Source organism: Coptis chinensis, chromosome 4 (genome assembly GCF_015680905.1).
Source record: "Coptis chinensis isolate HL-2020 chromosome 4, ASM1568090v1, whole genome shotgun sequence".
In the NCBI taxonomy this organism is placed as follows: Eukaryota; Viridiplantae; Streptophyta; class Magnoliopsida; order Ranunculales; family Ranunculaceae; genus Coptis; species Coptis chinensis.
In genome coordinates, this window is record NC_141459.1 from 34470675 (window position 1) to 34542763 (window position 72089).

A 72089-nucleotide genomic window follows, 5' to 3' on the forward strand; every position below is an offset into this window, starting at 1 on the left:
GGACAAAATTCTCACCATGGTCGGAGAGCAAAATTGGGTACCTCTATGCCTTATCTGGACTCTACCTGCATCTCCAACATATCAAGTGTAGGTGGAAAAGGCGAACAGTTGTCGGAGTGATTTCCTCAACGGGGTGGGTGAGGCTAACCTTCCAAATTTTATAACTTAATTAAGAAGAGTACACGAGAAACTGACAATTTGGTAAAATACCCCGAATGTCTGTTTAGATTCCGTGACTGCTCTTTCTTTATATGAAACCGGGAGGCTTAAGGTCACCAGAAAATATTTTTCAAGAGCGAAGCCATTGTTGGCCAGTGCCCCGTGCACAGTGCATATACGACTCTAAAGGATCAGCAAACTCCCACTTCCGAGATGATGAACATACAAACGCACCACCAGCTACAACACCGTAAAGTCCGTAATTGCATTACAATACAATGCAAGTTTTGGATTCCCAAACACTAAAACAGTAAAACAACCCTGCGACCAAACTCTGCAACTTTGAAAAATGGTAGGAGATGACACCATCGAACTACAATTGTTTTAAGCGCACTAGCAGGCGTACTCCGACTCTAATCTGATGTAGAATTGACAAATGACCGACCGATTCGTTTTACCAGATTTTGCAATCCGTGATTTTGTTTTACCGTAAGGCGGTAACTACATTTTTATTTATGAAATAGTTCTAAATTTACGTAGAACAATCAAATTACTAAAGAGAAGCCCAGTTACAGAAAAAAAAAGAGAGATGGATGTCACCACATGGCGATGTTGGTGAGATGTCAGGCTTTAGCTGGTGAAACATTGGTGCAGGCAAAAGAGAGGGATTTAAACAGCATTGCTGAACAGCTGCTTGTGTAGAGGCACATCTTGCAAAACTATCGGCAGGCAACAGATGTGTATGTGCTACGAAGTACGAACAGCTCTGTTAGTTGTTTTTTCAAGGGCAAATGGGAAACAATAATAAAAGTGAAACAAGTCAAAGCGACCAAATGAAAAAAATGTACAGCTACCACCGCAATTTCAGCATTTGCATAGACATTATACAATGATTGGCTCCTTACATTTCAACTTTAAGTTTTGTCTGTTACTCCTGACGTACTCGCAGTTGGCCATCCTAGTAGATTCATGTGTTGAGAAGAAGGCTAACTATTCTTATACATTTTACACAATATAACACCTCAAGTTATATCACAAAGAATGTATACGTAACTTTGCCAATTATAGTGGATGCAGTTATCCAATTATCCTTTCTTCTATGCAACAAAAACTGTCATGGAAAGTAACTTCAAATAATTGGCTGTTACAGACATCTAACCTCTTATAGAGCTACATACTTTTACAAATTTTTATTACATACAACCTACAAGAATCATAAATTCACATGCACACGGACAAAACTTACTGTACCTCGAGTCAATTCTCTTAAGGTCACCAGACACGTTTGGAATCACAACTTATCAGACTGCAGACAGACAAGTAATCCAGCAATAAAGATCCTCGAGGTTATTCGTGTAAGTATATGTTTGTGGTGAGAACCAATGATGAAACGAACAGCAAGAGAAACATTGAGGTCTCATAACGCCCTGCATAACACATAAGAACATGCGATACCAACCTTTCCACGTTATAAACTATCTAAATGAAACTTAATACACTGTAAAAAAAATATGCATGTTATACTCTAAATGCAATGCGACTTAATACAAGGTGAAAAATACACCCCAGTTAAATACATAAACTCTGTTACTTTTTAATAGGGGTGCCACTTTTTTCCGAAAACCCAATTTTTCCGAATTCCGATCCGATATTTTTCTAAATTTGGCAATGATATTTGTATTCCGATATCCGAAATTTCGATATCCAATTTTTCCGAAAAATAATTGGTACCAGAATTGGATGTGTTTTCAAAATCCGATTCGATCCGATTTCCGATTAATTTATGAATTTTTAATATATAGTCGTCTATTTCATATAGTTACTAAATTAAAAATACAGATAGTTTACAAACCAAATAAAAACCCTAGAAAATTAAAACATTCTCTTTCACAACTTCAAGAAATCAATATTGTCATTCTAGTACACGTCTCTCTCTCTCATTTTCCTATTTGCTAAATTAATGCATTAACATAAAGAAAAAACTGAATGAACGTGTTAAAAGGTCTAAGTTGTTTACTGAATCAATACATTTCAAAATGATTGCTAAATGAATGTATTAACTAAATAAAAAATGGTTATCCTAAAAGAGAATCTAATTATATAATTCAAATTTCCGATTTACTTTCGAATTTTGCTGATTCCGAAATTTCCATTTTCCAAACTTTCCAAATTCGGAAAAGAAATTACCATCCGAAAAATAATTAGATTGGATTTGGAAAGAATATTGTCATCCGGAAAAAATTGGAAAATTTTCCGAAAGTTCTGTATCCGATCCGAAGTCACCCCTACTTTTTAACAAAAATAAAATTAATAAAATACTTCAAGAGAACCCAGTAAAATCACGTATTTTGTCCAAAAATACCGTCATTGTGTCCTCTTAGGTGGAAAGACGATTGAAATTCTTATATATGCTTAAAACAAAACGAAAAACTTGTGCTTAAAAATCACCAATTATGATAATCCACATGTCCTTACGTATGACTACCATGACTATCTTTCCACGTTATAAACTATCTAAATGAAACTTAATACACTGTAAAAAAAAATATGCATGTTATACTCTAAATGCAATGCAACTTAAATACTTAATATAACATGAAAAATACACCCCTCAGTTAAATACATAAAGTCCGTTACTTTTTAACAAAAATAAAATACTTCAAGTGAACCTAGTAAAATCACGTATTTTGTCCAAAAGTACCGTCATTGTGTCCTTTTAGGTAGAAAGACAATTTAAATTCTTATATATGCTTAAAAAAACAAAAAACTTGTGCTTAAAAATCACCAGTTATGATAATCCACATGTCCTTACGTATGACAACCACCCACCCACCACCCCCCCCCCCCCCTCCAATATATCAGAAAATTATATTTCGGTAAAAGTACTGTTTCTGTAAGAATCTTTCAAAGTTATTATTTTAAACTATTACTGAAAATGAGATCCTGCCAGATTTTAGTTGATCACAGAATCCTACTACAAGAAGGATTACTTCTTCATTCTGAACTACGAAGGTGTTTGACCATTTGTGAGAGAATTTATCCCAATTCCTTCATTGGGTACATAGGTGGCCCTAGCGGATCGGGTCATATTCTCCCCCCCCCCACCCCCCAACCACTCTTTAGAGTGTTTGAAATGCATGTTGCAGTAGGGCCATCAACTTTATTTACCCCAATAGTCACTATACTGAACTGCATAAATAAAAAAATTCATATGGAAACAGAATTAACGTGGAAGCAAAAAGTACCTTCACTCTGCCCAGACGCTGCAGCAGGAAGTGCTGGCAACTTGGTCGCTGCATTACGAAGATTATGAGCTGGATTCAAAATTTCAAAGGAGAAAATATGTATGACTAGCTCAAAGGAAGACTACTCATATCCCTAAATAAAATCCATTATTTTGGTATTTAAAAACATGAAATCCATAAAAGTAGTCCATTGCATACTCTTGCAGGAAGAAGCTGGTAATTGAGCCGTCGAGGGCCAGGGTGCTGCAATATTATCATTCAAGTCGCAAGTAAAACTAATCCCAGAATTTTCTATTGATGCATCCGTGGGCAAACTTGGAAGAAGGCACCCGGACTCTGTTCAGGAAGGAATGACAATTTTAGTGAAAAGTCACAAAATGGAACAACTCTAGATTCCACTTACACAACCACACACACGCTAGAGTACACACAAGACACACTTGTATACAATCAGCAGTTGAAGGGGAACCATAAATAAGTAAGATACTAAGATAGCATGATGGCCTTTATTCCTTTAACACTATATAAAAACAGATTACATGATGGCAATAAACTAATAATGACTGATGCCAAAACAAGTAGAGTATCCACATACCTTGTGATCCAACTGGCATGTAAAGACGTACAATCCACCATGAGATATACAAGAAGAAAAACAAATCATCAGTATAGGTTACTAGTTTTGTCCAAGAAAGTCCACATAACATCTAAATTTTATACTCACAAGACATATAACAAGAAACACTACCTTGGACAGAGAAATCCTTGAGTGATATGCGACAAAGGTTATAAACATTTTCTGTGACATTAGCTTTCTGTAATCTCATGCCAAACATGGAAGCACAGTCCAATGCTTGCAAGTTAGTCACGAAGCTCTGATTTTGCAAATGAGACACACAACTGTTCATGGCACCACAACAAGCTGTCTTGTTACTTATTCCGTCCACACAATTCTTCGCCACACTTTCGATGTCAGGCAATTTCAGCGGACAAGCTGCAGCGGACAAAAAATTAAAAATGAAATGATCTAGCTTTAAAGGTTGGTAATGGTAATAATAGAAGATGGACCCAACATAATTATTAATAAATAAATAATAAATAAAAATTACAAGAAAAATGGGGGAAGCATTTCACTGTTTAGAACTTTAGATAAAAGAAAAAGAAAAGCAAGCAGGTTCCTCGAAAATCCAATTTTGAAGCAGTTTAGTATAAAGGAAATCTAGTTTCCTACAGTAATTTTTCATCAGTTGCACACACAATAGGGTGTCCGCAATTGATGGGACGACATTGTTGGACAATCTATCTTTTTGAACATTAAAGTTAACTATAAAACTAACTTTTGGAATATGAATAATCCCACAGTCAACCAAATACACTGTAAGATCAATTCCATGGGGTAAAATGGTATTCAGACCAACCAACATTTCATTGATTCATTCTTCTTTTTAGTTAGATCTCTGATTGGTAATAGATTGTTTTCAAATAACAGTCAAAACAAACGAAAAAACATAAACAAACAAACAAAAAAACAGAGAACAGATTTTGGAAAGTCAATGAGAATCTCGTCTCATCACAGGTCTTATATGGAGAGGGTCACATTACAAAAATGGAAGTATCACAAAAAAAGTAAGAAAATCATCAATCAATCAATCACAATGTCGTATCAATCACAGCTACAATATTCAAAACTAACTAGAGCACCAGAGTGGCTTTGGCCAACAACATTTTGTTGTGTCTACCACCACCCTAATTGTTGTTTCTTTTTCCAAGGCTATCAAGTGCTCCCATTACAAGTTAGTGTTCTACCGATAGTGGGGATCTAAGAAAAGTTCCCACAAAAAAGAACTCCCCTTGAGACTCAACTAGACCGAATTAGTAAGGGACATGATTAGAAAAGGCAACAGCTGTGGCAACGATGACAGGGGGTATGATAAAATTTCTAGCCCTTCCAAAAGTGTGTACCCAAACACACACAATCAAACACCTAAGAAGATATTCAAGAAGATTCTTTCATTTCAAACATTACCTTTGTTCAGTTTGCAGTTCGATAATCCTCTAAGAACCTTCTTTGCAGCGGAAGGGTCAAGCTTACTTGCAATCCAACGAAGGACTATGCTTTTACAATCATTGACCATAGGTAAGTGCTCAGGCAGTATACGAACTCCATCTTTGCTTGACACACCATTATCTTTTGAGGCAATTGTTTTTGCAGCTTCAGATATCATACTTTGGCAAATTTCTGTGCAACACTCATTCACGGGATCAATTCTCTGACAGGTAGCTAAAAGCTTAGTGGCATCTACAGTGCTCTCAAATTCATCTGTAAGTTTGACGGGGCAAGAGACTTCTGTAAGGTTTGATGGTTGAATTAAACATATCTGTCGAAGATTACTAGCAGCACCCTGACTTGCCAGGATCTGCTCTATATCTGAGAGGCAATGATTTGCATGTGTTTGATCCAGTGAAAGATTTCCGGTATCTTTACTAGATTGACCAATCAGAATCGAAATAGTTGCCTCCAACTGCGGACAGCATATTACATTTGCCACATATGGAGCAAAAGATTCGAAACAGTCAACTGCTGTTTTCTGCATCATGCTTTCAACAGCAGAAAAATTCAACGAACAGAGTCCTACAAGAGAGAAAAGGCATTTTGCATGATATACACCACCAACTTCCAAACAATTTGCTTCAACATATATAACAAAAAGGTTATGCAACAACACCTGATAGTCGTGGGAAAGTTTTATTCGTGAATGGCATCAATGGTGGAGGTGATAGAACAGGAATAAAGGGTGGAGAGTCCTTGCTTGGAGAAGTAGAAGGCAAAAAGCTGTTATCCTTGTTTCCCATTAACACCCGGCCGTGTCGATATTCCAATACGCTGCATCTTATATTAAGTGAAACTGGAAGGAAAAGCATAAGACACATTGACTCAGTGAGTACAAACCATAATACTCGTACAACTACAAACAGTGAGATCATTTGTGTTTCTCCCAATCTCAAACAGTGATAACTAGTATACTGTGTGGCAGTGGGGAGTGAGCGGAGCTGCGGGGGAGAGAGAGTTGAGTGATGCGGGGGAGAGAGAGATGGGGTGAAGAAGAAAGGGTATTGGGTGCGAAGAAAAAATGAGAGAGAAGGTGAGGACAGACAGACAGAAACCAACCAAGTTGGTTTTTGTCCGCATATCCCCCTTTCTGCCAAGACCGTTCGCTCCGCTCGAAGAATTTCCTTCTCCTTATCATGTCTTTTGTAGTCATACTAAAATAGCATTTAACTAGTTAAAATGGAAGTTCTTTCTATTACTAAAACAAGTTAAGCTTAAAATAAAGAAAAGGAAAAAAAAATACTTACATAACAGTAACAGAAGCAGAGTGAGGAAATTTCTGTTGAGATATAATAGAGACACCCCTTCACTCATTTTTGCAGCAGCAGTGGAAACAACAATATCAATTTTGATAAAATTTCAGAAAAGCAAAATGAGTAAGTGGGTGATAATAAGGTGGTGAGTAGTGAAGAAGACAGAGAAAGAGAGAGTGATGAGTTGAGAAGCCATTTAAGAGAAAATTGTTTTGTTGTTATTATTAGTTTTCAAGTAGCTGTACTTTTAAGTGGTGGGGGGACCCACTGTTCAGTTCAAGTAGCACTAACACCATTAATTCTCTCTTCCCCTCCTCATATATATCTACTTTCACGGTTCATACTTGAGAGAGTTCGTGGTACAGCTTTCACACGTGTACATTTTTTATTTTTTTTCACTGGAGAATAGTCAAATTACCATATGCACCTTCATTCAACATTTTTGATTGCATCAATTAATTCACCGTTCATCGATGTATCACATTAAACAACGAAGATATATTGATTGCATCTAATAATACCATAGCTAGATTTATGATATTGCGAATTCCGGGAGTACCAATCGATGAATACTGAAGTTGGACATTGTAGTCAGTAAAGTAGTAAAACTACATGGGCTTGGGGAAATAAAAACGTTGTCACTTTACATTCATTCATGTAAACGTAGTCATTAATTTGCCTCAAATATTAGAATATGATAACCAAGTTTGATTACTACGTGAAAATAACTTTGATACATACATTCGACTGAAAAACAAATTTTAATAGAGAAATTACATTGGACCATTACACTGGAATGATAGCGATTATAATAATCTCTTCAATCATGCATGGAAGAAAGATCTTCGCCTCACAATGGATTCATTTTTGCTGCAAATTTTGTTATGCTTAGTTTGCTTTGGCCAATTTAGTGCACGCCCATGTGTACATCCAACAAAAGCAAAAAACGTAGCAAAAAGGGTATTGTTCTCAACCGTTGCGGCTTCCAATTTCGCCCTCTCCTTCCACCTTCACTTCAACATCAAAATCCAACAGTCCACCACCACCCATTTCCTCTTTCTCTCTCCAATAGTCCAACTATCAAAGCTCAAAATAATTTAATTTTGAAAACGAAATTGATTCTAAGCAAAGGTTTTTAACAATTAATTGATTGCAATAGATTGAAATAGTGATTATTCAAAACCCATATCTATTAATCAAGTACTAGTCAAGTTTGTTTAAACCTCAAACTAAAATTCCCAATTAGAAATTTTCAATTTTGCTCAATAATAAAATTAGGTTTTAATTTTGATCCTAATAAGCTTTAAAATTTAAATATAACAAACATGTTCTTTGGAGTGGAATATTGTTACTAATTACTATCGAAGAATTACCAAAAGAAATGGTGGGAGGACCTTTGGAGGAGAGGGTCTGTTTTAGTTATGCACGTGCCGCTTTCTCATAGGGCCAGAAACAAACAAAACATTCAAATATTACAGTAAAAATGAGCTATTTTTGGTGTAATATTTGTATGCTTAGTTTGTTTATGGCCCTATTAGTATGTGTCAAGTGTACATTCAATAGTACTAAAAATAAAGCAAAAATGGGTTATTGTTCTTAATTACGATTCTTCTTCTTTTGCCCTTTTCTTCCATTTCTACCACCACTCATTTCCTTTCTCTCTCTAATTATCAAATCCAACCCACCAGTAAAAATTCCCTCTTCTTCTACCTCCACCTCAACCCACCAATCCAACACCACTCATTTTTTCATACCCTCTCTATTTCCAATTATTTTATTAAATAGAACAATCCATTGACAAAACATTACTATTGCTACAATTCGGATGAGTTATTCACAATCTACAATTTGATAGAGTAGTGCAAATGAAGTCAGAGGTCATTTTGTTTAAATCGATAATTTGATTGATTTGAAAACACACTTAATATAGATAAAAAGAGATGAAGAAGAATAAGAGGTGGTGGTGGATTGGTGGGTTGTGGGAAGAGGGGGCAAAATGGGGAGAATATTCATACAAAACAATACCAAATTTTTCATTTGTTTTTGTTTTGTTGGTTATACACGTGGCATCTACTGATTGGGCCAGAAGCAAACGAAGTACTACCTCTGAGCTCGCCTCACGATCTTCCGGAATATCCTTCCCAATATTGAGTAGGCAATTTAAGATATCTTTATTTACTTAATTTAGGATAAGCCCCACTTTTATTAATATAATTTAAACAATGTCTCTTTTTTTATTAATAATTTAAAAACACCTCTCTAATGTCACTTAAATTAAATAATTACCCACATTGAAATTAAAACAAACCTTATTTTATTATTGATAATTTAAAAGAACCTCCTTAATATCACTTAAATAACATAATTATCTTTTATTTTGTTTTAAAAAAAATAAATAGATAAATCTCTCCTATATAATTACAATTACCATTTACAATTAGAATCCAAATAAACCATGCTAACTATCGATCTCGAGAGACAGCTTTCAAGACTTAACAAAACCGATGTGTAGCATGGTTTGCATACTTGTACATAAATAATGCGGGTCAGCTCTTCGATCTGCTACTTACCTCAAGGAATGTACGTAACTAATTTAATTTCATCTACTTCTTCTCTATCCTTTCGGTACAATCCTCCTCTTTTCAAAGTACGAGTTCGAAAGGAAAGATAACAAATATGGATCTCTGCGAATTTCAGCAATGCGGGAAAAGTCATGGCCAATGAGGAGAGGACGTCAATATTGAAACTAAATGCTCAAATTCCCAACGGGGTGGGGGCTAAAGATAGGAGGATGTCTTTTGCGGACAAGGTCAATGCTACTTAGAGCTCCCTGTTCCTGGTCTGAAAGGTAGCATTCCTACCATCAGAATTCCACAAAAAGCTTTAGAAAGAGGTCTCAACTTTTGCAAATTCAGCTTAGTGGGTAGACTAGACTTTTAGAATACTAAACTTGATGTTGTTCGAGCAATTGCTGTTGAAACATGGTGACCAAAAGGAAGTTGAAAAATTGTGCCACTTGTAAAAAGACACTTCAAGATAAGGCTCACCTGCAAAGACGACCTTGTCAAAATATAGAGTGGAGGTACACCGAAATTTGAAAACCAAATACCAGTGTTCTAAAAATCGGCCTAGGCGAGGCGGTCTCTAAGTGCTAAGCGGTGCCCAACCGACTCGCCTAGGCCCAAGTCGTTTTAAAAATCGGTGGACCGATTAGGCGGGCTAGGCGAACTAATCGGCCTCTAGGCGGCCCAGTCAAGTTTTTTTTTTTTTTTTTTTTTTTTTTTTTTTTTTTTTTTTTTTTTGGAATGATTAAATGTAAAAAATTAAAGGCCTGTGTAGGCTTAAAATTTGAACTAGTTTAAAAGAGTAAAGTCTAATATAAATTATATGTCACTATAAGAAAAAATATATTTTTATATGAAGTCGATATTCTTCAACTATTACGCATTTTTGTACTAAGTATTTTTGTTTGTATTTATTTTTTGAGTTATGGACTTATGGTAAATGATTTTCTTCATTTCTTGTAGTATAGGTGTGTATTACTATATATTATAATAATATATATTAGGAAAAAAACCGCCTAGCGCCTAGCTCATCTAGGCACTATCTAGAAGGCCTAGGCGCTCTCCCACCGCCCGACTACCGCCTAGCATTTTTTAGAACACTGTCAAATACTCAGGTTGACGAAATGGGAGCTAGATTTTGACTCTGAAATCTAGCCCATTTCCCACGATATGGTTTGGGTTAAATTTCCAAAACTAAAACAACAATTCTGGGATTCCGAGATTTTAATGTCTATGGGAAGATGTTTGGGCTACGCAATAGGGAGTTTGGGTTCTATGCTAGTGTTTGGTGGATTTAGACCTCTCTAAACACATACCAAATCAAATCCCTGTAGAAGTTCCAAATGGTACGTGTGGATTTTATGTAGGAGATTGAGTTATCAAGACTCCCGAAAGTCTGCGGCCATTGCAAGTCCATTGGTCATTTGATGAGCGAATGCAAAGGATTACAAAAGGAAATGAGAACTAAGAAGGAACCAAGAGCAGACAAGGAGACGAGGCCTGAGAACCAATTCAATGTTGAAGCTCTAGTAGGTGACGAAAAGGAGAAATAGAAAATTAAAAAATAGAAACACGGAAGTATGAACAAGTGGTACTAAATATTCACAAGGATTACCTATTATATCATCCTCTTCTACTTAAACTGTAGTGACTAATGTGATTGATCTAACGCTTGTGATCCAAGAAGTGGTTCAAGTACTTGACACTCAAGCAACACCCGTAGTAGCTGATACTACTATGTTTGAACCCGAGGCTACACTAGCTGAAGTACTTGAGCAGGAAGTTACCCTAGTTGCAAACCATGCTACACATATTTCTACTGCAATGGGTCAATCTACTGCTTCTGAAGCTTTGGTGCTGGAAGCTCAACTATCTGATACAATACACCATAACTGTAACTGCAGCCAAGGAGTCTCATCGGGCTTGGCCCCAACTGCAATTCCAGTTGCCATGGTACCAGTCACTTTAGTTACAAATGACCCTACTCTTAATATAGTGCATATCTTCAAATCCCCTACTGAAGAGGTTGCTGGAGTACACGTCTTGAATGCATTTTCTATTGCCGAGGCATTTGTTTCTCCAGTTTAGGTGGATGACACTACAAATGTTTTCTACAAATGAGTTTGCATTAGAATGAATGCAAAATATTTGATTATACTTGATTGATTGGTGAGTAGGATTGTGCTCCCATTGAACAAGAGACGAGATATAAAGTACAACCTATCTCTCCACTTGGTACGAGGTCGAGAGTTCAGAAGGAAGCTCAAGTTGAGGAATGGACTATAGTTAGGTCAAAGAGAACTAACAAATAACCCTCTCCAAGTGTGGTCAGAGGACACTTAATTGGTGAAATTAGTTTTACCTTAGCTATGAATATAAATGTAAGAACCTTGATGGATACATCAAGGAAATTTCAGATGATACTCTTGGTCTAACATATGCTTGATGTGAAAGTGTGACTTTTTTCTACAATTTTGAGAATGCACAGAATCATCTAAGGAATGACCATCCGGTCTTAAGGGATAAATTTTTATTTGGTGGCAGACATTAGATGTTTCTATGTAGTTAATTTTGTGTGTGTACCCGAGTGACTATGTTCATGAGTTTTTCATGATGGTAAGGCTTAGAGCCTAGTGTTGTTGCACTAAGAATTCTCCCTCTAACCAGGGGCAAACCTTCATGCAGCTGGGCTAACAGCTGTTTCAGATGATACTCTTGGTCTAACATATGCTTGATGTGAAAGTGTGACTTTTTTCTACAATTTTGAGAATGCACAGAATCATCTAAGGAATGACCATCCGGTCTTAAGAGATAAATTTTTATTTGGTGGCAGACATTAGATGTTTCTATGTAGTTAATTTTGTGTGTGTACCCGAGTGACTATGTTCATGAATTTTTCATGATGGTAAGGCTTAGAGCCTAGTGTTGTTGCACTAAGAATTCTCCCTCTAACAAGGGGCAAACTTTCATGCAGCTGGGCTAACAGCTGTTGTTACCCCCTCCCCCCCTAAATTTCTCCAAAAATAATAATATACACTAGATATTGTATGAGTGTATCCTACTCTATATATACTTCACCACTAGGCCACCACCCAACCCCCGACATGATATGCTGGTTCCGCCCCAGCCTCTAACAGTCACACTCTTAGGGCATCCCCAATTGGGGGTGTAAAATTACACCTCCACTTAGGCTCCACATAGGTGTCGTTAGGATTTTACAACTCTAATTACATACCATTGTATAGTCTATAAATATCCACATTCTATATTTTCCAATGGAGAAGTGTATAAAAAATTGGATTTTAAACTCGGACGTCACTTAAAGTGACGTCTCTCTTTAATTTAAATTAGGACGTCACTTAAAAATTGGATTTTAAACTCGGATGTCACTTAAAGTGACGTGAGTTAAAAAATTACTTTAGAATTAGAAAGGGATGTTACTTAAAGTGACGTCTGAATTTTTTTTTGTTCGAACATTGCTTAAAGTGTCGCCCGAGCTATTTATCAATTGATAGCCAGATGAGGAATTCCCCACATCCTCTATCAACTAATACACTATTATCTACGGTATACCATTCTCATTGGAAAGAGTTTTTTGACATTTGGAGTGTATACTTTACAGTTTATACTCTATACGGTTTACACCCTCCATTGGAGATGCCCTTAGTGAGGTATGTAAGTATGTAACTCTTTCAAGTTTAATCAATAGGTAGGTCCATCACCGTTTCAAAAATAAATATAAAAACACTCTGCTCTTGTTGAATTTCATTTAGTTCATTCATACCATTATGTACTTGAACGTTTAAGTGATAGCGTCTGACGTTATATGCTGCAACGAGAAACGTGAGATATCCGTTCCCATCTCCAAACCTTTTAACATGCAAATTAATCTACACAATATGTAGTGAGTGGTAATCAAACTTTGTGACAGTATACACAATATGTAGTGAGTGCGTAATCCAGAAAATCACAAAAGCACACTTCCAAAACTGCAATCAAAACTCAGAGAACTTAATACACTTCTGACCACTTTCTAGAATACTTGGTTTTACTGTATCACTAGAGAAAAAAAATTCGATCCCTCGTAAACACAACAACGGGAACAAAGAATAAAACACAGCAAAAACTCTACCTTCTGCTAATTCACTTAAAAAACATGGTCTTTGGTTCTGAGTCCCGACTGTTAAACAACGATATTCACAGCTTTCTTTGCCATTCTTTCACACATTTTCCCAAGCCATCTTGTATCCAGAACAGGAACCCAAAGCGAACCATCTTTGAGTAGCCTTTTTAAAGTTATAATCAGGAACACCACAAAACCTAACCATCTTTGAGATCCTAAATGGCCTCTATAATAGCATGACACTAAGCCGTATAATTTACCCATCTTCGCCGTGCATCTTGATCCTAAAAATGAAAAAACCAGTTTCTCACTTATCTTTAATACAATTTGGCTGAAAATGTTTCTCAAATTTCATGTGTTACCACATTTTCCTTTTTATGTAAGTGTACTTATTACTAATTGGTGCTTGAATCATCAGGCCCCGACTTGCTTCAAAGATTCTTGTGAAAAGCTATTCTTCATACTGCAAATATACAGCAAGTGGGATGAGAATAAAGTTATTTTGATGCTTGCTCAAGATGGGATTCACAGGTTTAAGAGTGCTTATCAGGCACTGTATGATCTCAAGGCTAGGGTCCGACGGAAAAGTCTTGTACGTGTCATCCCAAACTCATGTATGGTAGTTTGCCGACACAAGACAACTTATTCAGAAAGATACTTCAGCATTCTAGCTGCTGCCTCTGCAGTCTGCAATAATCATATAGAAAATTCTACACACTTTTTGAGTGTTCCTAGTTCCTACTCTAGATCTATATGGACAAGTATACAACAAACGTTAGGGGCGTCAATCAGGGCCTCTAATACGAGAATGATTCTTATATTAGAGGCTTAGAGCTAACCAACACGACATCAAATTTTTCTGAGGTCTTGAAGGCTTATACACGTGCTTTGATAGATGTATTCACATATACGCAAATGGAAAGATTTTGCTGAAGATTCGAGATACCAGCCTATCATGGCAATATGCCAACAATAAGTTAATTTCTGATATCAAATTATACTTCCAAGCATCTTTCACTGCTGCATCTGATTAACCTGAAGCTAGAAGACTAATTGACAGAGATGGGTTTAACACACAGTTTAAAGAAAGGAAGATTAGGAGTGATGGACCAAACCACATAGAAAAATGGTAAAGCCGTCTACGAGCCCCATTCCCCCATGTCGCAGGCAGCCCCCACCTCTATTTTTTTTTTCTCTTTCGGAACATAGTGATTCCTTCTCCTCAATCCCTCTCCTCCAGAGTGCTCCCTCCAAATCTATATTGGTCTCATGTTCGATCATCTTCATCATCTATGTTGTCCTAAGCGTTGTTTCGTTGTTGTCCTCTGTCCACATTCCCTTCTTTGCTACCTAAACCTCTATGTCTCACTTTCGTTCACCATTCTCAAATTATTATTACATCTAGCATCGACGTTACCTCCCCATCTCTTGCCAAAGACCAAATAACTTTATTTCCTTTATATGAAAGAGTTGTTTACCTTCTCTCATTGTCTCCTACAGCTTCTTGGATTCTGTACCCCAACACTTCCTTGCCTTTCTGAATTGCCCTTATCAACATATATATCCTGCACTGTACCCTCTTATAGGAAATACGGTGACTGCAGTTCTAGATAACGTCCCTATAATATAATGATAGTAGAAGTGCTCTTACAATCTCATCTACGATAACTACTGGTCAATATACATCTCACCATCTTCCCCTATTAACAACACATTGAAAGGCGTTGTATGTGAATAGAAGTCCTTTTGAAGAGAACTAGCAGCAACAACGAAGTTGTTTATTATCTTCCATTCTTTCTTTGTAAGGTTACCATTGTCCTCAAGAGTCAAGAATGCCAACTAGCTTCTGAACCGCATTTAAATCTCAATTAATCTGACTTGGATACTTAGTCAAGTCTACACAGGAACTATCTTAATAACTTTTGCAACCCCTCAATCATAGTAACTTAGTACATCAGCAAGATGCAAAGGACATGATGCCCTGAACCCCATACACCCATCAGCGTCCTGCAAAGTACAAACAGCTATGATTCAAAAGAGAAGGTAGAAAGATCTGTGACCCTACCCCAAACGAGTACCCCACAGACCTACACCAGTCGCCACAAAAGAAATTAGGAATCGTCTCTTCATCTCGCATCTGACAATATCCCTTTCTGCTACCACGACAAGAGTTTCCATGTTCTTTTCCATGCTTTCTCTCTCTCGTACTAAAATCTGGAGCTCACAAACACCATCTTTACAGAGAGCAGTCCAGCGGGGCAACAGGTACTTGCTCTCATCAACAAAAATAACTTATAAATGGCTTTGGTATTTGTTATTGACAGACCCCATATTGTGTTGAGCAGACTCCAACAAAAAAAACAATTATTAAGTGTACCATTGGTGTCAAAATAAAAAAAAAAAACAAATATTACAAGTGTGTTATTGGTCCCAAAAAATTGAATTTGAAAACCCAAGTTTAAACGACCGCTAGGTCGTTCATTGTGCAAACCCAACGATGTGGCCACACCGTTTGGACTAAATCTCAAACGGTATGGCCAAGTCGTTTGGGACTTAGTCCAAACAGTGTGGCCACATCGGTCAAGAGGCTAAAAAACAGAACTTTATATTTTTTCAAAGTTGAAATCCCAAACGGTGTGGCCTCTTGACCGGTGTGGCTACATTATTGGGTTTGCACAATAAACGACATAGTCGGGTCGTTTAAACTTGTGGTTTTCGAATTCATTTTTTTTTAGACCAATGACACACTTCTAATATTTATTTATTTTTTAGACTTTTTAGGACCAATGGCACATTTATAATAATTTTTTTTTTTTGGTATGCACAACACAATATAGAGTCCGTCAGTAATAGGACTCATGGCTTTTGATGTGCCATCCAGCATGCACTTACTTGTAACAGCAATACCAATGAAACCAAGGTACAGCCAGGTTCAATATCAGTGATTTGAAATCAAGATCCTACACAAAAATTTGACTTTAACACTGTGTCTTTCACAAGTAAAATGTAGAGAACCCAATCCTACATTTTGAAGTCATAACTCACAAGTACAAATAACACAATTTTCAACTCCACCCAAGTTGTTCCATACTGTCACAGTACCTCTATAACTCCAGCAGTCCAGCCCACCCCTTCTAACTTGATGGATATAATTTAGTAATTTACGAAACTATGATGAGTTAATTGATTTCATTCAACAAAACAATTGGTTTCCTTTTCACTGGGAATCTCCTTATCCAACCTCTTCTACCTCCTGCCAAGACTCTCATTTAAAATAAACCATCTTAAGGTTCATCTTTAGTGCTTATCTTTTCTCTTTGATATATAGAGGGCCTTCTTTATCTTCCCTTCTAGCAAAACTCCTAATCTAGTTATCTTATTGGTTTTATCTTTTCTTTTCTTTTCCTTTCTCTTTCGTTAGTCCAAAGAATAGTGAAAACAATTACAAGTACGTGGTCTTGGGAAACAAATCTAAAAGCAAGAAAAACAAATAGAATGGGTAAAAAGATGCAGTGGAGTTGTCCAAACTACCTTCTTCAACCAAAAGATAGCAAGGAAAGAAAAGAACATGAATAGAGAGATAAACCAAATATATATAAACAAATAAACTTTCCAATACATAACTTGATCCAAAAGAGACAATGACATCAGAAAGACACATTGATCAAGAAAGATTGTATAACCTATATATGATTTAACACGGATAAAAATGAGCACCAACGCATACATATCAAGAATGTGCATAAGTAAATTGCTAATTGGTAATTCGTAAGTTCAACATACCTTTATGTTCATCAGCATTCCTCTATATCAATGATTTGTCTGATAGGCTAACTCCATTAATAACTTTTGGGGAGACGAGGCTCCCTATATAAGTGTACGCATCAGAAACCTGAAAACCAAATTCATTAAGTTTTGTGATTGAGTTAGTTTGTGGGTTAAACATCATTAATTTGCGCCCATCTTTTGCTAGTACAATTTCTCCGCTGTTTGCAACACCTAGTGGTTTCAACCAACTAAATTCCCCACATATTCCTGGACTTTCAACTCTATATAGTTTTGTCCAAGAACCGTCCACGCCATAATCTTTCATCACCCATGCCACAGCTTCCTTTCCATACCAACAACGAACATACCAAAGCACTCCACCCAACTCCACAATTTCTTTGTGTGTACACTCCTTAAAGCGGTTGACACCCTTAGGCCATGGTAGCTCTTGGAAAACCTCATCCTTAATATCAAAAGAAACAATTACATTGTAATAACCCCAATCCATTTTTGTCTCACCAAATACAAGCCAATGAAGAGATCCATTAACAAGTGGAGCAGATGGTCGTCCAAAATAGTACGACACATCATCTAGATCTCTCCACGAGCCTATGCCTCCTAGAGTGTACACACTGACAAGTGAGTGATAATCTTTTCGGGCATTAATGTCATCATAACAAGAAGAAACAATTCTTATGACCTTATACTCATTAGTACCTTGAATAAAACCGAATCCAAAATGTAAATTCGCAATGCGGCTACGAAAATGAGATGGGATAAAAGGTGGACATGGAATGGTAATGTGTTCTTTCGTAAGCGGGTTCCATATGCACAAGTCGGAATAATCTTTCTTGGTTAAACAAATCAAGCCATTACGAATACCAACAAGGTAGTAGGAAGAACTGGTCAGTGGCAATTCCAACTCAATTGCCTTACTAGTATTTTCTGTTTCAGCTTCTGCATGGTAATATTGGATCATTTCGGTGTCATCGTGTTTACGTAGAAGCAAAATGCTAGAGTGATTGGCTTGGATAGAATGATGGAGATGTAAATTGATGAAATGAGAATCGGTTTTGAGTAATCTAAGCCATGTTTTGGATACGCACATGAACTTCAATAGGCATTTTGCTGGTAACCAAGAGAGTATCTCGGCTACCAACTCGAATGGAAGACAAGTCCTCGTCGTTTTCATGTCCGTTCACCCTCTCACTGGCCAAAATGTTTATTCGCCAAGACGCCAAAAGGGTTTCCTTGAAATTTGGAAGACACGAAACTAGGAGTGACACTTTAACATAAAAGTAGGCCCTAGGTGTTAACTGGAAAACTTCAACCCATCAAAAGGTTTTACCCATCTGGGTTGAGATGCTGAACCTGAACCATCTCTACACGTGTCTGGTTCAGTACGCGTGCAGTGTAGTACTGTGAAAGGACAATGGTTTGTAACGTTTTTGTGTCAGTTCGTTAACGCTTTTAATCACTGGGTCTATTGGTCTATGCGCGCCTAGGCTCAAGTCGAATTAGGTGGACCGATTAGGCAGACTCTAGATGGTCCAATCATTTTTTTTAATAATTAAATATTAAAAATTAAATACCCGTATAGATTTAAGATTTGAATGAATTAAAAAAGCTTAAGTCTAATATAAATTATGGGTATGTTCTTATATTAAGTCAATATTCTTCAACTATTACGCATTTTTGTAATAATTATTTTTGTTTGTGTTTATTTTTTGAGTTATGGTAAATGATTTTCTTCATTTTTTATAGTATAAGTGTGTATTAATATATATATTATAAGATATATTAGGAAAAAAAACCGCCTAGCGTCTAGCCTGTCCAGGCAACTGCCTCCGTCTAGCGTTTTTTAGAACACTGCTTTTAATGTCCCAAACCCAATCCAAGTTTTGGTTGGGTTTCAAATATCGAACCTCCCGAGTCCAGTCCAAGATGAGATCTAAGCCCAAACCATATGCTTCTTGTAGTGGAGATCTCATAATGCTTCCCTTGACCGCTGGCATCATCTTCCACAGTAGAATTTCGCAATCGTTCTTTATGACACACTTAAAGCCCTCCACAAGCTCTTTTTAACAAGTACTTTTGCTTTATATACCATTGTAAAGGCTCTGTTATCGAAGTAACTACGCCTTCCCAGGCTTTGTAGTTTGTAGGTGCATTACACCTCATGCAGTACTGATGCTTATAAATTGGAATATATTTGTATAGGGTTAGTTCGGGACTCAAGATCTCTACAACCGGGTATAGAGATCATTTCTGTAACCGTGTTATCTCGCTGTTGATTCAAATTCGAGATGTGTGTGTGTCTCGATATCTGTGTGTGTGCTCCGAGATGTGTGTGTGTGTGTCGAGATACGAGATGTGTGTGTGTGGTACAGAGATTGATCTCTGTACCCGGTTATAGAAGAACCGGACTTTAACAAATTTTATCCCTGCTCAAGTACGTTTCTTTCGTCGCTCTGACACTCCGACACTCTGACCTTATGTTATTCTTTAACCTCTTTGTGTGGACTTCCATTCACATTTTCGTCACCGCCTATTTACTGGTGCAATTTGGTTGTCAATAGTCAATAGAGTGTTCGGGTGATACATTGACAACCAGCAACTCATGTTGCCAAGTACTATTTAGTATTTCATAATTGATGAATTTTCTTTAGGGTTAACTAGTATTACCCCCCCACTAGATGAGCCAATTAAGATTCCCCCCCCCCCCCCACTAGATGGGAAATTAGGGTCTCCTCTAAAATACACAAAAAAAAGTCAAAGTGGGTTGACCCAAATTTTTTGTGTGTATTTAGGGGAGAGCTAATTCCCATCTAGTGGGGAAATCTAATTGGCTCATCTAGTGGGAAGGGGTAATACTAGTTCACCCTTTTCTTTATTTAGCTTCCTCACTGACTCACTGTGACGGTGTGACCCTTGTATCCAATAGTGTTTCTCAGACATTCTTAGAGTCCCAAGTGTTGACTCAACCGTCTAATACATTTCATAATATAAGGTGTTTGAAGCTGATCGAATAGGGTTGTACATCTTCTATTCTTGTCAAAGCAATGCTACTATGGAGCTGTCCTATTTCAGAAACTCTAGAAATGGAAAATCATAGAGGTAATGACTACTACAAACACTTAACTACTGTTACTGAGCTTTGTTATTTATAGGTAGGCATGTAGCAGTTTCCTATGACTAGAAATCCATTAAGACGCATCAAGCAATTTGAAAATATATTTTTCAATTTAAGCGTAAATTTGTCCCCATTAATCAGCGAGGTTTATTGTAAGTACCTTCCGTTCTACACTACAGAGCACGTGTCCACAAGGCAGGACACCTTACCTCAACTCGTCCCACAACATCAGAACGTACCAACGACCCAACACCCAGGTCGTCACCAACAGCAGTTACAACCATACATGAAAAGATATCAACTAACGCAATCCTGGAGTTTAGTCAACGCAACAATCAAGGAGTCATTTACTTTGTAACACCAGAGTAATGACAAAGCATCAAGATAGCATACAAGGTGGATTTGCAATCCATAACGGTTCAGACACACATCTACAAATAGAGAGAGATGAACTACGTAAGACTTGATTCAAGTTTACTCGGAGAAACTTGATACGTAGGCAACTCTTATCCTAAGAAGAGTGCAACCATTTCTATCCAACAGATCATCAGGTCATAGTCCCAAAATAACCAACATCTACATTGGCGCCGTCTGCCGGTTCGTTTCCTTAAGAAAAGAGCAACCACTCTTTTCTCAAGCCCACGAAGCTGGTCAGCAAAACCACAATGGAGCCCAACCTACAAGCATTGGCAGATCAAATGAAGACACTCCAATAAGCCTTCATCACTTTGCAATAGGAAAACCAGACAATGCGAGAGAATGCCAACTCCAACACCAACAATGGCACCACAGAAGCAGGGGAGCACAACACTGTTGCAGCCCTAGCCAACACCACCAATCAGCGTTTAGACGACTTTGTGCAAAAACTAGAGAAGTCAAGCGAAAGAGCCAGCGCGATCCAGATCACTCAGAAGATGCTGGAGACATACAAAGCATCACCATTCATCCAAGATATCAGAGACAAACAACCTCCTTCAGAATTCATTCAACCAAAGTTCCTGTTGTACGATGGTACCTCCTGCTCAGGCGAGCACATAGCCTGCTTCAGCTAAATCCTAGCACTATACAGCCATCCTGACTACGACTACCTGAAGTGCAAACTTTTTCCAGCCAGTTTAAAGGACGGAGCAATAGACTGGTTTTACACACACTCTCCAGATTCAATTAACAACTTTGACAACCTTGTTGAAACATTCGTAGCAGAGTTTGTCCACAACAGAAGGAAGCGCGCTGACCTGGACTCCCTATTCCAACTCAAGCAAGCTCATGGCGAAACGATTCGAGCCTTTCTAGGACGTTTTAAGAAGGACCTACTCTCGCTGGAGTCAGGACCCAGTGACGGTTTTGCAATTTTTGCGTTCACAAACGCCCTCCTAGACGACTCCGACCTAGCAGGGTCCCTCATGCGCAACAAGCCAGATACCTCAGCCGACCTGTATCACAGAGTCGACAAATACATCAAGTACGAAGAGTGGATGGCCAAGTGCAAAGGCAAAGAGGTCCTTGCAGTCAGCAACGAGCCAGATCCCAAGGAAAGCAAGCAATATTCAAACAACAACAACACCAACAACAACAAGAGATCCAACGCCAGCAAACCCTCAGGGAATTCTCCAACTTCTCCACGACGCCGAGTCAAATCCTGAAGAAGATCTACACAGCGCCATACTTCAAACCAAACATCAACAAGGTAATAGCCATACCAGAGCGTCCATACTGTCATTTCCACAAACTCCACCACCACGATATCAATGATTGCTAGAGCCTTAAACACTACCTCCAAGACCTAGTGGAGGAAGGCAAATTAAAAGAGTTCTTGCCAGAAAGCGATCTGAGGCTTAAGCTGGATGCCAAAAGCCACATAAGCAGGAGCCGCAACAATGAATGACCTGCCAACAACAGAAACAAAAGCAGAGGTAGATCAATAGGACGATCTAAGTCTCCAGGTCAGTCAAGGCACAATAGGAGACAACACACCTCCGACCAAGATGAGGATAAAATAATCAACATGATTACAGACACCTCAAACGACGAAACCTCAGGTTGAGAGAAGCGTAGAAGAGTGGGAGCTATCCAAGAAATCTACCATCTCTCATACAAAGCCGAGATGATCAACCCTACTAACCCTAAGAAGACAACGACAATTTCATTCACAGAAGAAGATCTAGACAAGGTGTGCCTACCTCACAATGATGCCTTGGTAGTGCACGTCAAGATTAACGGTTGGATGGACAAAAGAGTCCTCATCGATCCAGGGAGCTCATGTGACATACTGTTTTATCAAACTTACAAAAACATGCACCTGCCAGACTCAGTGATGATAGAGTCTAATGCACCGCTCTATGGGTTCAACAGAGATCGTACAGATGCCATCGGAGACGTAATCCTACCAGTCTCCATTGGCGAAAAAGAGGACATGGTCAAACATCAACACACTTCAGTGTTATCGATGTCAGGTCGTCCTACACTGCCATTCTAGGACGCCATTGGATCCGCAAAATCCAAGCTATTCCATCAACCCTACACCAGGTCCTACGATATCCTAGTCCCAGAGGCATCATAGAGTTCAGAAGTAACCAACTAGAAGCTCACCGATGCAATCAGGTCAGCACTACGACCTCACTCAAGCCTCAGGTCGTCGAAACCAAGGACGTTCCAAAGAGGTAGGATCCTCAAACATCCAGCCCTCCAGTAGCAACATCAGAAAAGCTCAAAGGAAAACAAGCTCAAACAGACCCAGGAGAAAAAGTCAATTTGGGCACAACTGATGACCCAAAATTTGTATATGTAGGGGATGACTTAGACCCCAAGCTCAAGGAGCATCTTGTCAAATTTCTATCTCTCAATAAAGATGTTTTTGCTTGGTCGTATATCGATATGCCAGGAATCTACAAGTTAAATGTAGATCCAACCATCAAGCTTATCAAACAGCGACCTAGGAAGCTAGCACTCAAGTTTCAAAAAGCCATCAATGAAGAGATAGAAAAGCTTAAAAACATGGGATTTATCAGAGAAGTCGAGTACCCGACCTGGCTTGCTAACATAGTAGCCGTTCCAAAGAAGAATGGTCAGGTACGACTCTGCATAGATTTCACCAACGTCAATAAGCATTGCCTAAAGGACAGCTTCCCCCTACCAAGAATCGACATATTGGTAGATCAAACTTGCGGCCATGAGCTTTTGTCATTCATGGATGCATACAGTGGGTACAACTAAATACCACTAGCAGAGGAAGATCAGGAAAAGACGTCCTTCATAACGGAGCAAGGTACGTTTTACTATAACGTCCTACCTTTTGGCTTGAAGAACGCAAGAGTAACCTACCAAAGACTTGTCACAAAAATGTTCAAAGACTTGTTAGGAGACACTATGGAAGTCTACATAGACGACATGGTTGTCAAAAGCGAAAAGGCAGGTGATCACATCTCCTACCTACAATAGGCTTTTGAACGACTTCGCCAAAACAAGATGAAGCTCAACCCAACCAAATGCGTATTTGGAGTAGCCTCATGGAAATTCTTAGGTTACCTTGTCTCACAAAGACGCATTAAAGCAAATTTAGAACAGATACGAGCTCTCCTTGAAATGCCAGAATCAACCACAAAGCAACAAATCTACAAGTTATCTGGCATGGTTTCAGCCCTCAACAGGTTCATCTCAAGAGCATCTGACAAATACAGACCATTCCTGCAAATACTCAAAAAGGGAGCAACTTTCACTTGGACAGACGAGTGCCACAAAGCCTTCATCGACCTGAAAGCCTATTTATTAACTCCACCCGTCCTGTCCAAACCAGAAGAAGGAGAAACACTAGGGCTATACCTTGCAACGACCGACTTCGCAATCAGCTCAGTTCTGAGAGCATGATGGAGTTAAGAAGTCGGTCTACTTCACCAGCAAGATGTTGGTAGATGCAGAAAAGCACTATTCCCTGATGGAGAAAGCAATACTTTCTTTACTCTACTCAGCTCGGAAGTTTCGACTTTCCTTCCAATCTCACAGCATCAAGGTCATCACTGACGTACCCATTAAACAGGTATTGAGTTCTAGCAACAAAACAACATGCATGGCCAAATGGACTAAAGAACTAGGAGAACATCACATCGCGTTCATTCCCAGAACGTCTCGCAAAGGCCAGGTCATTGCTGAGTTCTTAGCAGATTTCCCTATCGAAGATATCAACTGGGAACCCGAGCCAATCACATCACTCCATCAACAAGCCACCCCAGACACATGGCACCTCCACGTAGATGGCGCATGCAATAACATTGGCAGTGGACTGGGGGCAGTATTAACTTCACCAGAGGGAGCCCAGCTATAGAAATCAATAAAAATCGATTTCACAACGTCCAACAACGAAGCAGAATACGAAGCGTTGATCACAGGGTTCCGAATGGCACAGTAACTACAAGTATCAAAGCTTAAAGCTTACAGAGATTCCCAGCTAATCATCAAGCAGATCACAAAAGAATGTCACAAACGGAGTAAACTTGGCAAAGTATGCTTAAGTTGTTTATGACATAATCAGTTCGTTCAAAACGTTCTCCTTATATCATATTCCTTGAGAGGACAACAGACATGCATACAACTTGGCTTTCCTAGCCTCCAAAACACAAGAGGCATGTCCGACCACTGTCTACATTGACATTCTGGAACGACTTGCGTACCATAAAGAAAGTATCAACAGCCTCACAGATTTCCAACCCTCATCTGAAGAAGAAATCAGCCAATCTTGGATGGGCCCATTCCTCAAGTTTATTTTACATGGTGAGATCCTATTAGAAGCAAAGCATGCTCGTGCAATCCAACTTCGAGCCCCAAGGTACACAGTGATCAATGGAAGACTGTTTCGCAAATCTGCTGGAGGACCCCTCGTAAGGTGCATAACTCCAAGGGAGGGACAACTTATTTTCGACGAAATCCACAAAGGTGAATGTGGCAACTACGCAGGAGCAAGATCACTGGCACACAAAGCAATTGCCCAAGGATATTATTGGCCAGGCATGCATATCGACGCAGAAAGATAAGTTCTTAAATGCCTCCAATGTCAAACTTTTGGCCACAATCACCTAAGTCCAGCAAGGGAATTGATCAACATAGCCTGCCCATGGCTGTTCCACATGTGGGGGCTAGACATCATGGGACCATTCATCCCGCAAAAGAAATCAGGGCTCAAATACGTCCTAGCAGCCACAGATTACTTCACCAAGTGGGTTGAAGCAATCCCACTAGTCCAAGTCAAGGAAGTCAACGTAATCAACTTTATCTGGACTAATATCATCACTAGATTTGGTCTACCCCACACCCTAGTCATGGACAATGGAACGCAATTTGCTGGCATTCAAGTCAAGGATTTTCTACAAAAATGGCGCATCACTCAAGCATTTTCTATACCTAGATATGCACAAAGCAATGGCCAAGCAAAGGCCACCAACAAGGCCATCAAAGAAAACCTCCAAAAGAAGCTGGAGAGCAAGAAAAACCAATGGCCAGAGCAACTAGAAAACATTCTATGGGCATACAGAACAACAGCTAGATCCAGTACAAATGAATCTCCCTTCACACTTTGCTTCGGAACAGAAGTAGTGATACCATCATAACTCATAATCACAACTACACGTTCCGACATTGTTGAATCAGGAGTCAATGACAACATCTTGGTGATAAACGAAAAATTGAATAGTTTTACCTACGAAATAAAGCGATGAAACTCTAAACGTAGGTAAAACTAAACGATATTTTACGTGCCTAATTTATCAAAGAATTCTACTCTCAATCCTATGAGATATAGTGGAGTAGAGTGATTCGTTCCACTCCTAGTCCTTCCGCATGTTAATGTTCTCTAAGTATAAGTATTCAACTCTTAAAGTCTAATGAGAGATTTACGAAAAGGCAACTAGACTACGATGCAACTACCCACAAGATGCACTAGTCGACTATTAGAACAACTAAGAGAATGCTACGTTGATTCTATGATAAGGAGTTAGAGGGGGATTGATTCCACCTTGACTCGACTTAATCCTATTAAAGAGGAATCGTCGTAATCCGAATTGAACTGCTTCGCAGAACAATTGGTTCTTCCTAATCCCTAATTACACATGGCATTCCTACCAATTCATAACTAGCATGTGAACGATTAAACCCATTCTCATGGTGAACTAATCATTTCTAGAGTGGAAAGGAAATTACGACGACTCTACAATAGTCAGAATTAAGCTTTCATCAAGGCTTCTCAACCCCCTCTAATGGAAGTTTAGCCGAGAATCATCACGCAATCATTTCCGATTAAATTTAAACTAAACATAATATAAGGAATTGCAATTTACTAATCTAATTTAAACAATAATTAAAATCTAATTAATAACTAAGAATTGAATAACAAGTAATAAATGAAATTAGATCTAACACAAATGTAAATGACAAGAATCGAAATTGACAAACTAGCTATTTTATTTATCAAACTAATTAAGAACAATGATTCTAAGAATTTAATCTAAAACAAGAGTTGGATTAGAAATTAAACTTAATTAAAAATAATTAAATAAAAACTAGATCTAGAAGCTATTTTAATGGCTACTTTTTACTCTAACCTATCTACCATTAACTATCTACCATTAACCATCTATCATTAACCATCTCCCATTAACCCTCTACCATTAACCATCTACCATTAACCCTCTACCATTAACCATCTACCATTAACCATCTACCATTAACCATCTATTTTTAACCAAGAGTTAAGCTTTTGTTTTTATCCTTTTCAGATCCAAAAATCGTGCATGGGCTTCGAGCCATGTTTCAGGCCCAAAACCCAATTCTTTCAGTCCAAAAAGGTCTCTTCAGCTGCAGTTGGCTTCAATAGACTTTTCGTCTACTTCTGCTCCTCTGATTGGGTCAAGGCTTAGACCATTGGAAAGCTCTTTCCGAGCTGGTCGTTTTGACATAAGGTAGGCCCCATTCTGAGGTCTGAGTCCAAAGATACGGCCTTCGGAAGTTCTCACGACTTTGTATCTTTGTTTTACGCGTCGACTTTTCAACTTTTGACCGGGCTTTAGAAAGGCTTTGTCTTCTTGAATCTTGGCCTTTAATCACGGAACTCCTTAGTAACCAACCTTTGCTCTTCTATCTCGCTAAAGTGGCACATTTCTGCACATAATGGACTTTGAAGCCTGAAATACATAAAAACACGTAATCAGTGTTAACTCTTAATTATTACTCACATAATTGGTCTAAAAGTATGACTGTTAAAGGGTTAAAACTACAGTTTTGGGCTCTTATCAAACCACCCCAAACAGCATTTTGCTTGTCCTCAAGCAAAGATGAGAAATTAGAATAAGTGACCAAAAATGGAGTTCTATCTACTCGCGTTTATTTGAGTGCGATTGCATTGACCATATATGACAAGGCGCCTTTAAACCACTAGGAATTCCCTAGTGGACGAGTTATAGCCTCGTGAGAGTTTTCCAGTGAAGGTACTCACAAACTTCATCTATACTACAACGACTAAGAAAGAAAACTATTGTTTCCTTATTCATGCTCCAAATTATCTATACATGTCACTAGCTATGAACAAGAATAACCAAGTCAAAAACCTAAGCTAATATATGCATAATAATCAATCATCTGCAATAAACATATATACAATGAGTAATACTATGAAATGCAATAGCAGGTCCGTTTCTGAAACTCGGAATAGCCTCCTTAAGTAGGTTCTCACAATAATAGTCAAGATACAATACTCTGATTTTTCCACTCAAGTTTCGCTACTCTAGTACGTAGTGGGCACACTTTACCTTACAATCTCAATGACAACAAGGAATCCGGAGTCGATCAAACACATCTGCCACTTACTATCACACTAACCTATTCTTAATTGAGCTAGATGTCTTTATTAGGTGTTACGGGGATTAGGAGATGGTTTAAGAAGGAAGGAAATGGATATTCAAAAAGGACAAGTCTGAGATAATAGAGTCTTCAGATTATGTAACTAAAGAAAACCTTGTTATTTACTTTTGCTTCTACACTTTGTTTCCATCCTTAGACTTTTTCTTTTGGCTTTTGACTCCTTTTATTCTATTTTTTTTTGGAGTTTTTATTTATTTCTATTTTTATTTTTCTTTTCTTTGGATGTAAACTTCTTTTCTTTATTTCCTGAAGCAACTAACTAATTTTTGTTTACACAGGTTTTTCTCTTCTTCTTTCTTCCTCATTCTATTCTCTGACTTATTCTAAATTGGGTAGGTTGATTTATTTTTTTAGTTTGTTTTTGTTTTTGTAACAGGGTAAAGGGATTGTGGTTTATGAAAGGCTAAAGAAAGGCTCAGAGGGGCGACTAGCAGAAAATAATTCATAGGTTTGAATTTTTGGCTATATCGATCCAAAGAGGGCCTAAATTCTCGCTTAGGATATGGCATAGTGATCAAGCAAGTGGACGTGTGATATCTCTATCCGGATTTTACGTCTCCCTTGTGTCATTTCTCAAATGTTTCGCTCATATAAGGCTTTAGACTATATTCTCACAGGATTTGTAGAATAAGTACTCTAGCCTAGATTTTTAAACTTATCGCTAACAATCATAGATACTCATGTAATATATTTATAGATAGATGCAAAGATTATTACCTATATATTAACCTAAGTTTCTAACAATTATTCTGATGCAAAAGCTACGTGAGACTTCTAGATTGTTAAGAGCATGGAGAAAGAAAACAATACCAATATTCCTAAGTGTATAGCATAACTTATTTATTTATAATTTTGAATTTTTTAAAATTTTAACTAGAAAACAAAGGCATATTATATCTATCTATATCCTAACAGATGCCTTAATTACACGTGTTTCTATGCAATTTTGTCTCCAAGGGGCGTTAGGTTCACTATTAATGGAACAAGCTTGTTCATAGGCTATAGGACAGTGGGAGTCGGGATGCTCAGGGCTCCAACAGAAACTACATGGATTTGAATTTACATTCATGACGGGGATTGGCTTTTGTTGAATAGAAATGGCCTCTACCTTTTTAGTGAGTGATTCGATTAGAGTTTTAAGCTCGAAATCGTGTTTAATTTCAAACATACCGGCGGCCTTAACTGTATTAGAAGAACTAGCGGAGCGGTGGATATCATCACTTTGTTATTTCGCTTTTAGTTTGATCCTCTAAAATTTATAAGCCTCCAGGGCTCCTTTCCTTTTAAGAAACTACCCCATTCATTATGTCTAGGACTTCTTTATGGTGGTGTAGAAGTCCTTTGAAAAAGGCACGAACTAAGCGTGTCTTTCGCTAAATTATGATGTGGACACTCTATAAGGAGATCGGTGAACGATTCCAAGCCTCGAAAATGATTCATGAGGATTTTGTCGAAAAAGAAATGAATCTTGGAAAGCATCTCATCCGTCTTTAGGGGTGGGTAAAAATGTTCCATAAACAATTTGAACAAGTTTAGCCCACGAGTCCACGTAATTAGGCGTTTGGGCGCTTAACAAGACGCCTTTATCGGCGAGTTTAAGGTGAAAGGGAATACCCCGAAGTTTAATTTGTTCCGCACCAACCGTAGGATGGTGGAATGTTGTTAGGACTTGTTCAATCCTATGCATGTGCTGATAAGGTTTTTCATGGTCTAATCCATGAAAACGGGTAACAAATTAAAATATTTGGGGATTCGAAATCCCCAGTGGTCCGCTAGAACGATGCAAGATTTGGGGCTATCGCCAAGGCTTTGTAGAAGTGATGTGTGTGAAATAGTAGCTAGATATATAGTTAAATGATTCATTCCGCTCTCTTTCCGTGTTAATCAAGTATAAGTATTACTCTTAAAAATAGTGGAGTAAAAGAGTAGATGGGCAACTACCCCAAGATCTTTAGTCGCACTATTAGAACTGAATGCTAATGTTGATTCTATTAGTTATAGGGGGATTGATTCTCTTAATCTATTAAAGAGGTGTAGTGGGTGGTATACTAGATAGACTTGTTTGTTGACGTTGTTGTGTAAATTACGTTTTTTTTGTTCGCCGGACCTTAATCTCATACAAGGCTAAAACCAAACTTAGCTAAACACATCAACACTCCAAACAATTCTGACAAACTAGCTATTTTCTTTATCAAACTAATTAAGAACAATGATTCTAAGAATTTAATCTAAAACAAGAGTTGGATTTGAAATTAAACTTAATTAAAAACTAGATCTAGAAGCTATTTTAATGGCTACTTTTTACTCTAACCTATCTACCATTAACTATCTACCATTAACCATCTATCATTAACCATCTCCCATTAACCCTCTACCATTAACTATCTACCATTAACCCTCTACCATTAACCATCTACCATTAACCATCTATTTTTAACCAAGAGTTAAGCTTTTGTTTTTATTCTTTTCAGATCCAAAAATCGTGCATGGGCTTGGAGCCATGTTTTGGGTCAGAGAATCAGGCCCAAAACCCAATTCTTTCAGTCCAAAAAGGTCTCTTCAGCTGCAGTTGGCTTCAACAGACTTTTCGTCTACTTCTGCTCCTCTGATTGGGTCAAGGCTTAGACCATTAGAAAGCTCTTTCCGATCCGGTCGTTTTGACATAAGGTAGGCCCCATTCCGAGGTCTGAGTCCAAAGATACGGCTTTTGGAAGTTCTACTGACTTTGTGTGCTGTTTCTGCCCGCGTCGACTTTTCAGCTTTTGACCGGGCTTTAGAAAGGCTTTGTCTTCTTGAATCTTGACCTTTAATCACGGAACTCCTTAGTAACCGACCTTTGCTCCTCTATCTCGCTAAAGTGGTACATTTTTGCACATAATGGACTTTGAAGCCTGAAATGCATAAAAACACGTAATCAGTGTTAACTCTTAATTATTACTCACATAATTGGTCTAAAAGTATGACTGTTAAAGGGTTAAAACTACAGTTTTGGGCTCTTATCACTTGGCAAAAGAAGTGGATCTCTTAGAAGAACGTAGAGAAGCTTCCGCAATATCCCTAGCTCGGTACCACCAAACAATCCAACGTTCTTACAACAAGAGGGTCATCCCAAGATCTTTCCAAGTTGGCGACCTAGTCCTCAAAAAGACTTTAGCACCAGCCAAGCTCGACCGAACATGGGAGGGCCCCTACATTGTTGACAAAGTCGTTAGAAATGGTGCATACTGGATTAAAACCCAGCTCGGTGATAGGCTTCCCCGACCTTGGAATACAGCTCTCCTCAAGCGCTTTTATCAATAAGTTTTTCTCCAAGTACATAAGTCAATATGAATGAAATCTCATCAACATTGTTTAGTGCAACTATCATTTTTGCATTACATGAGCACCTTACATTTCACACTATGCAACCCGACCTAAGACATCATAATGTCAGGTCGGATATCAAAGATGGAGCTAAGAACGATTCAACAACAACAGCCACGCAGTGGTTAAGTTCATTCAATTCAAATCAAGGTCCCCCAAAAGGACCCTAAACCAACCTAACACCAACACCAAGGTTAGGTATGGTTTGACTGTAATTGCCACTCAAAGGCCAATTATCAGACAAATTCAATCTAGGGGACCCCCAAAAGGACCCCAAGTCAACTTACGACCTCACAAAGGGTTTAAGTCAGACTCAAATATAATGGCCACTCAAAGGCTAATTATATCAATTAGGAGTTCCCCCAAAAGGAATGAATCAGAGCGTATACCTAACACAAGACGAAGCCTAAGTGCCAACTACGCAAATACATCAGGTCATACTCAAATGCTCTACGACCTGTACCTTAAATACGACCTAGCAAAATCAAGCAGTACATAAGGACGAACACTATGCAGCGCAGGTCGTCAAACAACAAATCAGTAGCAACAAAAGCAATAACATGCATACTTCAAACCAACTTCAACAAGTAAGTAATTTAAATATTTCTACTTCAATACAAAATCGGTTAGATACCAAGGCCCCCAGGTTATTCCAGGAAAACGACCTAAGTATCCCCATTAAAAAATAATATTGTATCTGTATCAAGAACAAAAGCTGTTTAAGTATTACTCAAAGACCCCCCAACCCAAGAACAAGACAAGAACAAGACATTCAAAGACCTCCCAACCCAAAGACAAGCACAAGACGTTCAGAATCAATTCACACAAAGAGAGTATCCACATCCAAAGGGTCCAGATCAACGCCCTCTGCAACACCAGAACTGGTAGCCTGATCAATAACAACTGCAGAAACAACAGAAGGAATAACTGGAGCAACCGGTGGCACAATGACTTGGTCAGATGGCAGATCAGATGGTCTATTAGCATCTACACCAGCATCTGCAGCAGACACTGTTGCAGCCCCGCTTTCAATAGACATCTTAGGGCGATCATACTTATCCAATGCCTCAAGATAATCATCCAACAGCACGTACTCATCGCCACTCTCCACATTATCCACTAAGTCGTTGTATGCAGTCTCAGCTCGTTCAGCAACGGAGCACAACCTCTTACACTCATCAACCCATTGCTGAACCTCCAACTTTGTGGAATCCAGAGCGGGTTGCAACAAAGCCACTTTACCACCAAGCTGTTGCACCTGGTCCCTCAGCCCTGCAACCTCCATTCTCTCCACCTGTTATTCAGCCACTAGTCTGCTACAAGTCTGCTTGCTGTCATCTAGCTCCTTATAAAGGTCAGAGATAGACGCCATATCCTTCAGCTTCCGATACATCGCCAGAACCTAACAAACAAGACAACAAATGTAGACATTAGAAGGGATCAAAATCAACAAGACCAAAAAGGAGCAAGCTCAGAACGAAAGAATACTCACAAAGCACAACGACCGTTCCATCTCCACAAAGTTCACATCCAAACCCTTATCATCCAGCTTGCGCCTATCCCCGGCAAGCGCAATACTATCCAACAATGCCCCACCAACCAAAGGAGACTTGAAGCTACAGTCACCATTTACAACAAACTTCTGCAACAGACAGTAGGGGTCCTCATACGTAACCAGTCTATCAAGGACATCACTATCACTCTTTTTACAGGGGTCCGTACTTCCTAACCCTTTTCCCTGCTCAGTAACAGGCTTAGCATCACCAACTTTCTCCTTACCTCAGGCCTCAACCGCCCCAACATCAGCAACCACATCAATCAGGCTCATCTTCTGCAGAGGTGCCCGACCTGAAGACGAACGACCTACAATAGCACCAGGTCGGTCTCCAGACCCAATTGGGGCCTTCTTAGCCCCCTCCAACTCAATCACTTCGGAATGCCTTTTCAGATTAGGCTTCTGAAACGAAGTGGGAGCATCACCCTCCCCACCAACACTGCCACTGCGGCACCACTACCAAAGACTTCCGGCACCGAGATCTCCGGAGGAAGCGGTTGGATCTTGATGAGCGATCGCATCCATCGGGAGGAGAAGCGGTTGGGCCAGAGCCTCCCCCCCATTTTAGCGTTGGGGTGCCAAATGATCTACATCACCCAACTTAGAATGTTGAGATAGCAAACGATTTGCGTCACCCAACTTAGGATGTCTGGAAGGCGTCACCCCTCCAGAATAGTGTTCAGCGACCCCACCAGACGTCCTAGCTCCACCAGAACGGCTGTCACCAGCACCTCCACTCCGTTTCACTTCAGAAATAGGTGCTTTCTTGTGACTCTTCCTCTCCATGGCAGATTCCGAGCTAGAATCAGAAAGTTCAACCACCACCTTGTGAGCCCTAGCCTTCTGCTTCATCCTCTTATGGTTGATTTTCTTCCCTCTGCGCCTTTTAAAGTAATGCGCAACCTCACCCAGCAAAGCCTGCTTATCTTCCAAACTCAAACAAGCAAACCTTTCAATCACACCGTTCTTCGTACGAGAAGGGATAGAAACATCTGCAAAAACAAACCCAATAATAAATCAGAACGTCCAAATTATAATATAAAACACACATATTACGACCTACAACCAACGACCTACCATGAGATTGTACAACACATTTATCAATCTCCAAGCCATGAGGACAATATCTACCCGTAGCCAATAACGGCCTACGACTCCAATCCTCCTTGCTCACCCCCACAATAGTAAGAGACTTTCCCTTATAAACATGAAAACTAAAGTTCATAACACCCGATCTCCTAAAAACAAAGTGCTCAATCATATCATTTAAACAGATATTGTAGCCCCTATCATCCAACAAGTCCAACAGATGGAGAACCCTCCAACTGTTCCCCACGAGCTGACAATGGGCTTTCCTCAAAAAGTTCAACACCTCCACAGTAAGATGGGAAAAGGGTAGCCTCATCCTAGCCTTCAACTGCCCATAACAAACAACTACTCCTCTACCCCAAAGAACATAGTCGTTAGTATACAAATTCTTCTCCCCAGCCAGATCGTACATGACCAGGTCGGATTTCACCCAACCAAACTCCTTCCTCAAAGCGGCATAACAATTCACCGACTTAGGCGTCCTCTCATCCACCGTCTCCAACGAGGAAGACGACGAAGCCTCATCACCACTACAAACCCTCTCCTCACTTTCTTCACTTACAATTCTCTCTCTCCATTTACCAACTTCAACCTCACCACTTACACTATCACTAGTCATAGACATGACACAATCAAAGAAAGAAAGAAAGCTCAAAATTTTAAAGTGGAAAGACCAACCTGATTCAACAAGGACGAGAAGTTTTTTTCTTCTTTCTTTCTCTTTCACTCTAGACTATTTTTTTTTTCCTTTGGTTGAAAAGTGAACAAACAAAAATCTTCTACAAGTCAAAAACCCCTCAACTGCCAAATACCTCGAGACAATTAAAACGTTTTGTGTTCCCAAAACTTAAATCATTACTCGCTCACAAATCGCCGTAAATCTGGGCCCATGAATCTATCCCAACAGTTCCCGCATATTCTCCAAAACCTAAATTCAAAACAAAACAGCTGTCAGACAAGTGCCTTCAAACTTTACTTTTTAAACAATTCTTATCCCACGCAACCGCTGTCCACAGAACAGATAAAAAAGGGGGCTGTATACGTACCCTCTGTTCTACACTACAGAGCACGTGTCCACAAGGCAGGATGCCTTACCTTAGCTCATCCCACAACATCAGAACGTACCAACGACCCAACACCCAGGTCGTCACCAATAGCAGTTACAACCATACATGGAAAGATATCAACTAACGTAATCCTGGAGATCAGTCAATGCAACAATCAAGAAGTCATTTATTTTGTAACATCAGAGTAATGACAAATTATCAAGATAGCATACAAGGTGGATCTGCAATCCATAACAGTTCAGACACACATCTACAAATAGAGAGAGATGAACTACGTAAGGCTTGATTCAAGTTTACCCGGAGAAACTTGATACGTAGGCAACTCTTATCCCAAGAAGAGTGCAACCATTTCCTATCCAACAGATCATCAGGTTGTAGTCCCAAAATAACCAACATCTACATTTATGAACATCATTTTTGTGGTTTCTTGGAACACTTTGATGCAACCGTGCTGGAGAGATTGAAAGAAGAATTTTCCTTCCAATTTTTATTTCATCATCTAAAATATGTTGAGGTCCAAAATCTCAAAAGCTCTGACATTGAACTCAAATTTCTCAAAATGTTATTGAAAATGTTAAGAGTTTAGTTTTAATAACTAAACATGTGTGTACCATTGATTGGTATATTCTATTGTCGGGGAGAAAAGTTTGGACTAATAGGCTTTACGGATAGCGATTATGCGGGTGATCCAGATGATAGACGAAGCACTTCGGGTCATGTCTTTCTGTTGGGATCAGGAGCTGTCTCATGGTCATCAAAGATGCAAGACTGGTTATAGTGTCGACTACCGAAGCTGAATACATTACTGCGTCTTGCATTTGTCAAGCCATAATCTGGTTAAGAAGGCTACTTGAGCAACTTGAGTGTCCTCAACATACAAGGTGCTGCTATAGTTTTCTGCCACAACATTTCAGCAATCAAGTTGTCCAGAAATCCTGTTTGGCAAAAAGGCACTTTACGCCCTTGAACTTGTCGCGTTTTACCACTTATCCCCCCAAACTTCGCTTTAGGCAATTTTAATCCTGAACTTGTAAAATGTACCCAGCTCCATTTTTCCAGTTCTTTTCCGGCACCTGAAGAGTGACGTGGAATTATGTTTTCTTACGTGAAATTTCTAATTTTTCCATGTGTCAAATTCTAATTTTGCCACGTAAGAAAACATAATTCCACGTCACTCTTCAGGTGCCGAAAAAGAACTAGAAAAATAGAGCTGGATACATTTTACAAGTTTAGGGTTAAAATTGGCTAAAGTGAAGTTTGGGGGGGTAAGTGGTAAAACACGACAAGTTCAAGGGTGTAAAATGCCTTTTTGACATCCTGTTTTATATGGGAGAAGTAAACACAGAGATGTGCACTACCATTTCTTACGTGACCTCACAAAGGAGGGAACTATTGATCTAGTCTACTGTAGAAGCGAGGATCAAGTTGCATATATTTTCACAAAGCCCCTCAAATTGCCCGTGTTTGTGAACTTGTGGAATTTACTAGGTGTTTGTTCACTGAAGAATCCAACTTGAGGGAGGGTGCTGCAAGATTTCTCAACAACTATGAGCTGAGATGGTTATATGTTGTAGGTGCAATAAAATTTTTAAAGTGACTGTCTGAAGAACACTAAGTTTAAGGGATGGTGTTAAGAGCTTGGTTTTAATAACTAAACATGTGTGTATGATGTGTCCTAGAGTCTATATAACAAGTCTACAGAGGTCTCCACGTAGTGAACTTGTGTTTATCTATAGGGATTCAGTTAGTAAGTTAGTTTCTTCTCTATGTGCTTGTTGTTGGGATGGGCCGAATGAGCCTTGATATTTTGGCAACCATTTGCCAAAATGAACCCACCAAAATTTCAACTACACTTGAAAACAAAGTTAGAGTTTAGATTTGTAAGGGTGAGACAAAATTAGTTGCTAGGATTTAGGATTTGGTGCCTTTCTTGAGAGTTTTGTTCATACCCAAACTCATTGGTAGTTGTCTACACAATTGGTTGTTTGTTATATGAGAGATTTGTGAGGCCATAAGAAAAATGAATTTGGGGTATCTATTGAACCAAGGTGAGTGTGTAACACTATTTGATTATCTTTCAATTGGATTTTCTTTTGGGTTGTGGATTAGACGCAAGCCAAACCACGTAAATATTCGTCTCTCTTATTTGGTTGATTGGTTTGTATTTTGGTGAGTAATTTACATTGTTTACTACTTGTTTAGGAGTTATTTAGTTGATTTCATACACCATAGTTGTGGGTTGTTGCTTCTACCATATTTGATATTGGTTGTTTGCTTACGTTACATTGGATTGATGTGCTTCATAGTTTTTGGGGCACAACAAATTGGTATCAGAGCCAAAGTTTCTACCTTGGCATAGTTGGTGGTTGTTTGTGGTGGAAATTTGGTTGAAATCAAATATTTTGGTTTCTTTGGTTGTTTCCATATTGGTAGTGTTTGAAGAAATTCCCAAGAGGGTGTTTTTTTGGTTGTTGGTGTTTGAGTGTTATGGAAATTGAGAATGTGACAAGTATGTCAAATTCTATGGTTCTGACTCCTATTGTGGTGATTGATATCGAAAGTTTAGATGGTAACATCGACTTTGATATGTGAAAAATGGAAGTTGTTGATTTGTTGACCGTAAATGGTTTGGATGATGCTCTTGACAACAAACCAAGAGATATGAAAGCAGACGTTTGGGAGATGATGAACACAAAAGCTTGTGATGTTGTTCAGTATTATCTTTCAAATGATTGGAAGTATTTTGTCACTTTGGAAACCTCTACGAAGGATATGTTCAAGACATTGGAAGACAAGTACATGGGAAGGAATGTAGAGGACCACATCTATTTAAACATTGGTAGTTTGGTTGGTTCTCGCCGTAAGTCGAGAAGTTGGACAGCTCTTGCGAAGAATGAATGTGCCTATTGTCGTCGTTGGGGACATTGGAAAAATAGGTGCCCCAAGTTGAAGAAAAAGTTGAATCGTGCACGTTGTTGTAAAGATGAGATTGTGGTTGAAAATTTGTCGTTGTCGGTTACATCTTCTATTGGTTGCTCCATGTCAGAGTGGATTTTGGATTCAGGTTGCTCCTACCATATGTGTCCTACTAGGGATTGGTTTGTTAATTTCCAGGAGTTAGATGGTGATGTTTTGTTAGGCAATGGCCATGTCTTCAAAATTAGTGGAGTTAGAATAATTCGGTTGAAGTTAGAAGATGAAACAATTAGAAATTTGGTTGATGTCAGGCATGTTCTTAATTTGAAAAAGAATCTCATCTCATTGGATGCTTTAGAGTCTAGTGGTTTGAAAATTATTTTGTCTAACAAAACTCTAAAGGTTGTTGCCGGTGCACGTGTGGCAATGAGAGGCACAAGACGAGAGAGTTTGTACTTCCTAAATGGAAGTGTGGTTGGGGTAGGTGGAGATCATTCTCCTTGTTGTTCGGTTGTTGAAAATGCTACCAGGAGGAAAAGTTGTGACTTTGGAAAGAAACAGAAGATTGTTTCATTTGGGCATTTTGATTCGGATGTGGAAAATATATCGAAAGAGGTGGAGATTAATGCCACTCCTTGTTATGAAAAATTGGATGGGTACGCAACTAGTGAAAGAAAAGAAGCCATAGTTGTCATTGAAAATACTCAAGCCCATGAGTATACTGTAGTTGTGAAGCCACTTGTTATTGTTGGAAACCATATGAGGTTTCAGGGTATTGGAACATCTCCAAATCCTAGAAATAGAATTGGAACATCTCATGATCTGAGAGATGGTATTGGAACTTCTCTAGTTGACATGGAAGTGGAGATGAGATTTGGTACTTTTGACCCATTTGTGTTGAAGTTTGTTGGTAATCCCTTAAGGGACTCACGCCCTTCTAGGCATTGATATGGGCATGGTTGTTGATTGACCCCTTTTTTGGGAGTATGGAAGAACTACGAAGGTTTGATCCCTTGATCGAGTACGTAGGCAACCACTTTGTGGTGCAACCTTTGTTGGGTCTTTAGGGACATTGATGGTTGGATTGGTTGGTTCTTTCTTTGATGTAGGTTGGGTGTAGCGCTTTGTTCATTTCCTTTGGTGTAGTGGATTGGTCGGCTCGAATTTGAGAAATTCTCAACGAGGTGGGGAATTGTTGGGATGGGCCAAATGGGCCTTGATATTTTGGCAACCATTTGCCGAAATGAACCCATCAAAATTTCAGCTACACTTTAAAACAAAGTTAGGGTTCAGATTTGTAAGGGTGAGACAAAATTGGTTGCTAGGGTTTGTGATTTGGTGCCTCTCTTGAGAGCTTTGTTCATGCCCAAACTCATTGGTAGTTGTCAACATAATTGGTAGTTTCTTATATGAGAGATTTGTGAGGCCATAGGAAAGGGAAATTTGGGGGTTCTATTAAACCAAGGTGAGTGTGTAACATTATTTGATTCTCTTTTAATTAGAGTTTCTCTTTGGTTGTGGATTAGGCGCAAGCCAAACCACGTAAATCTTCGTCTCTCTTATTTGGTTGATTGGTTTGCATTTTGGTGAGTAGTTTACATTGTTTACTACTTGTTTAGGAGTTATTTAGTTGATTTCATATACCGTAGTTGTGGGTTGTTACTACTTCTACCACATTTGATATTGGTTCGTTCGCTTCCGTTGTATTGGATTGGTGTGCTTCATATTTTTTTGGGGCATAACATTTGTATCTTCTATTTATGAAGAATATTGTACTGAATGAAATCTATCTTTTTTATCCATTCTCTCTTGTATTTCTATAGAAAAACACAATGGTCTTGAAGCTCACCTAAAGTAGGCCAATGCCGAGGACGAGGAAAGGAAGTTCGCTGAATTTCACAAGAGCCTACATTCTCTGCCTAGTGCGTTGAAAGTGAATCCAATTAATTACTGCCGTAGGCCATGAGTTCCTCCAAGTGTCAAGGTTGAACAGGATTTTGGCAGGCCTGGACCTTCAATCTGCTGTCTTTTAAATAGAATGGAAAGGAGATTAAACAAAGATTGATTATTGATTCCACAGTTTAAAGGTAGAAGCATATTTCAAGTGGGAAGGGCAGTGCCGTCCTACCCTTTAATATTGTTGGTTAAGGTATGTTTTTAGAGCTATATATTGCTAAAGGTCAAGGATACTTTTTTGGGTCAGGGGTACCAAAAAATTTATTCTCACAGATATATGTTTTAAGTATTAGTGATAATCTTTTTCTGTTTGAGAGTATCAAAAATTTCATTTTCAAAGATATATATATTATAAGTATCACTTATACTATTTTTTCAGTTGGAGGGTATCGAATTTTTTAGTTATTGCAATTTGAAAATTTAAGCACAGATAGTAAGGTAATAAACAGTTTGTTAGGGTTAATACTAATACCAATCGATCCCCACTACATAGATAATTTGTACCTGAACCAACTACTACTCCAGACAAATTCTAAATATTCACTACAACCAACCTAACATGCCCAACTCTCTAAACAACTATTAACAACAAAAAATAATGAAAAGAAGTAAAAGCATACCACAACACAAAGATATACCGTGGTTCGGCCAATGGTGCCTACTTCCACAAGAGCTAATCCTTTTATAAAGTGGGAATGACAATTACAATCACTCATTTTCAGTCTCCTACCTTACTAGATCACTCCTCTCTCTTTACAGGCTTTTCTCTCTGCAAAGGTTATCTCTCAATTTTGATAGCTCTCAAAATTAATTGTATTGCTTAGGTTTTCCAAAACCTTATTTTTGGGTTTTATACTGCCCTTCCAAATTCATGGTTACTGTAGCGAATTAGAAACCCCAAATATAGGCATGGGCGCGGGCGCACTCTCGGCAAGGCCAATGTCGAGCGCGTGCGCCCTCAATAACCTATTCGTGACTTCCAGTACCAAGGGTGCGGGCACGCCTTGGGTTTAGCCCAATCTGAGCGAGCGCGCGCTCAGACCTTTTCATCCTCTTGTGAGGGATAACTCCAACAATCTCCCCCTCCCGAACAGCGAGAGTGGATACCTCCATGTAATTTCCAAATCAACAGGAGGAGTGTGCTACCATTCTAGCGGTAGCATAACAAACATCAAACTTACCTTTTGGTAAGACTTTGGTCATCATATCCGACCCATTATTGTCGGTATGGATCTTCTCAATGCACAAATGCTTGTCTTTGAGAATTTCTCTAATCCAATGATAATGCACATGTATGTGCTTGGATCTAGAATGAAAACTCAGATTCTTGCTCAAATGGATGGCGCTTTGACTGTCACATAGAACTACAAACTGTTTCTACTTTAGCCCTAGTTCATCGAAGAACCTCTTCATCCATAACATCTCTTTGCAACACTCAGTGGTTGCAATATACTCGACTTCTGTAGTAGAGAGGGCAACACACTTTTGCAACTTAGATTGCCAAGAAACTGCTCCCCCTACAAAAGTAACCAGATAACCAGGGGTGGACTTCATCGTGTCAACATCACCTGCCATGTTTGCATCAATGTAGCCTTCAAGTAAGGGCTTACTTCCACCAAAACACAAACACGATTTGGAAGTGCCCTTGAGATATCTCAATATCCACTTAACACCTTCCCAATACTCCTTACCCGGATTTGACAGAAATCGGCTTACAACACAAATGGCGAAAACAATATCCGGTCTTGTACACACCATTATATACATCAAGCTGCTCACTGCAGATGCATAAGGAATCTTTTCCATCTGACTCTGCTCATACTTACCCTTTGGACACATCTCCTTGGTCATGCAGAACTGGCCACCAAGCGGACAACTGACTGCCTTCGCTTGATCCATGTTGAATCTCTTCAACACCTTCTCAATGTAGCTTTCTTGAGAAAGCCACAACTTCCCACTCTTTCTATCACAAGTGATCCGCATCCCAAATATCTTCTTTGCTTGACCCAAATCCTTCATCTCAAAGGACTTACTCAAGTCTTTCTTTAGCTTGGATATCTTGTTGATGTTCTGGCCAACTATCAATATATCATTCACATACAACAAGAGCACTATGAAATCCCCATATGGAAATTTCTGAACAAACACACAATGATCGGAAGCAGACTTCTTGTATCCTTGCTTCGCCATAAAGGAATCAAACTTTATGTATCACTGTCTTGGTACTTGCTTCAACCCATACAAGCTCTTTATCAGCTTGCATACTAGGTGCTCCTTGCCTTTGACCTCAAACCCCTCTGGCTGGTCCATGTAGACATCTTCTTCAAGGTCTCCATGAAGAAAAGATGTCTTAACATCTAGCTACTCAACCTCTAGGTTCATACTTGTGGCCAGACCCAATACCACCCTGATAGAAGTCATCTTAACTACAGGAGAGAAAATTTTATCAAAGTCAATACCTTTCCTTTGACCGAATCCCTTCACAACAAGGCGAGCTTTGTGTCTTGGGTGTGGATTATTTTCCTCATGCTTGGCTTTGTAGATCCACTTATTCTTGAGAATTTTTCTTCCTTTTGGTTTCTCAACTAACTCATAAGTGTGATTCTTATGCAAAGAATCCATCTCATCATGCATGGCCTTCAGCCACTTCTCTTTGTCTGTACCTTCAAGAGCCTCTTGATAGTACATAGGTTTTCCACCATCAGATAGTAAAACATATGTATGTGGTGGATACCTGGTTAAAGCTCGTCTCTCTCTATCTGACCTCCTTAACCTATCTGCTTGTGGCTCAGGAGGATGCACTTCTGCTTGCTGAGGTGGTGGTTCATGCATTTCATCTGCATCTTCTATATCAATAGGTTCTATCCTATCATGAGCAATAGGATCATCATTATGAACTTCAAACCCATGGTTCTCTACATTCTCAATGCCTTCTACGTTCCACAGTAGGAACTTATGGTTCTGAATCAACAAGATCATTAGTGAAAGCTTGTAGCTTCTCACCCTCCTCAAAATCTGCTATGGTTTGGTCTTCCAAGAACACAACATCTCGACTTCGGATTACTTTCTTGTTAATCAGATCATAGAGTTTGTAGCTAAACTTCTCATCCCCATAACCCAGAAAAATGCACTGCTTGGCTTTGTCATCAAGCTTGGATCTCTCATCCTTGGGAATATAAACAAATGCTCTGCACCCAAATACCCTCAAGTATCTATAATCAACATCTCTGCGCCTGACCATACTCTCTCTGGATAATCACTATTTAGAGGCTTTGACGGCGATAGGTTGATCACATGCACGGTTGTACACATTGCTTCTACCCAGTAACGTCTCGGTAACTTAGAGTGAGACAACATACATCTCATCCTCTCTACAATCGTACGATTCATCATCTCGGCTATACCATTATATTGCGGAGTCTTGGAAACGATCTACTCATGACGAATCCCATGACTCTGGCAATATACTTCAAATGACCCTATGTACTTACCCCCATTATCTGAGTGAATACACTTCAAAGGCTTCCCTGTCTCTCTTTCCACCAGCTATGAAAAATCTTGAACATGCCAAGTACTTCATCATTGGTCTTCAGATTATATGCCTATATCTTTCTTGATGCATCATCAATGAAAGTCAAGAAGTACAAAGCTCCCCCATGGGACTTTACTTTCATAGGACCACATAAGTCAGTGTGAACTAGCTCAAGGACATTGTCCTTTTTGTGAGACGAGAATCTTTGGAAAGACACATTGTGTTGCTTTCTTACCAAACAGTTAGTACATCTATTTAAATGTGTACATTTGATGTCTGGCAAGGCCTTTTGCTTGGCAAGAACTTCCATATCTTTTTTGCCCATATGACACAGTCTCTTGTGCCATAGTTCGGAAGAAGCTTCTTCTTCTGTCGCATTTACTTTTGCTTTACACAAACTAGCCTATGTCTTGTAAAGAAAGCAAGTTTTCTTCCCTTTGGCTGCTACAATGGAACCTCTACTCAGTTTCCATATCCCGTTACCAAACGAGTTTAGAAAGTCATCATAATCTAACTTCCTGGCGGAAATTAGGCTTAGTCAAATGTCATGGACATGTCTTACATCCTTGAGTGTCAAGGAGTAGCCGACATTGGTTTCTACATGAACATCACCAATGCCTACAATCTTTGAGACGCCACTATTACCCATTTTTACCACACCAAACTCACCACAACTATAGGTAGTGAAGAATCCCCTGTGCGGTGTGACGTGATAGGATGCTCCTATATCTATCACCTACTTTGTATCCTGGCATGAGGTACTAAGATAGCACACACCACAATCTGACATAATTCCCACTAGATCGTTGACTAGTGCGGTAGTATCTCTACCTGTGTTTCCATTCCTCTATACCATGTCTTCATGTACACATTTATTCTTCTCATCTCTCTTCAGTGTTCTACACTCATACCTGAAGTGACCCTTGGTGGCACAATAGTAACATTGTCTCTCTACATTAGGAGTTCTAGCTTCACCCTTAGATTTGCTTCTGTCATCACCTCTAGAATGAGATGGTATCTGCTCTTACCTCTCCCCCACTTCTCTGTGACAAGTATCTTTGAGTGAGAGGAGCTGCTTCTTGAACCCCTTCTTGTCTCCTCATTCAACAATGCCCCGGTAGCCATCTCCATGGAAATAACTCCATCCTTAGCGGCTCCGTTAAGAGAAACTGCTAACGTCTCCCAATTGTCGGGTAGAGAGGTTAATAGGAACAAAGCCTCAACTTCGTCTCCCATATTAATCTTCATCAAATGCAACTAATTGATGGTATTCTGTAATTCATTAAGATGCTCAGACATTGAAGAACTTTCTTTGTACTTCGTGTTGGCAAACTTCTTAATGAGCAACACTTTGTTTTCGGCCAACTTCCTCTCATAGAGGTCTTCGAGTTTCTTCCACAAGCCAAAATCAGTAGTCTCTTGGGATATATGGTGGAAGACACTGTCGTCAATCTACTGTTGAATGTACCCTATTGCTTTTCTGTCAAGCTTGCTCCACTCAGCCAAAGGAATCATTTTCGGTTTTTCTCCCACATTCTTAATAGGTTGTGCCAAGTCCTTGCAGTATAGCAAATCTTCCATCTTGACTTTCCAAATAGTGTAGTTTGCTCTATTCATACTAATCATGCGAGTGTTCATAGAATGGTCCATCTCTACGAGTTATTTTAACTCAAACCTTCTCTAAAGAATTTTGTCAAACACCTTTCGAGCAAAATTTGGATAACAACCTAGGTTAATCCAACTTGGTTCTGATACCACTTGTTGGGGTTAATACCGATACCAATCGATCCCCACTACATAAATAACTTGTACTTGAACCAACTACTACTCCAGACAAATTCTAAATATTCACTACAACCAACCTAACATGCTCAACTTTCTAAACAACTATTAACAATAGATAATAATGCAAAGAAGTAAAAGCATACCACAACACAAAGATATACCGTGGTTCGACCAATGGTGCCTACTTCCACAAGAGCTAATCTTTTTATAAAGTGGGAAGGACAATTACAATCACTCATTTTTAGTCTCTCACCTTACTAGATCACTCCTATCTCTTTATAGGCTTTTCTCTCTGCAAAGATTATCTCTCAATTTTGATAGCTCTCAAAATTGGGTTTTAATTGTGTTGCTTAGGTTTTCCAAAACCTTATTTTTGGGTTTTATACTGCCCTTTCAAATTCGCGGTTACTGTAGCGAATTAAAAACCCCAAATATAGGCATGGGTGCGGGCATGCTCTCGGCAAGGCCAATGTCGAGTGTGCGCACCCTTAACAACCTGTTCGTGACTTCCAGTACCAAGGGCGCAGGCCTGCCTTGGGTTTAGCTCAATCTGAGTGCACGCGCGCTCAAACCTTTTTACACAGAATTGATTTCTCTTTCATCCTCTTGTGAGAGATAACTCCAACACAGTTTATTATTCTTTTTTTTTTCTTTTTCAAGAGCTAAACAAAGCATTAGAAAGTGAATAACAAAAAGAAGACGTCAGTCATCATCTTCATCTTCATTCTCATCATCACCATCATCATCATCACTATCAGATGATGACCCATCATCACCTTTTTCATAGCAATATGGGTCTCGAAGCCATTCATCTTCATATTCTTTTTCTTCTTGGTTTTCTTCTTTTTCTTTTTCTTCTTCCTCTTCTTCATCATCGGAATACTCAGTGGTAGGGCAATTTGACCAGTCAGGCCATTCCAGGAGAACCATGAGAACAGCAAAAGCGGCAAAAAAGTAGGAAAGAGGAGACACTTTTCTGTTAGTTTTGTTGCTTTCAGTTACAAAACACAAGTTAGACTCATGCATTTTGAGAATGTTTTTGTAGAAGTAAGAAATTATAAAAACGAGGAAAGTTAATGGTGTTTAGCAAGAAAACGAGGAAATTTAAGGGTGATTAGCAAAAAACGAGGAGATTTAATGGGATTAGTTAAAAAAGTAATTTTTTGGTTATCTGTGCGCGGAACGGTTTTAATAGTGTTTTTTTTTCATTCAATGGTAATTCATTAAAATTTAATGGGTTGTTAATTCAATACATGTTGGTTTTTAAGTCAGTTATCTGATTTCATTTATTAAGGATAATATGAGGATTTAAGATTCAAGACAATGGGTGAATATTATAATGGTTCATTACCAAGTATCTAAGTATCAATGATACTCTCTTTGTTTGAGGGTATTGGGAAATTTTTTGGATGATACATGTCTAAGTTTCAATGATAAACTCTATGGATGAGGGTATCGAAAATTTTATTTTTTAAAAATATATATTATAAGTATCATTGATACTATCTCTTTGTTTGAAGGAATTGGATTTTTTTTGGATGATACATGTCTAACTATCAATGATACTCTCTATGGATGAGGGTATCAAAAATTTCGTTTTTCAAAAATATGTATTATAAGTATCAATGATACTCTCTTTGTTTGAGGGTATCGTGAATTTTTTTGGATGATACATGTCTAAGTATCAATGATACTCTCTATGGATGAGGGTATCAAAAATTTCGTTTTTCAAAAATATATATTATAAGTATCATTGATACTCTCTCTTTGTTTGAGGGTATCGGAAATTTTTTTGGATGATACATGTCTAAGTATCAATGATACTCTCTATGGATGAGGGTATCAAAAATTTTAGTTTTGATGATACATGTCTAAGTATCAATGATACTCTCTATGGATGAGGGTATAAAAAATTTCGTGTTTCAAAAATATATATTATAAGTATCATTGATACTCTCTCTGTTTGGGGGTATAAAAAATTTCAGTTTTGATGATACATGTCTAAGTATCAATGATACTCTTTCTCTGTTTGAGAGTATCAAAAATTTCGTTTTTAAAAGATATATATTCTAAGTATCATTGATACTCTCTCTATTTGAGGGTATCAAAAATTTCAGCTTTGATAATACATGTCTAAGTATGAATGATACTCTTTCTCTGTTTGAGGGTATCAAAAATTTCAGTTTTGATTATACATGTCTAAGTATCAATGATAATCTTTCTCTGTGTGAGCGTACCAAAAATCTCATTTTTTGAAAGTATATGTATCTCTATGGGAGGGTATCGACAATATAAATTTCAAAGCTTTATCTGTTCAAGTTTTAGTGACATTCAGAGATGTTATAGACAAAAGCAAATTACAAAAATTGGTCAAGAATCCAATTGTATCAAGATTACAAACCATGAACAAGAGATTAATTGTTAACTGGAGGAAGATTAAGGAGATTATCCACATCATCTAAGTCAGCAGAAATGGTCTGGGTAGTATCAGCAGAAATGCGAGGAGTAGAGATAGTTGCTAGGTCAGGATCAGAAGGAGTCGCATTTGGAGTTTCTTCTTCATCAGCATCATCAGAAATAAGTCCATGTTCTACAAGGACAACATGAGGAACATATTGTTTGAAAGCTTCCAACTGATCACCTAGGAGGTTTAAAGCTGAAGCAACATAGTTATATTCAGCATCAGAAACCTCCTCATACTTAGCCTTTTCTTTAGCAAAGTCTTCAGTAGCTTGCTTCAGAATTTCAGCATGTTCAGTGATTTTCTGGGTTAAACTTTCTTCGACAGTTTGAGCACTAGTTTTCAGCTGATGTACTTCGTTATTCAGCTGACCAACTTCTTTGTTCAATCGACTCACTTCTCGGTTCAATCTATCAACTTCCTGCTGCTGAGAATCAACCATTTTTTTAAGACGACCAAGATCACAATCTTGTTTATAATGAATATCGAAATGGGCCACGGTGGCCACTTTAAGCTATAGAAACAAGAGGAATAGATAAGCAAATAGAAAGAGATGAAACCATTATGAGATGATAGAAGAGAAAGTAAAAATACCTTTTCTATATGATCACAAATTAATGTTAGGCATTCAACGCTAGATATGTTGTACATCGCAATTTTATTATTGGGAAGAATGCAATTGGTAGACAGAGTAATTGATAAACGTAAAAAGAATAGTTTTACTAATGAATAAAGCGATAAAACTCTAAACGTAAGTAAAACTAAACGATAGTTTACGTGCCTAATTTATCAAAGATTCTACTCTCAATCCTATGAGATATAATAGAGTAGGAAGTTCGTTCCACTCCTAGTCCTTCCGCATGTTCATGTTCTCTACGTATAAGTACTCTTAACTCTTAAGTCTAATGAGAGATTTACGAAGTGGCAACTAGACTACGATGCAACTACCCACAAGATGCAACTAGTCGACTATGAGAACAACTATGGGAATGCTACGTTGATTCTATTATAAGGAGTTAGAGGGGGATTGATTCCACCTTAACTCGACTTAATCCTACTAACGAAAATTAATCGTCAGAATCCGAATTGAATCGCTGTCAGCAACAATATGGTTATTCCTAATCCCTAATTACACATGGCATTCCTACCAATTCATAACTAGCATGTGAACGATTAAACCCATTCTCATGGTGAACTAATCGCTTCTAGAGTGGAAAGGAAATTGCGACGACTCTACGATAATCGGAATCAAGCTTTCATCAAGGCTTCTCAACCCCCTCTAATGGAGGTTTAGCCGAGAATCATTACGCAATCATTTTCGATTAAATTAAAACTAAACATAATATAAAGAATTGAAATTTACTAATCTAAATTAAACAATAATTAAAATCTAATTATTAACTAAGAATTGAATAACAAGTAATAAATGAAATCAGATCTAACACAAATGTAAATGACAAGAATCGAAATTAACAAACTAGCTATTTTATTAATCAATCTAATTAAGAATAATGATTCTAGAGTTTAATCTAAAACAAGAATTGGATTTGAAACTCAACTTAACATAAAGAATTAAATCTAGATCTAGAAGCTATTCTAATGGCTACTTTTTATTCTGAGCTACTTTTATTTTCTAACCTAATTCTCTACCCTTATATACCATTAACAAAGAGTGAAGCTTTTGTTTTTATACATTCAGATCCAAAAATCGTGCATGGGCTTGGAGCCATGTTTTGGGCCAGAGAATTAGGCCCAAAACCAATTTTTCAAATCCAAAAGGCCTCTTGTTTGTAGTTGGCTTCAACAGACTTTTCGTCCACTTTTGCTCCTCTGATTGGGTCAAAGCTTGGACCATTTGAAAGCTCTTTCCGAGCCGGTTGTTTTGACATAAGGTAGGCCCCATTCCGAGCTCTGAGTCCAAAGATACAGCCTTCGGAAGTTCTGCTGACTTGTGTGCTATTTCTGCCCACGACGACTTTTCAGCTTTTGACCGGGCTTTAGAAAGGCTTTATCTTCTTGAATCTTGGCCTTTAATCACAGAACTCCTTAGCAACCGACCTTTGCTTCTTTATCTCGCTAAAGTGGCACATATCTGCACATAATGGACTTTGAAGCCTGAAATGCATAAAAACACGTAATCAGTGTTAACTCTTAATTATTACTCACATAATTGGTCTAAAAAGTATGCATTCTGAGTTAAAACTACAGTTTTGGGCTCTTATCAAACCACCCCAAACAGCATTTTTCTTGTCCCTCAAGCAAAGATGAGAAATTAGAATAAGTGACCAAAAATGGAGTTCTAACTACTCTCGTTTATTTGAGTCGCGATTGCATTGACCATATGCAACAAGGCCTTAAACCACTAGGAATTCCCTAGTGGACGAGTTATAGCCTTTGAGAGAGTTTTTCGAGTGAAGGTACTCACAAACTTTAACTATACTACAAACGACTAAAAAATAAAACTATTGTTTTCAGATTCATGCTCTAAATTAACTATACCTCTCACTAGCAATGCATATAGAGTAATCAAGTTGAAACCTAAGCTAATATATGCATAATAATAAATCATCTACAATAAACATATATACAATGAATAATACTATGAAATGCCTAGCAGGTTTAGTTTACGAAACTTCGAATAGCGTCCTTAAGTAGGTTCTCACAATAATAGTCAAGATACAACACTGATTTTTCCACTCAAGTTCATTTACTCCGGTTAATGCAGTGGGCACACTTTACCTTACAATCTCAATGACAACAAGGAAGCCGGAGTCAATCAAACACATCTGCCACTTACTATCACACTAACCTATTCCAAATTGAGCTAGAGGTCTTTATTAGGTGTTGCGGGGATTAGGAGATAGTTTAAGAAGGAAAGAAATGGATATTCAAACAGGACAAGTCTGAGATAATAGAGTTTTCATATTATGTAACTTAGAGAAAACCTTGTTATTTTCTTTTGCTTCTATACTTTGTTTCCATCCTTAGCCATATTTTTCTTTTTCTTTTCTTTGGCTTTTGACTCCCTTTTATCCTATTTTTGGAGTTTTTTTTTATTTATTTATATTTTTTTTTCTTGGATGGAAACTTCTTTTCTTAATCTGAATCAACTAAGTAATTTTTGTTTACACAGGTTTTTCTCTTCTTCTTTCTCCACTCATTCTATTCTCAGACTTATTCTAGATTGGGTAAGTTGAATTTTTTATTTTGTTTTGTTTTTGTAACAGGGTAAAGGAATTGTGGTTTATGGAAGGCTAAAGAAAGGCTCGGAGAGGGGCTTAACTAGCGGAAAATAATTCATAGGTTTGAATTTCTGGCTATATCGATCCAAAGAGGGCCTAAATTCTCGCTTAGGATATGGCATAGTGATCAAGCAAGTGGACGTGTGATTTTCTATATCCGGATTTTACTTCTCCCTTGTGTCATTTCTCAAATGTTTTGCTCATATAAGGCTTTAGGCTATATTCTCACAGGATTTGTAGAATAAGTACTCTAGCCTAGTGATAAATGTAAAATGAATAGTTTACCTACGAAATGAACGATGAATTCAAAACGTAAGTAAACTAAAACTGATCTTTTAATCTCAATTATCAAAGCTTCTACTCTCGATGCGAATTGCACTAAGTGGAGTAGGAAGTTCGTTCCACTCCTAGTTCCCTAGCATGGATTGTTTTCTAAGTCTAAGAAATCAGTCTTAAGTCTAATGAGAGCTTTACGAAATGTTATGCTAACAAGACGCGTTAATTTAAATAACAAGATATAATAATATAATAAATAACAAGATAAAATATAAACTAAAGTTAATCTACGAAAGCTACGGAAATACGATTGTTTGAATCTAGATAAAGAAATAGAGGGGAATTAAATCCACCTCGAATCCAACTTAATAACCTAGTATAGATTGTCGTATCTCGATTCTTACGTTTTCACGGCAAGAATTTCGAGTCTAATCCCTAGTGTTCATGGCATTTCTACCAAGTACTAACTAGCATGTGAGGTCGCCCACCCATTCTCATGGCGAAACACGACCTTCTAGAGTGGAATAGATTCTACAACGATTCTATACTAAACAACTAAGTTTTCATCAAGGCTTCATCAACCCCTCTAATGGATGTTTTAGCCTTGAGTCATCAAAACATCATTTCCCATATTATTATAACTAAACATAATATCAAGATTCGAAATCTACTTAATCTAAACTAAACAATGATTAAATTCTAATTAACAACTAAGAAATGGTAACCAACAATAATTAAAACTAGATCTATAAATTGAAATACCACAATTGAACTTGCTAAAATAACTATTTTTATTTATCTAATCAATCAAGAATAATGATTCAAAGACTTAATCTAAAACAAGAACTGAAAATGGAACTAAAACTTAAATTAATTAATGAAAACAGATCTAGATTTATCTATATTATTTTAGGTCTAACTAGCTACCATTAACAAAGAGCTAAGCTTTTTGTTTTTATATGTTCGATCCAAAAATCGTGCATGGGCTTGGAGTCATGTTTTGGGCGGAGGATCGGGCCCAAAACTCAATTCTTTAGTCCAAAAGGCCTCTTCACTGCCGTTGGCTTCAGCAGACTTTTCGTCCCTTCTACTCCTCTGATTGGGTCAAGGCTTGGTCCATTGGAAAGCTCTTTCCGAGGCGGTCGTTTTGACATAAGGTAGGCCCAATTCAAGGTCTGAGTCCAAAAATATGGTCTTCGGAAGTTCTCTTTGTCTTTGTGCCTTTGTTTTACTGCTGCGTGGACCTTGACTTTTCATCTTTTGACCAGGCTTTACAAAGGCTTTGTCTTCTTGAATCTTGGCCTTTAATCACCGAACTCCTTAGTAACCAACCATTGCTCCTTTATCTCATCAAAGTGGCACATTCCTCGCACATAATTGACTTTGAAGCACGAAATACATAAAACACGTAATCGGTATTAACTCTCTTTACTTATTACTCACATAATTGGTCTAAAAGTATGACTGCTAAGGGGTTAAAACTACAGTTTTGGGCTCTTATCAACTACCCCAAACAGCATTTTGCTTGTCCTCAAGCAAATATGAGAAATTAGCATAAGTGACCAAAATGGAGTTCTATCTACTCTGCCTCATTTGAGTCGCGATTGCATTGACCATATGCAACAAGGCCTTAAATCACTAGGAATTCCCTAGTGGACGAGTTATAGCCTCGTGAGAGTTTTCGATGAAGGTACTCACAAACTTCATCTATACTACTGGCGACTAAGAAATAAAACTATTGTTTTCTCATTCATGTCTCAACTATCTATACATCTCACTAGTAAATACATAAGAATAACCCAAATCGAGGAACCCTAAGCTAATATATGCATAATAATCAATCATCTAAAATAAACATATAACAATGAGTAATACTATGAAATGTAATAGCAGGTCCGTTTTTGAAAACTCGGAATAGCGTCCTTAAGTAGGTCCTCACATAAATGTCAAGACAAAAACCACTCGATTTTTCCACTCAAGTTTCGCTACTCCAGTGTGCAGTGGGCACACTTTACCTTACAATCTCAATGACACACAAGGAAGCTGGAGTCGATCAAACACATCTACCACTTACTATCACACTAACCTATTCCTAACTGAGCTAGAGGTCTTTATTAGGTGTTGCGGGGATTAGGAGATGGTTTAAGAAGGAAGGAAATGGATATTCAAAAGGACAAGTCTGAGATAATAGAGTCTTCATATTATGTAACTTAGAGAAAACCTTGTTATTTTCTTTTGCTTCTATACTTTGTTTTCATCCTTAGCCATATTTTTCTTTTTCTTTTCTTTGGCTTTTGACTCCCTTTATTCTATTTTTGGGTTTTTTTTATTTATTTCTATTTTTTTTTTTTCCTTTCTTGGATGGAAACTTCTTTTCTTTTTTTCGGAAGCAACTACTAATTTTTGTTTTTATGGTTTTTCTCTTTTTCTTTCTTCCTCATTCTATTCTCGGACTTATTCTAAATTGGGTAGGTTGATTTATATTTTTATTTTGTTTTGTTTTTTGTAACGGGGTAAAAGGAATTTTGGTTTATGAAAGGCTAAGGAAAGGCTGAGAGAGGCGACTAGCGGAAACTAATTCATAGGTTTGAATTTTCTGGCTATATCGATCGAAAAGAGGGCCTAAATTCTCGCTTAGGATATGGTTTAGTGATCAAGCAAGTGGGCGTGTGATTTCTCTATCCGGATTTTTACTTCTCCTTTGTGTCATTTCTCAAATGTTTGGCTCATATAAGGCTTTAGGCTATATTCTCACAGGATTTGTAGAATAAGTACTCTAGCCTAGATTTGAGAAACTCTTTGCTAACAATCATAGATACTCATGTAATAAATTTATAGATAGATGCAAAGATTATTACCTACATATTAACCTAAGTTTCTAACAATTATTACGATGCAAAAGCTATGTGAGACTTCTAAATTGTTAAGAGCATAGAGAAAGAAAACAATACCAATATTCCTAAGTGTATATCATACTTTTTATTTATATTTTTGAATTTTTGAAATTTTAACTAGAAAACAAGTGCATATTATACATATCTATATCCTAACGGATGTCTTAATTACGTGTTTCTATGCCCCCCAAAACAAAAGCATGCTTTGTCCTCAAAGCATTTAAATAAAGAGGGTAGGAAAAATACCATTGAAGGCGTGAAATTAGGGAACATCGCAAAACAAGGTTAAAACATACAAATATAGTAAATATAAAAAACCGACGTAACTCTATAAGAGTTCCACCCATTATGGGGTTAACAGAATGAAATTGCTTGGGACATAAGCGGACACTAACTTAACTAAAACTTACACCCGCACCCCGGCATTTTACTCGTCATCCTCCTCTTCTATATGAGGGTTCTTTTCGCATCTGCCATGCCATAACAACTTGCCACACCTTCCATCGTGTATCATCAACTAGTGCTAACCTCTCTAGTGTTACTTGGTGCGATGGGGTGTAAGGGGCAACCAAATGTGGTTGCACTGCCATCCCGACCAAGTCATGGCTCGGAATGATCTTACCACCGCGATTGGTGGGTCTCATGGTTTCGACCTTTTCCCCAATCGGTAATCGCGGTACGAGAATATGGGTAGGCAAGCGCGATAATCGGCAAACCGGAGACGGGCATAAGAAGGTACTTATGCCTCAAGGTATGGCCTCGCTTCAGAGTAGCAACTAAAACTCGGGGAATGTCATACCGACGACGTCCCTCAGCTAAAGCAAGGAAAACGTCACCAGCGGTATTATTGGCAGAAGTAAACTGCCGTTCCCCTAGAATGTTCATCATGATGAACAACATGGTTGTGCCTACATTCAGCGATAGGCTACTCAGGGCGATGTTATATTGGTCTTGGTCCATGATACGAAACACCCTCCCCATAATACTCATGGAAATAGGCATATTCATATAGGTATGAGTTATCGTCATATATCCCCCGTGTGCATAGGGTCGGGGTAATGGCAACCCGAAACCAAAGCTATCAATTGCTTACTTGAATTCCATAGTCGTGCCATCAATAGCAAGGGAAAATTTTTGTTCTCCTTCTTGGGTACAAAAAAAAGTAATATTATTATAGAAGAATTCAGTTAGCTTAGGTGAAAAAGAATCGTCATCACTCACCAGAAGATGCCGCCATCCTAACTGCACGATCCGCTCGCGGAACGATGCTCCATAGGTATCGGTTCCCATCAAGTCTTCAAATGACTGTTCGGGGAATCACTATAGGAGGTGTCATCTCAAAACTACTCGTAGAACAGCTGCGAAAACTGGAAGAAACCTCAGAAAATCGGAATTTCACTGTACTACGGGGGAGGGGGGCGCTAGCCATATAGAAGCGAAGTCGCTCGTAGGTTTTGGAATTACGGTGTTTGGAGTGTGGTCGGCGCTCTGCTTGAAGCTGGCGCTTCATTGATTTTTTTTCGATTCTGATGTTGTAGGCGAAGTCGCAGCTCTGCTTGAAGCGTAGCTAAAAAAAAAAAATTTATGGCGGTGTATAGGGTGCAAGCGCGCTTCTCTTAGTAAGCCTTCGTAAATCTGGCGAGTTTACAAGAAAAACAAGAAGAAAAAGCTTGGAGTGAAAGGTGAGAGATGATTGTGGGGTGTAGTGTGGGTTGTGAGTGTAGAATGATGGAAGTTTAAATAGGTTATGGGTTTCCAAAGCGAATCGGCAAGTTGCCAAATTGTTTTAAAGGCAATTTAGGAAATAGAAAACGCCAAACCGAAAGCGGAAACTAACCATAGTTTTGATTTCCTAACAACCCTGGTATCTTTTAAACTTGGTTTAGAATAGTAACTTCTAAACTCTCCTACATATCATGCTACCACTAAAAAAAAAAATCATAGATATGCGATATCGGCCTAATTTTCAACTTTTACTCCAAGACAACCTTACGAAAGATGATCAAAATAAATTATATTAAAATAATATGAAATCCAAGCAATCTAAAAAAAACAACTTAATATTTAAATCTAACTACTGAAATAAAATTCCACTAACAAAACAATAAAAACAATGAAATAACAGAGGGACAACCGATGGTGAACACCTAGGGTGTGAAGAAGATGGTCCCCGAGATGGAGCCCGGTTACGTGGTGAAGAATGGCTTGAGCCATCGGCTGCTTGGCGACGACGCTCATGCCTCTCGGACTTCGGTGAGACGGACTCATCCCCGAAAGTGGCATCACGTCGTAGCATCTCTATCTGAACAACCGTGCTTCCATCTCGATCTTGAGATCGCATCTTGGGCTTGGTGATTACGGTGGATAATCTCCAATTTAGACAAGATATCTTCGACCCCTTTCGAGCATTTCAACTCTCGTCGAAAGTTCGTTTGCTTATTTCGAATTACAATTTGTCTATGTCGGATATCTTCACAGATACGATAACCGCATCGCAAACCAGTTTGCAACATTATCATTCGTTCTAAATTAGAAGTATGACTATCGAAATTATCCTCAACCAACCATGTCATATCTTCCCCTTCATTATCGAATCAACTTCATCCTCTGCGGACAGCGGCCAAGTCTCTTGGATGCATTCCTTATAAATACTTGCATTAGAATACAATTTAATCTTAATAGGAGCAGATTTTGCGGCGACTCTAAATGAGAGCATGATCTTAGTAATCAATACGGGAAGAGGTGCCATGCTCTTCCCCTCCTCAATCACATTCAAAATTAAACCGAGGATGCAGAAATTACACTCATTCGTTTGCAAAATCCGAGAGAAGCGTCGCGGAATGAAGTCCGATGTCGTGACTTTGTCTTTCGAGGGCGTTCCTACCAATCCAGCGAGCTCTCTGACCCGGTTGATTGGTTCTCGTGGTCGTCGTCTGGCGAACGCAATGAGATATCGTATTGTATTCACCCTCTATGACCGTATCTTTCATCAAAGCGGGGAACTCCGGTATCTTTGGGATTCCTGAATGGTAAATATCTAGGTTGGTTCTGGCGTGATTCCTAATAGCTCGGCCAACAACTGTCTCGTTACTTCCCTCCTCGTTCCTGCTATCCTAATGAAAATCCTATTTCCCTCCAATTCTCGTTTCTTATAAAACTGTTCTACCAAATCATAGTGATAGAACTCCTCTGTCGAATACCACAATCTGTTCCAATCCCTCTTAATCATATTGGCGTCGTAAAATGGTGCGAAATGGTCGGCCTCAAATGGCGTGCTCGGCAACATTCTTTCGTCGTAAGCGCCATTGAAGTTTCTTAGATAACTAATGGTTTTGTAGCCTTTTGTGGGGAGGCGAGTTTGATAAAAACAACGAGAAACAATGGTGGTGGCGGTGGTGGTTCACGGTGGTTGTTTTGGAGTTGTAAAATTGTTGGGGTAGTTTGTGGTAATGGTTTGAAGAAGATTTCAGTTGGATTGAATTACTTGGCGTGAGTGTAGTTCGGTTTTAAGCTCTCCTTTTTTTTTTATTTGGTTTAGGGTTTGTTTTAAACATGGTAGCGGCGGGAGTGGAATAGGAAACACTGCGTTTTTGGGAAGGAAGGAGCGCCGCGATGTGTGCGTCGCGGCTTGGCCAAGCCCAATTTGAATTCGAAATTTTTCGATTTTTCGCGTAATTTCAAATTCAATTTGCAGCTTTATTCTTGGCCCGATTTTGGCGAATGAGTTATGGAAATGATCAGTAGAGAATTTCCAATCCAATGATCCATAAAACACTCAATTCTAACCATGGGTGACGTATAAGAGTGTGGAAAAACGCCTCGAAGTGCGTGTGTGACGTAAGTTATGCGAACGAATGAACTCTAAATTAGATGACGTCAACCCCAATGAAGTATACTAATGTACCTAAGCAACACAAATGGAAAGTTCGAGCAATCGGATTGATTTCCCACCCCCCAAACAAATTTTTAAACACAAAATTTGGGGATTTAAAGTTAGATTCCCAAGACTTGTTGGATTGCTAGTTTTATGGGTTTGGATATATATCTATATCTAAAAATGAAAACAACTATTATTATTATTATTATTATTATTATTATTATTATTTTATTTTTTTTTGGGAAAAACAATAAGCAAATAAAGACATAATTCACACCATAGAAACATGACTCAAAAATCCGAGAAAACATGCAAGAGTGGAAAGCGTGAAATATGTGAACCGTGGACTTAGGATCGGTACTTACAGCCACACACTCCATAGGGAGGGCCGGTTACCTTAATGGTGCACTTACCATTAAATGGAAGTGAAAGGAAGTACACCAATGACAAGGGTCATTCCTCATAGATAGGGTCTGTAAAAGGACTTCCTCTATATCGAGGGGGCGGAAGTTAAGTGAAAATGTTTTAATCGTTGACCGTTAACTTGAAAGGAATACTGTTGTCCTTGGGATTTACCAAGGTAATTGCCCGTAAGGGGTGACTTGATAACGAGAAAAGGACCGGACCAGCGGGTTTTAGTTTCCACAGGAAAATATGTAGGCGGGAGTTGTAAAGCAAAACCTTTTGTCCGACCACAAACTCTTTGCGCCAAGATATGCTTATCATGAACCGTTTCATGTTAGCTTTATAATCGCCAGCGAGATCGTAAGAATCGCTCACGGATTTCTTCAAGCTCATTTAATTGTAACTTGCGTTTGACACCGCCTCATCAATATTGAAGTTAAGGCTTTTTATAGCCCCGAGAGCCACGGTGCTCTAATTGGCGGGCAAATGACATGGTTTCCCAAATACAAGTCTAAAGGGAGACATACCTATAGGAGTTTTGAAAGCAGTTCTATCGCCCATAAGGCATCCGATAGGCGCCGACCCGATCTTTCCTATCGAGGGTTTTCTTGTTGTTTCTAAAATCTTTTTGATTTCCCTATTAGAAACTTCTACTTGGCCGCTAGTTTGTGGATGATAAGGAGTTGCTACTTTGTGTGTAACTCCATACTTTTTTCACTAGGGATGCAACAACTCATTTGCAAAATGTGTTCCACCATCACTAATGATGGCTTTAGGAATGCCAAACCGACAGAAAATATATTCTTTAATAAAAATACAAGCGGTCTTATGGTCATTGCTACGGCACGGCAAGCTAGGGCCTCTATCCATTTAGACCGTAGTCCACGGCAACTAGAATATAACTATAACCGTGGGAAGCGGGGAAAGGGCCCATGAAATCAATACCCCAAACATCAAAAATTTCTACTATCAAGATTGGATTTAATGGCATCATATTGCGGCCGTGATTAAGCCCAAGTTGTTGGCAGCGAATACCGTCTTGCAATGCACTTGGGCATCCTTAAAAAGGGTAGGCCAATAAAATCCACATTGAAGAACTTTAGTGGCTGTTTTTATTCCACTAAAGTGGCCACCACACTCTTTGTCATGGCAGAGCGATAGAACTTCATTATATTCCCAGGGGAATGCAGCGACGAATAATCGATCCGCACAATACTTAAAAGGTAGGGCTCATCGGTGAGTATAACTTGACTCGGCCAAGAACTTCTTACGTTCATTTCTTGACCAATTATAAGGCATAACATCAGCCGCTAAATAATTTCACGATGTCCATACCATGGTGATGAAAAAATAGCATCTGAGATGCTCATCGGGGAAAAGAGTCCGTATGGACTTCGAGAATCACTACTATCGTCATTTGTAAGTCTAGATAAGTGGTGGCAACAACTACGTTTTCGACCCCTCTTTTTGTCCTTTATTTATAATGTGAACTCTTGCGGGAGAAGAATCCATCGGATTAATCTACGCTTAGCATCCTTCTTTGCAAGAAGGTACCTAAAGGCTGCATGGTCGTGTAAACTAAAGTTTTAGAACCAACCAAATAAGGGCCGAAACTTATCTAAAGCATAAATGACGAGCTAAAATTCTTTTTAGTAGTTGTATAATTCCGTTGAGCATCGTTTAATGTTTTACTAGCATAATAAATAACAGTGGACTTATTATCTAGTTTACGTCCCAAGACGGCACCAAGCTGCATAGTCACTAGCATCACACATGAGTTGAAAGGTTTAGACCAATCGAGGGAGGCTGTATAATAGGTGCAGTGGTTAGAAGGCGGCTTTTAAGGTTTCAAAAGCCTGTTTCTGAGTTAAAATTAAAATCAAAGATTGCATCCTTCAAAAGCAGGTTAGTTAAAGGCCTAGCTATTTTGAAAAATCTTTAATGAAGCGCCTATAAAACCTGCATGGCCTAGAAAGGCTCTAATCTCACGCGGACGATCCGTGGTTTAGGTAAATTAAGCTATCTTATCTAGTTTGGCTTTATCTACGCCGATGCCATCAATAGATACAATATGACCTAGTACTATGCCCTTTTGACCATGAAATGACACTTTTCCCAATTTAAAAGCGAGGCTCTTTTCTTCACACCGTGTCAAGACCTTAGGCAGGTTAGACAAGCATTCGTAAAGGAGTCTCCATAGATAGAAAAATCATCCATGAACACTTCCATAAAGCGGCTCTACCATGTCACTAAATATATGAAGCATACATCATTTGGAAGGTACGGGGGCATTACAAAGGCCAAAAGGCATTCGTTTATAGGCATATGTTCGAAGGGACATGTGAAGGTTGTCTTTTCTTGGTCATCAATATCAATAATAATCTGAAAATAGCTAGAGTAGCCATCCGGAAAACAATAAAAGGCATGACCAGCTAGGCGTTCTAGCATCGATCTATAAATGGTAAGGAAAGTGATCCTTTCGTGTCATAGCATTTAAGCGCGTAATCAATCTGATTCTCCATTTCATAGGACCTTGGTGACAACATAGTCACCCCTTCCGTTACGTACCATGGTAACTCCGATTTCTTAGGAACTACATGAATGGGACTTACCCATTCGCTATCGGAGATTGGGTATATAATACCCGCATCGAGTAATCAAGACTTCTTCCCTAACCACCTCTTTCATGGCGGGGTTCAAGCGGCGAGGTTAGCGAGAAGTCTTGGCGTTATCCTCAAATGGATACGATGAGTGCAAACATTAGGGTCAATTCCTTAATGTCGGCTGGGGACCAACCAATCGCGGACCGATGTTCCCTAATCACCCTTATTAAACATGTCTCTTCATCCTTAGTTAACGAGAAGATATAATTATCGGGTGACTACCATCGGATCAAGTTGAATATATTTTAACTCGGGGAAAGAGGTTTAAGACCGGTGGGCCGGAATGTCCGTTGATGTTTCATAAGTGTCCTTATCTTGCGTAATGAAGACTTGCTTAGGTAGCAAGTCTTCGTAATCGATATATGGAGCAACCGCGGGTCTACAATTGGTGTGGACTCAAGATGGTGTTGACTTCCTCTAAGTAGGAGTCATTTACAAAATCTGAAGTTCAAAAGAAAGGAATTTGTACATATTGTTTTCGGGAAAGCGTGTTGTTAAAATAATCTTGAGCTAAACTCTCGATCATGCTAACCTCCCCATCTACGCTGGGGCGAATCGGTAACTGTTTCATCATTTTAAAACATTTACCTCGGCGGAAAAGATGGCCAAAAGATAAGGACATCTTTCCATCGCGACAATTTATAAAGCGCATTGGTAGTTGCCAAGAAGGGCTCCTAAGATGATCGGTCTGAGTCATTAGCGACTTACGTATCGAGGATAACAAAATCAGCGGGATAGTAGAAATCCACGAACCTTAACAAACGCGTTTTCCACTACACCTTTAGGATACTTAATTGACACGTCCGCTAATTGCAAGCGTTATTTTTGTAGGTTGCATTTCTGTAGACCTATTTGTTTATACAAGTAATACGGGGAGTAAGTTAACACTTTCGCCCCGTGTCTAATAAAGGCGATTCGATGGAGTGTGGGAATCTCCTAAGGTGCATTTTTCTGATGGGGCGACAAGGGTCCTTGTACTTAATAATTCCATTATTTTTCGGATAAAGTTGGGAAGCTGTTAGGTTAAAAGGCGTCTTTAGGTATGTTGGTCTTACGCCTAGTAGTGCACAACTCTTTAAGAAACTTAGCGTGGTTAGGTAGCTTTTTAATAACCGAGAAAAGGAAGGTTTATTGTTAGATTCTTGAAAACGTTCCTAATTTCCTCAAAGTTTGTATCCCCGGTTAGCATGGCTAATTTTGAGGAGCGGTGGTTTAAGCTCTATATTTCGCATATAGCTCTACTTGCGTGTAACCTTGGCTTCGGTTTCTTTGGTTGTGATTTAACGGGTACCTCTACCGTGGTAGGCTCCTCGAGTTTCTATCGCGGTATCTAGTTCGATATCGGTGTAGGAGAATGCGATGGGGTAACTATAGGCGTAGTTACTTTGTTATCAACCACTCTTCCGGAAGCGGAGAGTGGTGATGGCATTTAGGTCACCTACGATTGTAGTTTCCGTTACTAGAATTACCGTTTACCTCAAAATTTGTGTTTCTTTGTTTTAGGGTTTGGTATCGCTTTGTCACGGAAACACGCTTTTGGTTTGGGCTTTAAGCTTGGGCTAAGCTGTTGTATGCCCCGATTTATGGATTGTAAAATCTGTTGGTTTGATTGAGTCATTGTGCGGAAAAGTTGTTGGGTAACTTGTATAAAGGCGTCGATCGATCCGGTTGTGTAGGTGTAGTAGTCACGGGTGGTGCATTTGGAACTATCTCTCGTTGATTATTTATGGGTGGGTTGTGATAGTTATTATTATTACTTAGGAACGATACCTCTATTGGTATTATAATTATTATAATTATTGACCTTGTGCTTGACCTTGTGGTGGTTGCGCTTGGTTGTTATAATTATTATAATTCCCTTGACCTTGTCCTTGTCCTTGTCCTTGCCTAGGTGGAGCTTGGTTATAATTGTTTGCTTGCCTAACATTTTGATTATTGTACCCTAGAGGTGTTACTTGTTGATTATTTCTCCAACTGAAGTTGGGATGTTGTCTCTAAGGGGCGTTAGGAATAGGATAGTTATTAATAGAGTAAACATTATCTTGTTCTGGTGGTTGTTGTTCATAAGCTAGAGGACAATAATCGTCAGGGTGCTCTGGACTCAAACAGAAATTACATGGGTTGGAGTTTACATTCATGACGGGATAGGCTTTTGTTGGCGAGAAATAGCCTCTACTTTTTAGTTAGAGATTCGAGTAAATTTTTTAAGTTACGGATCGGTTTTCTTCTCAAACATACCGTGCCTTATTTGTTGAAGAAGAACTAATTGGAGCGGGGGATATCATCACTACCCCCCAATTATTATTCCGTTTAGTTTGGTCTTCTAAAATTTGTAAGCCTCAGGGCTCCTTTACTTAGGAAACTACCCCATTCATTATGTCAAGGACTTCTTTATGGTGGTGTAGAAGACCTTTGAAAAAGGCCGCGAACTAACGTGTCTTTAAGCTAAGTTATGATGTGGACACTCTATAAGGAGATCGGTGAAACGATTCCATGCCTCGAGAAAATGATTCATGAGGATTATGTCGGAAAAATGAATCTTGGAAAGCATCTCATCCGTCTTTAGGGGTGGGTAAAAATGTTCCATAAACAATTTGAACAAGTTTAGCCCACGAGTCCGAGAATTAGGCCCTTGGGCAGTTAACCAAGGCGCCGCCTTTATCGGCTAATGTGAAAGGGAATACCCTCGGTTTAATTTGTTCGCACCTACCGTAGGATGATGGAATGTTGTAAGGACTTGTTCAATCCTACGCGTAATGTGCGATAAGGTTTTTCATGGTCTAACCCATGAAAAGCGGGTAACAAATTAAATATGTTTGGGGATTGAAAATCCCCCTTCGGGTCTGCGCTAGAACGATGCAAGATTTAGGGCTATATCGCTCAAGGCTTTGTAAAAAGTCGGAGAGAGGAGTCTCTCTTTCTTGACCATTATGTGGGGTATGGTGTGTGTGATAGTAGCTAGAGGTGTCATGGGTGGTGTACTAGATAGACTTGTTTGTTGCGTGTAATTACGTTTGTTGTTTTGTTCGACCGGACCTTAATCTCATACAAGACTAAGTTGAGCTTAACTAAACATGCAACACTCCAAACAATTACGATATACTAGTAGAAAACCTCTAGCGGAAATGCGAGGTATGGAAGAAAGGAATACGATAAGCGTCCTTGCTTAAGCTTATGAATAGCGTCTTGTATGCGGCGTGTTGGTGTATATAAGAGATTAGAACACTGAAAAACTTGACAACTCGAGTTCGAATCAAACTGGGGAAATCCGGAAATTTCAGCTAAAAGGAAGGGCGGCGCTGTCGCGTCGGGCGGTGGGTGCTTTCGGTGTAAAGTCGAAGTTCGATAACTTAGCGCGGGTCGCGCTGGGTATGGCTGAAGCATTCTTCGGTGGTAGATGAAATTCCGGTAACTTAGCGGGTCGCTCTCCTGAAGCCTTGGTAGCTCAGGTGTATTTTCTCGCGGAATTTGTCAAAGCTGAAATGGGCAACCACAGTATGAAACAACCAAGGGTGGGTGGGTTTAATGGGACTTAAAAATGACTACTTCTACAAAGAAAACAATGCTAAAGTGCAACTAAGATGGCGGCATGGCATTTGATAAATGTAAAATGAATAGTTTACCTACTTAAAATGAGCGATGAATTCAAAGCGTAAGTAAACTAAAACCGATCTTTTAATCTCAATTATCAAAGCTTCTACTCTCGATCTAATTGCACTAAGTGGAGTAGGAAGTTCGTTCCACTCCTAGTTCCCTAGCATGGATTGTTTTCTAAGTCTAAGAAATCAGTCTTAAGTCTAATGAGAGCTTTCTGAAATGTTATGCTAACAAGGCGCGTTAATTTAAATAACAAGATATAATAATATAATAAATAACAAGATAAAATATAAACTAAAGTTAATCTACGAAAAGCTGGAAATCGATTGTTTGAATCTAGATAAAGAAAAAGAGGGAATTAAATCCACCTCGAATCCAACTTAATAACCTAGTATAGATTGTCGTATCTCGATTCTTACGTTTTCCACGGCAAGAATTTCGAGTCTAATCCCTAGTGTTCATGGCATTTCTACCAAGTACTAACTAGCATGTGAGAATTAAGCCCACCCATTCTCATGGCGAAACACGACCTTCTAGAGTGGAATAGATTCTACAACGATTCTATACTAACCAACTAAGTTTTCATCAAGGCTTCATCAACCCCTCTAATGGATGTTTTAGCCTTGAGTCATCAAAACATCATTTCCCATATTATTATAACTAACATAATATCAAGATTCGAAATCTACTTAATCTAAACTAAACAATGATTAAATTCTAATTAACAACTAAGAAATGGTAACCAACAATAATTAAAACTAGATCTATAAATTGAAATACCACAATTCGAACTTGCTAAAATAACTATTTTTTTATTTATCTAATCAATCAAGAATAATGATTCAAAGACTTAATCTAAAACAAGAACTGAAAATGGAACTAAAACTTAAATTAATTAATGAAAACAGATCTAGATTTATCTATATTATTTTAGGTCTAACTAGCTACCATTAACAAAGAGCTAAGCTTTTTTGTTTTATATGTTCCGATTCAAAAATCGTGCATGGGCTTGGAGTCATGTTTTGGGCCAGAGGATCAGGCCCAAAACTCAATTCTTTTAGTCCAAAAAGGCCTCTTCAGCTGCCGTTGGCTTCAGCAGACTTTTCGTCCACTTCTACTCCTCTGATTGGGTCAAGGCTTGGTCCATTGGAAAGCTCTTTCCGAGCCGGTCGTTTTGACATAAGGTAGGCCCAATTCAAGGGTCTGAGTCCAAAGATATGGTCTCGGAAGTTCTCTTTGTTATCTTTGCCTTGTTTTACTTTGCGTGGACCTTGACTTTTCATCTTTTGACCGAGGCTTTACAAAGGCTTTGTCTTCTTGAATCTTGGCCTTTAATCACCGAACTCCTTAGTAACCAACCATTGCTCCTTTATCTCATCAAAGTGGCACATTCCTGCACATAATTGACTTTGAAGCTGAAATACATAAAAACGTGTCGGTATTAACTCTTACTTATTACTCACATAATTGGTCTAAAAGTATGACTGCTAAGGGGTTAAAACTACAGTTTTGGGCTCTTATCACCTAGATTTCAGAAACTTACTGCTAACAATCATAGATACTCATGTAATATATTTATAGATAGATGCAAAGATTATTACCTACATATTAACCTAAGTTTCTAACAATTATTCTAATGCAAAAGCTACGTGAGACTTCTAGATTATTAAGAGCATAGAGAAAGGAAACAATACCACTATTCCTAAGTGTATAGCATAACTTATTTATTTATATTTTTGAATTTTTGAAATTTTAACTAGAAAACAAATGCCTATCATACATATCTATATCCTAACAGATGCCTTAATTACACGTGTTTCTATGCCCCAAACAAGAAGCATGCTTTGTCCTCAAAGCATATAAATAAAGAGGGTAGGAAAATTACCATTGAAGCGCATGAAATTCAGGAACATCTGCAAAACAAAGTTAGAACGTTCTACTATAGGAAATAAAAACTGACTCAACTCTATAAGAGTTCTACCCATTTTGGGGTTAACAAGAATGAAATTGCTTGGGACATAAGCAGACACTAAATAGAATGAAAACTTACCTTATCTCGGCATTACTCATCATCTTCCTCATCCTCTTCTTCCATAAAGAAGTGAGGTTCCTTTCATCTGCCATGCCATGATAATTTGCGGGCTTCCCGCCATTTATCATCTATTATTGCTAACCTATTAAGAGCCACTTGGTCCGGGTGTAGGGTGCAACCTGATGAGGTTGTATCCTCCTCCACCCTTGCCAAGTCATTGCACGGAAGGATCGAATAATAATATTGGTCGGTCGCATGCGATTGTCGACCGTAATCCAATCCGAAAACGCGTGTACAAAAATAGGAAAGAAACATAGCATAATACGGAAATCGCGGGCATAAGAAGGTATTTATGCCTCATGCTATGGGATCGAGCTAAACTAGACATCAAGGTTCGGGGAAGGTCATGACACATCGTCCCCGTGGCTAAAGCAAAGGAAAACGCTGCAAGTGGCATCATTCACAGAAGAAAACGCCATTCCCCTAAAATATTTAGCATGATCCAAAACATAACAGTTCCTATGTTCATGGACAGGCTACCAAAGGCGACGTTATATTCCCCTTGGTCCTCGATAACGGAAAATGCCGCCCCATACGACTCATGCAAAAACTCATAAGTGTAGACATACATATTATCTACCCAATAACACCATGGGTCTTGTATTTCAGCGGGCATAGCAAGTCCAAGAACAAATGCTAGCAAGAACCTAGTAATTTCCATTGGTTCATTATCAATGTTGATGGAGAACACTTGTTCTCCATTTGGTCTTTGAAAGAAAATGCAGTTATAGTAAAAATAAGATGCTAGTGTTGGAGAGTAAAGTGCATCAGGTCTTACCATAAGTGGCTCCTAGCCAACGTATGTGATCGCTTCGCGAAACCAAGCACCATAAGTAGTGCTTTGGAACAAATCTTTGGAAGACTGTTCCGGTATCAATGTTGGAGATGTCATCTCAAAATTACGCTCTGGAATAGCTGCGAATGATCCGGAAACTACCCGCAGAAAACTGGAATTTTTCTGGTCCACGGAAGTCAGGGCGCGAGTGCGCTCTGAAGATTTGGAATTCCAGTGTTTGAGCGCTGGTCACCTTGAACCTTGAAAAGCGCTCGACAAAAATCTGAAAAAAAATTGCAGAGCGAAAGTGCGGCTCCTTTAGGGCCTGAGTCTGCTTCGGAGTCTTGAAACTTCGGAAAATGAGGCGAAAACGTGGGAATCGTGGGAGTGAAAGGTGAGTGATGGAGGTTAGGTGTAGTGTGAGTTGTGAGTGTAGAATGTATGAAGTTTATATAGGTTTTAAGTTGCTAAAACGGATCGGGAAGTTGCCAAAAGGTTTTTACGGCAGTTTCCGGAAATACCAAAATTTCCAAACCCGAAAACGGAAACAACTCATTTTCTTGATTCTAAAACAAACCTAGTATCTTTTAGGTTGAATTTATGATAGAATCTACCTATTTAATCGAGATTTCATCCTACCATGATACTTATTCATAGATATGCCTAAACGGCCATATTTTCACCTTGACTCCGCAATAAATTCTAAGACTAGGGTCATATAAAAATCATGCTGGAATAGATAAAACCACCCCCAAACAATTTGGGAAGGTGGGATCAATATTAAACAACCACGCATAATGAAAATAACCGCATTATATTAAAATTTTCATTCGAAGTACATTTCACTACAAAATTCAAATTACGGAAATAAAACTTACATTAAAATAAATGGCAATAATGAAACTACAAATAAAAATAGAAACATCAAACAAGACTATCCCTAATCACTCCGGTACTGGTAGCGAAGGGCACACGGTCCGGGGATGGCTCCTGAGCTCCCGATGGGCCAGCACCATTCGTCCTTCGGCGACGACGCTCGTGCCTCGATGGTGTGTCCTCAGAAGGAGAATCCCCGTGAGGTGGGAATCGTGCAAGCATGTCGTTCCGGAACTGGCGCTGAGCTTCTAGCTCGGCCCTCATCTGTTCCCACCTCTCATCCTCTCTCCGGTAATGCGGATCTCGGGTTATGATGCATCGTTGCTTCGTCGAGTCCGGAGGTCTTCGCAGATAGTGTCGAGCTTAACGCGATGCCACGATGAATTACGGCCATGCGTTCTCGCATCCGACCAACACCTCTCCGGGGCATCCGCGATCAAAACAAGTCAAGTCCTCCTCATCATCCTCCGAGGCATTCGATTTCCCCATCCTCCTCGGCATTCTCGTTTCCCCATCCTCCTCATCTTCTTCTCTATCCTCAGCCAACCTCTAAACTCGCTAGACACACTCCTTATAGATGCGAAGGTTTCGGTGTAGGGTGATGTAAGACCTATCAGACGCCTGAGCTGCTCTCAACTTCAACATGATCTTGGTTATCAACACGGGGAGAGGTGCAAACAGACTTCCCTACTCCCCTAATCATGCTAAGCAAAACTCCAAGATACAGAACTCGTACTTCGCTCTGGAGTATCCATAAGATGTGGAAGCAGATTCAGGCCGATGTCGTGACCTTCTCCTTCCCCAGACGCCCGACCAATCCATCGAAATGCAGCCACCGGTTGGTTCGGTTGGATGATCATTTAACGAACATACGCGATCTCGCATTGTAGTTCCCGTAATTATCCACGTTCATCAATGGTTCTACCCCATTATATTGGGACTCCTGTAACGTGATATCCAGATAGATTCTAGGCGGAATGCCTAGAATCTCAGCCAACAACCCAGTAGTCACTTCCTTCCTCCTCTTCGCCACCATAACAAAAATCCTAGTCCCCTCCAACTCCCTCGTATTGTAGAACCGTCGAACTAAGTCTTCGTGGTAATAGGCTTCAGTCGAGCACCACAAGCTATTCCAGTCTCTACTGATCATTTCATCACCGTAAAACGGCACGAAGTGGTCGCCAGTAAAAGCTTGTTCTGGTAAAATTCGGCGTTGTTGAGCCATTGGAAGTTTGAATACAATTTGAGGTTTGTAGAAGGTAGGGGGAAGCAATGAGGGACACCTCACTAAAAAGAACGATGGTAGTGGTGGTGTGGTGGCAAAGACATTTTTTTTTTTTTTGATTTTCCGGTGGTTTTTGTTGATGTAAATTGGTGGAGGTTGTGGGGCGGCGCGATTGGTGTAGATTTTGGGTTGGGTCTTGGATTGTGGGCGTAGGTTAATTAGGTTTTCTTTTTAATTTATTTTTTTAGGTCGTGTTTGAAGCTTGTTAATGGCGGTTTGTGGAAAAACTGATGAACTGATGGTGAAGGTACGGGCGCGGGTGCACTGTCGGTGGGCGCGGGTTGGGCCCAAGCCCAAATCGAAATTTGTGAATTTTTCGATTTTTTCGCAAAACTTCAAAGCAAAATTGCCGCTTCGTTACCAGTCCGATTTTTACGAATGAGATATGGAAATGATCAGGAGAGAATTTCCAATCCAATGATGACATATAAGATAATGGAAAATGCCTCGAAGTGCGTGCCTGACGTACGTTATACAAACGACTGATCTCTAAATTCAAGATTATGTCAACCCGGATCGTAATACAATTAAACGGCCTAAGCAACTGTAATGGGACATAAACATTCTAGGACGGAAACACGAACACCCCACCCCCAAACAAATTTTTTTACAACGAAGCTTAGAAAATTTGTTTTTAGCAGTGGATCTTTTAAAGTCAGATTCCCGAGACTTCCTAGATAACTATGTTTATTCTTTAATATATATATATATATTTACTTTTAAAAAGAAAAACAATAAACAAGAAAGACATAATTCACCCCATAGAGAAACGTGACTCAAAAATCTGAGAAAACATGCAAGAGTGGAAAACGTGAATTATGTCAAACGTGGACTTAGGATCCGATACTTACAGCCACACACTCCATAGGGAGGGCCCGGTTACCTTAATGGTGCACTCACCAATATATGGAAATGAAAAGAAATGCACCAAACACAAAAGTTGAGTCGTTTATAGTCAGATACTCGAGACTTTATCTAAACATATGTATGAACATGCAGTTTATCATATATCAACAACCGAAATAGTTGTGGATCATTCCATAAATAAATATCACAGAAAACATATCCAAACACAATCAAGCACCAAGATTTCCTATGACGCAACCTAGTGAAATGAAAACGAAGTCGGATAACCCTATAAAGTAACCTAGCATGCACCTTCTTTTTCATTTTTGAACGAGTGGGTGTTCTAGTAAATAAGTGTGGAAAAGTGAATGGTTGTGGAGAATATGGTGGATATGGATAAGTTGTAGAAGGACAACATGTAAACAATGAGGATGTGGTTTTAGCACAAAACTCATTCATGGTGTGTGTAGGGACTGTTTCAAGTCTGAAAATGAAGGTGTCAAATGCTTTTATCTTCTGAAGTATTTGTTTACTAGGTGGATTTAAAAACTTATGAAGCCGAGAAGAACAAAAAAGGATCGAAAGTGCAAACTCGAGATTCCTTTGAAAGGGTGGAAGGAGGGAAGTCGAGGTGGATGTTGTGCAAAGTAGTTCTTGATAGGGTGAATCATCACCTGCTCTAAGAAACTCATCGAATTGCTCATCTATATTGGTCATATCCTCGTTACTATGATAGTCCTCTACATCTTTGAGAAAGTCATATATCTCATCCTCTTCCGTAATATGTGTATCGACTAGTGTAGGGATGGAAATGTTGGAGTCTGAACTTCCAAAGGAAAGAAATTTGGGCATATGATTATCAGGGAATGTGTTGTTAAAATAATCTCGAGCAAAGCTCTCGATCATCCTAACCTCTCCATCCATAGACGAATCGGGTAACTGTGTCTTTGTTTTAAAAACATTGACTTCAACAGCAAGATGGCCAAAAGACATGGACATTGAACCATTGCGGCAATTAATGAGCTCATTGGCAGTTGCCAGGAAAGGACGCCCTAAGATGATCGGGACAGAGTCGTTAACGACTTCTGTATCGAGGATGACAAAATCAGCCGGATAGTAAAAATCCTAAACTTTTACCAGAACATTTTTGACCACACCCTTAGGATACTTAATAGACCGATCAGCTAATTGCAACGTCATTTTAGTGGGTTGCATCTCGTCTAGACCTATTTGTCTATACAAATAAAATGGGAGTAAGTTAACACTAGCCCCCAAGTCTA

At 38.8% G+C, this 72089-nt stretch overlaps 2 protein-coding genes across 5 annotated transcripts; both read right to left on the reverse strand.

Moving 5' to 3' along the window:
- Nucleotides 1-636: 636 nt before the first annotated feature.
- LOC147503302 (putative GPI-anchored protein At1g61900) lies at nucleotides 637-7125 on the reverse strand. 4 transcript variants are annotated; one of them, XR_015221983.1, is made up of 9 exons: nucleotides 6762-6969; nucleotides 6131-6310; nucleotides 5431-6036; nucleotides 4153-4398; nucleotides 4000-4011; nucleotides 3603-3740; nucleotides 3405-3452; nucleotides 1411-1586; nucleotides 637-906 (listed from the first exon to the last, which is right to left on the reverse strand). XR_015221983.1 is itself a non-coding variant. In XM_086608033.1 (8 exons), exons 1-8 carry the CDS (start codon nucleotides 6826-6828, stop codon nucleotides 1507-1509), a joined length of 1377 nt encoding a protein of 458 aa, XP_086464159.1. In that variant the 5' UTR covers nucleotides 6829-6969; the 3' UTR covers nucleotides 1187-1506. The 4 variants fall into 4 exon arrangements, 2 of the variants coding, with proteins under 2 accessions (XP_086464159.1, XP_086464160.1); XR_015221984.1 differs by lacking the exon at nucleotides 4000-4011 and having other exon boundaries at nucleotides 4150-4398; nucleotides 6762-7125; XM_086608033.1 differs by lacking the exon at nucleotides 637-906 and having other exon boundaries at nucleotides 1187-1586.
- Nucleotides 7126-17259: 10134 nt separating this feature from the next.
- Nucleotides 17260-18201, reverse strand: LOC147503303 (F-box/kelch-repeat protein At3g06240-like). The gene has a single exon (XM_086604780.1). The coding sequence runs from the start codon at nucleotides 18199-18201 to the stop codon at nucleotides 17260-17262; it is 942 nt and encodes a 313-aa protein (XP_086460906.1).
- Between the last annotated feature and the right edge of the window lie 53888 nt (nucleotides 18202-72089).

Excerpts from the sequence above, each read along its gene's own strand:
- LOC147503302 (XM_086608033.1), bottom strand. The coding sequence starts at position 6,828 with ATGAGTGAAGGGGTGTCTCTATTATATCTCAACAGAAATTTCCTCACT. Across the intron at positions 6,311-6,761 it reads TCTGCTTCTGTTACTGTTAT|TTTCACTTAATATAAGATGC; the intron begins GTAAGTATTTTT and ends TTTTCCTTCCAG. Across the intron at positions 3,453-3,602 it reads ACCAGCTTCTTCCTGCAAGA|CGACCAAGTTGCCAGCACTT; the intron begins GTATGCAATGGA and ends TTCGTAATGCAG.
- LOC147503303 (XM_086604780.1), bottom strand. The coding sequence starts at position 18,201 with ATGATCCAATATTACCATGCAGAAGCTGAAACAGAAAATACTAGTAAG.